At 50.3% G+C, this 53115-nt stretch overlaps 10 protein-coding genes across 10 annotated transcripts; 8 read left to right on the forward strand and 2 right to left on the reverse strand.

Moving 5' to 3' along the window:
• Positions 1 to 12959: 12959 nt before the first annotated feature.
• Positions 12960 to 13925, forward strand: LOC138275440 (histone H1-like). Its single transcript, XM_069219095.1, has one exon. The coding sequence runs from the start codon at positions 12990 to 12992 to the stop codon at positions 13635 to 13637; it is 648 nt and encodes a 215-aa protein (XP_069075196.1). The 5' UTR covers positions 12960 to 12989; the 3' UTR covers positions 13638 to 13925.
• Positions 13926 to 14064: 139 nt separating this feature from the next.
• On the forward strand, positions 14065 to 15362 carry LOC138275441 (histone H3-like). Its single transcript, XM_069219096.1, has one exon. It carries the CDS (start codon positions 14288 to 14290, stop codon positions 14816 to 14818), a length of 531 nt encoding a protein of 176 aa, XP_069075197.1. The 5' UTR covers positions 14065 to 14287; the 3' UTR covers positions 14819 to 15362.
• A 116-nt stretch (positions 15363 to 15478) lies between these two features.
• Positions 15479 to 15912, reverse strand: LOC138275443 (histone H2B 1.2-like). The gene has a single exon (XM_069219098.1). The coding sequence runs from the start codon at positions 15909 to 15911 to the stop codon at positions 15531 to 15533; it is 381 nt and encodes a 126-aa protein (XP_069075199.1). The 5' UTR covers position 15912; the 3' UTR covers positions 15479 to 15530.
• Positions 15913 to 16108: 196 nt separating this feature from the next.
• LOC138275442 (histone H2A type 2-C) lies at positions 16109 to 16726 on the forward strand. The gene has a single exon (XM_069219097.1). It carries the CDS (start codon positions 16255 to 16257, stop codon positions 16651 to 16653), a length of 399 nt encoding a protein of 132 aa, XP_069075198.1. The 5' UTR covers positions 16109 to 16254; the 3' UTR covers positions 16654 to 16726.
• A 541-nt stretch (positions 16727 to 17267) lies between these two features.
• Positions 17268 to 17775, forward strand: LOC138275444 (histone H4). Its single transcript, XM_069219099.1, has one exon. The coding sequence runs from the start codon at positions 17406 to 17408 to the stop codon at positions 17715 to 17717; it is 312 nt and encodes a 103-aa protein (XP_069075200.1). The 5' UTR covers positions 17268 to 17405; the 3' UTR covers positions 17718 to 17775.
• Positions 17776 to 39728: 21953 nt separating this feature from the next.
• Positions 39729 to 40693, forward strand: LOC138275445 (histone H1-like). The gene has a single exon (XM_069219100.1). It carries the CDS (start codon positions 39758 to 39760, stop codon positions 40403 to 40405), a length of 648 nt encoding a protein of 215 aa, XP_069075201.1. The 5' UTR covers positions 39729 to 39757; the 3' UTR covers positions 40406 to 40693.
• On the forward strand, positions 40433 to 41871 carry LOC138275446 (histone H3-like). Its single transcript, XM_069219101.1, has one exon. It carries the CDS (start codon positions 41056 to 41058, stop codon positions 41584 to 41586), a length of 531 nt encoding a protein of 176 aa, XP_069075202.1. The 5' UTR covers positions 40433 to 41055; the 3' UTR covers positions 41587 to 41871.
• A 386-nt stretch (positions 41872 to 42257) lies between these two features.
• On the reverse strand, positions 42258 to 42686 carry LOC138275449 (histone H2B 1.2-like). The gene has a single exon (XM_069219103.1). The coding sequence runs from the start codon at positions 42684 to 42686 to the stop codon at positions 42306 to 42308; it is 381 nt and encodes a 126-aa protein (XP_069075204.1). The 3' UTR covers positions 42258 to 42305.
• A 343-nt stretch (positions 42687 to 43029) lies between these two features.
• Positions 43030 to 43501, forward strand: LOC138275448 (histone H2A type 2-C). The gene has a single exon (XM_069219102.1). It carries the CDS (start codon positions 43030 to 43032, stop codon positions 43426 to 43428), a length of 399 nt encoding a protein of 132 aa, XP_069075203.1. The 3' UTR covers positions 43429 to 43501.
• Positions 43502 to 44042: 541 nt separating this feature from the next.
• Positions 44043 to 44550, forward strand: LOC138275450 (histone H4). The gene has a single exon (XM_069219104.1). It carries the CDS (start codon positions 44181 to 44183, stop codon positions 44490 to 44492), a length of 312 nt encoding a protein of 103 aa, XP_069075205.1. The 5' UTR covers positions 44043 to 44180; the 3' UTR covers positions 44493 to 44550.
• The last annotated feature ends 8565 nt before the right edge of the window (positions 44551 to 53115 follow it).

The following is a 53115-nucleotide window of genomic DNA, read 5'->3' on the forward strand; positions in this document are numbered from 1 at the left end:
GGATGGATGTGAACAAAAGAACACTTTATGTGATTCAAAGAGGTACACAAGCACCCTCACAGTGTCAGTACTGGGCCTGCAATGTCCCTGGGCCCATTTGTATCCTCCAGGCAGCTGTTTTACACATTATGAGTGTTTCAGCTCCAAGGGGGCAAAGTCACTCCTTCTACCCAGGGCTACGGAGCTCCAATTCGGGTAAGATTCCAGGTTTTCCCCCTGGATGGATTTGAACAAAAGAACACTTTACGTGATTCAAGGAGGTACACATGCACCCTCACAGTGTCAGTACTGGGCCTGCAATGTCCCTGGGCCCATTTGTAACCTCCAGGCAGCTGTTTTACACATTATGAGTGTTTCAGCTCCAAGGGGGCAAAGTCACTCCTTCTACCCAGGGCTACGGAGCTCCAAGTAGGGTAAGATTCCAGGTTTTACCCCTGGATGGATGTGAACAAAAGAACACTTTACGTGGTCCAAAAAGGTACACAAACACCTTCACAGTGTCAGAACCGGGCCTACAGTGTCCCTGGCCCATTTATAACCTCCAGGCACTTGTTTTAGTCATGTATTCCACATTATGAGTGTTTCAGCTCCAAGGGGGCAAAGTCACTCCTTCTACCCAGGGATACGGAGCTCCAATTCGTGTAAGATTCCAGGTTTTCCCCCTGGAAGGATGTGAACAAAAGAACACTTTACGTGATTCAAAAAGGTACAAAAGCACCTTCATAGTGTCAGTACTGGGCCTACAATGTCCCTGGGCCCATTTGTAACTTCAGGCAGCTGTTTTACACATTATGAGTGTTTCAGCTCCAAGGGGGCAAAGTCACTCCTTCTACCCAGGGCTACGGAGCTCCAAGTCGGGTAAGATTCCAGGTTTTCCCCCTGGATGGATGTGAACAAAAGAACACTTTACGTGGTCCAAAAAGGTACACAAGCACCTTCACAGTGCCAGAACCAGGCCTATTGTGTCTCTGGCCCATTTATAACCTCCAGACAGCTGTTTTACACATTATGAGTGTTTCAGCTCCAAGGGGGCAAAGTCACTCCTTCTACCCAGGGCTACGGAGCTCCAATTCGGGTAAGATTCCAGGTTTTCCCCCTGGATGGATGTGAACAAAAGAACACTTTATGTGATTCAAAGAGGTACACAAGCACCCTCACAGTGTCAGTACTGGGCCTGCAATGTCCCTGGGCCCATTTGTAACTTTAGGCAGCTGTTTTACACATTATGAGTGTTTCAGCTCCAAGGGGGCAAAGTCACTCCTTCTACCCAGGGCTACGGAGCTCCAAGTCGGGTAAGATTCCAGGTTTTCCCCCTGGATGGATGTGAACAAAAGAACACTTTACGTGGTCCAAAAAGGTACACAAGCACCTTCACAGTGTCAGAACCGGGCCTACAGTGTCCCTGGCCCATTTATAACCTCCAGGCACTTGTTTTAGTCATGTATTCCACATTATGAGTGTTTCAGCTCCAAGGGGGCAAAGTCACTCCTTCTACCCAGGGCTACGGAGCTCCAATTCGGGTAAGATTCCAGGTTTTCCCCCTGGATGGATTTGAACAAAAGAACACTTTACGTGATTCAAGGAGGTACACATGCACCCTCACAGTGTCAGTACTGGGCCTGCAATGTCCCTGGGCCCATTTGTAACCTCCAGGCAGCTGTTTTACACATTATGAGTGTTTCAGCTCCAAGGGGGCAAAGTCACTCCTTCTACCCAGGGCTACGGAGCTCCAAGTAGGGTAAGATTCCAGGTTTTACCCCTGGATGGATGTGAACAAAAGAACACTTTACGTGGTCCAAAAAGGTACACAAGCACCTTCACAGTGTCAGAACCGGGCCTACAGTGCCCCTGGCCCATTTATAACCTCCAGGCACTTGTTTTAGTCATGTATTCCACATTATGAGTGTTTCAGCTCCAAGGGGGCAAAGTCACTCCTTCTACCCAGGGCTACGGAGCTCCAAGTAGGGTAAGATTCCAGGTTTTCCCCCTGGAAGGATGTGAACAAAAGAACACTTTACGTGATTCAAAAAGGTACAAAAGCACCTTCATAGTGTCAGTACTGGGCCTACAATGTCCCTGGGCCCATTTGTAACCTCCAGGCAGCTGTTTTACTCATTTTGAGTGTTTCAGCTCCAAGGGGGCAAAGTCACTCCTTCTACCCAGGGATACGGAGCTCCAATTCGGGTAAGATTCCAGGTCTTCCCCCTGGATGGATGTGAACAAAAGAACACTTTATGTGATTCAAAGAGGTACACAAGCACCCTCACAGTGTCAGTACTGGTCCTACAATGTCCCTGGGCCCATTTGTAACTTCAGGCAGCTGTTTTACACATTATGAGTGTTTCAGCTCCAAGGGGGCAAAGTCACTCCTTCTACCCAGGCCTACGGAGCTCCAAGTCGGGTAAGATTCCAGGTTTTCCCCCTGGAAGGATGTGAACAAAAGAACACTTTACGTGGTCCAAAAAGGTACACAAGTACCTTCACAGTGCCAGAACCAGGCCTACGGTGTCTCTGGCCCATTTATAACCTCCAGACAGCTGTTTTACACATTATGAGTGTTTCAGCTCCAAGGGGGCAAAGTCACTCCTTATACCCAGGGCTACGGAGCTCCAATTCGGGTAAGATTCCAGGTTTTCCCCCTGGATGGATGTGAACAAAAGAACACTTTACGTGATTCAAAAAGGTACAAAAGCACCTTCACAGTGTCAGTACTGGGCCTACAATGTCCCTGGGCCCATTTGTAACCTCCAGGCTGCTGTTTTACACATTATGAGTGTTTCAGCTCCAAGGGGGCAAAGTCACTCCTTCTACCCAGGGCTACGGTGCTCCAAGTAGGGTAAGATTCCAGGTTTCCCCCCTGGATGGAAGTGGAAAAAAAAGAACACTTTAAGTGATTCAAAGAGGTACAAAAGCACCTTCACAGTGTCAGAAACGGGCCTTCAGTGTCCCTGGCCCATTTGTAACCTCCAGGCAGCTGTTTTACACATTATGAGTGTTTCAGCTCCACGGGGGCAAAGTCACTCCTTCTACCCAGGGATACGGAGCTCCAATTCGGGTAAGATTCCAGGTTTTCCCCCTGGATGGATGTGAACAAAAGAACACTTTATGTGATTCAAAGAGGTACACAAGCACCCTCACAGTGTCAGTACTGGGCCTGCAATGTCCCTGGGCCCATTTGTAACCTCCAGGCAGCTGTTTTACACATTATGAGTGTTTCAGCTCCAAGGGGGCAAAGTCACTCCTTCTACCCAGGGCTACGGAGCTCCAATTCGGGTAAGATTCCAGGTTTTCCCCCTGGATGGATTTGAACAAAAGAACACTTTACGTGATTCAAGGAGGTACACATGCACCCTCACAGTGTCAGTACTGGGCCTGCAATGTCCCTGGGCCCATTTGTAACCTCCAGGCAGCTGTTTTACACATTATGAGTGTTTCAGCTCCAAGGGGGCAAAGTCACTCCTTCTACCCAGGGCTACGGAGCTCCAAGTAGGGTAAGATTCCAGGTTTTACCCCTGGATGGATGTGAACAAAAGAACACTTTACGTGGTCCAAAAAGGTACACAAGCACCTTCACAGTGTCAGAACCGGGCCTACAGTGTCCCTGGCCCATTTATAACCTCCAGGCACTTGTTTTAGTCATGTATTCCACATTATGAGTGTTTCAGCTCCAAGGGGGCAAAGTCACTCCTTCTACCCAGGGCTACGGAGCTCCAAGTAGGGTAAGATTCCAGGTTTTCCCCCTGGAAGGATGTGAACAAAAGAACACTTTACGTGATTCAAAAAGGTACAAAAGCACTTTCATAGTGTCAGTACTGGGCCTACAATGTCCCTGGGCCCATTTGTAACCTCCAGGCAGCTGTTTTACTCATTATGAGTGTTTCAGCTCCAAGGGGGCAAAGTCACTCCTTCTACCCAGGGATACGGAGCTCCAATTCGGGTAAGATTCCAGGTTTTCCCCCTGGATGGATGTGAACAAAAGAACACTTTATGTGATTCAAAGAGGTACACAAGCACCCTCACAGTGTCAGTACTGGTCCTACAATGTCCCTGGGCCCATTTGTAACTTCAGGCAGCTGTTTTACACATTATGAGTGTTTCAGCTCCAAGGGGGCAAAGTCACTCCTTCTACCCAGGCCTACGGAGCTCCAAGTCGGGTAAGATTCCAGGTTTTCCCCCTGGAAGGATGTGAACAAAAGAACACTTTACGTGGTCCAAAAAGGTACACAAGTACCTTCACAGTGCCAGAACCAGGCCTACAGTGTCTCTGGCCCATTTATAACCTCCAGACAGCTGTTTTACACATTATGAGTGTTTCAGCTCCAAGGGGGTAAAGTCACTCCTTATACCCAGGGCTACGGAGCTCCAATTCGGGTAAGATTCCAGGTTTTCCCCCTGGATGGATGTGAACAAAAGAACACTTTACGTGATTCAAAGAGGTACACAGGCACCCTCACAGTGTCAGTACTGGTCCTACAATGTCCCTGGGCCCATTTGTAACTTCAGACAGCTGTTTTACACATTATGAGTGTTTCAGCTCCAAGGGGGCAAAGTCACTCCTTCTACCCAGGCCTACGGAGCTCCAAGTCGGGTAAGATTCCAGGTTTTCCCCCTGGAAGGATGTGAACAAAAGAACACTTTACGTGGTCCAAAAAGGTACACAAGTACCTTCACAGTGCCAGAACCAGGCCTACGGTGTCTCTGGCCCATTTATAACCTCCAGACAGCTGTTTTACACATTATGAGTGTTTCAGCTCCAAGGGGGCAAAGTCACTCCTTCTACCCAGGGCTAAGGAGCTCCAATTCGGGTAAGATTCCAGGTTTTCCCCCTGGATGGATGTGAACAAAAGAACACTTTATGTGATTCAAATAGGTACACAAGCACCCTCACAGTGTCAGTACTGGGCCTGCAATGTCCCTGGGCCCATTTGTAACTTTAGGCAGCTGTTTTACACATTATGAGTGTTTCAGCTCCAAGGGGGCAAAGTCACTCCTTCTACCCAGGCCTACGGAGCTCCAAGTCGGGTAAGATTCCAGGTTTTCCCCCTGGAAGGATGTGAACAAAAGAACACTTTACGTGGTCCAAAAAGGTACACAAGTACCTTCACAGTGCCAGAACCAGGCCTACGGTGTCTCTGGCCCATTTATAACCTCCAGACAGCTGTTTTACACATTATGAGTGTTTCAGCTCCAAGGGGGCAAAGTCACTCCTTATACCCAGGGCTACGGAGCTCCAATTCGGGTAAGATTCCAGGTTTTCCCCCTGGATGGATGTGAACAAAAGAACACTTTACGTGATTCAAAGAGGTACACAGGCACCCTCACAGTGTCAGTACTGGTCCTACAATGTCCCTGGGCCCATTTGTAACTTCAGGCAGCTGTTTTACACATTATGAGTGTTTCAGCTCCAAGGGGGCAAAGTCACTCCTTCTACCCAGGCCTACGGAGCTCCAAGTCGGGTAAGATTCCAGGTTTTCCCCCTGGAAGGATGTGAACAAAAGAACACTTTACGTGGTCCAAAAAGGTACACAAGTACCTTCACAGTGCCAGAACCAGGCCTACGGTGTCTCTGGCCCATTTATAACCTCCAGACAGCTGTTTTACACATTATGAGTGTTTCAGCTCCAAGGGGGCAAAGTCACTCCTTCTACCCAGGGCTACGGAGCTCCAAGTCGGGTAAGATTCCAGGTTTTCCCCCAGGATGGATGTGAACAAAAGAACACTTTACGTGATTCAAAGAGGTACACAGGCACCCTCACAGTGTCAGTACTGGTCCTACAATGTCCCTGGGCCCATTTGTAACTTCAGGCAGCTGTTTTACACATTATGAGTGTTTCAGCTCCAAGGGGGCAAAGTCACTCCTTCTACCCAGGCCTACGGAGCTCCAAGTCGGGTAAGATTCCAGGATTTCCCCCTGGAAGGATGTGAACAAAAGAACACTTTACGTGGTCCAAAAAGGTACACAAGTACCTTCACAGTGCCAGAACCAGGCCTACGGTGTCTCTGGCCCATTTATAACCTCCAGACAGCTGTTTTACACATTATGAGTGTTTCAGCTCCAAGGGGGCAAAGTCACTCCTTCTACCCAGGGCTACGGAGCTCCAATTCGGGTAAGATTCCAGGTTTTCCCCCTGGATGGATGTGAACAAAAGAACACTTTATGTGATTCAAAGAGGTACACAAGCACCCTCACAGTGTCAGTACTGGGCCTGCAATGTCCCTGGGCCCATTTGTAACTTTAGGCAGCTGTTTTACACATTATGAGTGTTTCAGCTCCAAGGGGGCAAAGTCACTCCTTCTACCCAGGGCTACGGAGCTCCAAGTCGGGTAAGATTCCAGGTTTTCCCCCTGGATGGATGTGAACAAAAGAACACTTTACGTGGTCCAAAAAGGTACACAAGCACCTTCACAGTGCCAGAACCAGGCCTATGGTGTCTCTGGCCCATTTATAACCTCCAGACAGCTGTTTTACACATTATGAGTGTTTCAGCTCCAAGGGGGCAAAGTCACTCCTTCTACCCAGGGCTACGGAGCTCCAATTCGGGTAAGATTCCAGGTTTTCCCCCTGGATGGATGTGAACAAAAGAACACTTTATGTGATTCAAAGAGGTACACAAGCACCCTCACAGTGTCAGTACTGGGCCTGCAATGTCCCTGGGCCCATTTGTAACCTCCAGGCAGCTGTTTTACACATTATGAGTTTTTCAGCTCCAAGGGGGCAAAGTCACTCCTTCTACCCAGGGCTACGGTGCTCCAAGTAGGGTAAGATTCCAGGTTTCCCCCCTGGATGGAAGTGGAAAAAAAAGAACACTTTAAGTGATTCAAAGAGGTACAAAAGCACCTTCACAGTGTCAGAAACAGGCCTACAGTGTCCCTGGCCCATTTGTAACCTCCAGGCAGCTGTTTTACACATTATGAGTGTTTCAGCTCCAAGGGGGCAAAGTCACTCCTTCTACCCAGGGATACGGAGCTCCAATTCGGGTAAGATTCCAGGTTTTCCCCCTGGATGGATGTGAACAAAAGAACACTTTATGTGATTCAAAGAGGTACACAAGCACCCTCACAGTGTCAGTACTGGGCCTGCAATGTCCCTGGGCCCATTTGTAACCTCCAGGCAGCTGTTTTACACATTATGAGTGTTTCAGCTCCAAGGGGGCAAAGTCACTCCTTCTACCCAGGGCTACGGAGCTCCAATTCGGGTAAGATTCCAGGTTTTCCCCCTGGAAGGATGTGAACAAAGGAACACTTTACGTGGTCCAAAAAGGTACACAAGTACATTCACAGTGCCAGAACCAGGCCTACGGTGTCTCTGGCCCATTTATAACCTCCAGACAGCTGTTTTACACATTATGAGTGTTTCAGCTCCAAGGGGGCAAAGTCACTCCTTATACCCAGGGCTACGGAGCTCCAATTCGGGTAAGATTCCAGGTTTTCCCCCTGGATGGATGTGAACAAAAGAACACTTTACGTGATTCAAAAAGGTACAAAAGCACCTTCACAGTGTCAGTACTGGGCCTACAATGTCCCTGGGCCCATTTGTAACCTCCAGGCTGCTGTTTTACACATTATGAGTGTTTCAGCTCCAAGGGGGCAAAGTCACTCCTTCTACCCAGGGCTACGGTGCTCCAAGTAGGGTAAGATTCCAGGTTTCCCCCCTGGATGGAAGTGGAAAAAAAAGAACACTTTAAGTGATTCAAAGAGGTACAAAAGCACCTTCACAGTGTCAGAAACGGGCCTACAGTGTCCCTGGCCCATTTGTAACCTCCAGGCAGCTGTTTTACACATTATGAGTGTTTCAGCTCCAAGGGGGCAAAGTCACTCCTTCTACCCAGGGATACGGAGCTCCAATTCGGGTAAGATTCCAGGTTTTCCCCCTGGATGGATGTGAACAAAAGAACACTTTATGTGATTCAAAGAGGTACACAAGCACCCTCACAGTGTCAGTACTGGGCCTGCAATGTCCCTGGGCCCATTTGTATCCTCCAGGCAGCTGTTTTACACATTATGAGTGTTTCAGCTCCAAGGGGGCAAAGTCACTCCTTCTACCCAGGGCTACGGAGCTCCAATTCGGGTAAGATTCCAGGTTTTCCCCCTGGATGGATTTGAACAAAAGAACACTTTACGTGATTCAAGGAGGTACACATGCACCCTCACAGTGTCAGTACTGGGCCTGCAATGTCCCTGGGCCCATTTGTAACCTCCAGGCAGCTGTTTTACACATTATGAGTGTTTCAGCTCCAAGGGGGCAAAGTCACTCCTTCTACCCAGGGCTACGGAGCTCCAAGTAGGGTAAGATTCCAGGTTTTACCCCTGGATGGATGTGAACAAAAGAACACTTTACGTGGTCCAAAAAGGTACACAAACACCTTCACAGTGTCAGAACCGGGCCTACAGTGTCCCTGGCCCATTTATAACCTCCAGGCACTTGTTTTAGTCATGTATTCCACATTATGAGTGTTTCAGCTCCAAGGGGGCAAAGTCACTCCTTCTACCCAGGGATACGGAGCTCCAATTCGTGTAAGATTCCAGGTTTTCCCCCTGGAAGGATGTGAACAAAAGAACACTTTACGTGATTCAAAAAGGTACAAAAGCACCTTCATAGTGTCAGTACTGGGCCTACAATGTCCCTGGGCCCATTTGTAACTTCAGGCAGCTGTTTTACACATTATGAGTGTTTCAGCTCCAAGGGGGCAAAGTCACTCCTTCTACCCAGGGCTACGGAGCTCCAAGTCGGGTAAGATTCCAGGTTTTCCCCCTGGATGGATGTGAACAAAAGAACACTTTACGTGGTCCAAAAGGTACACAAGCACCTTCACAGTGCCAGAACCAGGCCTATTGTGTCTCTGGCCCATTTATAACCTCCAGACAGCTGTTTTACACATTATGAGTGTTTCAGCTCCAAGGGGGCAAAGTCACTCCTTCTACCCAGGGCTACGGAGCTCCAATTCGGGTAAGATTCCAGGTTTTCCCCCTGGATGGATGTGAACAAAAGAACACTTTATGTGATTCAAAGAGGTACACAAGCACCCTCACAGTGTCAGTACTGGGCCTGCAATGTCCCTGGGCCCATTTGTAACTTTAGGCAGCTGTTTTACACATTATGAGTGTTTCAGCTCCAAGGGGGCAAAGTCACTCCTTCTACCCAGGGCTACGGAGCTCCAAGTCGGGTAAGATTCCAGGTTTTCCCCCTGGATGGATGTGAACAAAAGAACACTTTACGTGGTCCAAAAAGGTACACAAGCACCTTCACAGTGGCAGAACCAGGCCTATTGTGTCTCTGGCCCATTTATAACCTCCAGACAGCTGTTTTACACATTATGAGTGTTTCAGCTCCAAGGGGGCAAAGTCACTCCTTCTACCCAGGGCTACGGAGCTCCAATTCGGGTAAGATTCCAGGTTTTCCCCCTGGATGGATGTGAACAAAAGAACACTTTATGTGATTCAAAGAGGTACACAAGCACCCTCACAGTGTCAGTACTGGGCCTGCAATGTCCCTGGGCCCATTTGTAACCTCCAGGCAGCTGTTTTACACATTATGAGTTTTTCAGCTCCAAGGGGGCAAAGTCACTCCTTCTACCCAGGGCTACGGTGCTCCAAGTAGAGTAAGATTCCAGGTTTCCCCCCTGGATGGAAGTGGAAAAAAAAGAACACTTTAAGTGATTCAAAGAGGTTCAAAAACACCTTCACAGTGTCAGAAACGGGCCTACAATGTCCCTGGCCCATTTGTAACCTCCAGGAAGCTGTTTTACACATTATGAGTGTTTCAGCTCCAAGGGGGCAAAGTCACTCCTTCTACCCAGGGCTACGGAGCTCCAATTCGGGTAAGATTCCAGGTTTTCCCCCTGGATGGATGTGAACAAAAGAACACTTTATGTGATTCAAAGAGGTACACAAGCACCCTCACAGTGTCAGAACTGGGCCTACAATGTCCCTGGCCCATTTAAAACCTCCAGGCAGCTGTTTTAGTCATGTTTTCGACATTATGAGTGTTTCAGTTCCAAGGTGGCAAAGTCACTCCTTCTACCCAGGGCTACGGAGCTCCAAGTAGGGTGAGATTCCAGGTTTTCCCCCTGGATGGAAGTGGTAAAAAAAGAACACTTTACGTGATTCAAAGAGGTACACATGCACCCTCACAGTGTCAGTACTGGGACTGCAATGTCCCTGGGCCCATTTGTAACCTCCAGGCAGCTGTTTTACACATTATGAGTGTTTCAGCTCCAAGGGGGCAAAGTCACTCCTTCTACCCAGGGCTACGGAGCTCCAAGTCGGGTAAGATTCCAGGTTTTCCCCCTGGATGGATGTGAACAAAAGAACACTTTATGTGATTCAAAGAGGTACACAGGCACCCTCACAGTGTCAGTACTGGTCCTTCAATGTCCCTGGGCCCATTTGTAACTTCAGGCAGCTGTTTTACACATTATGAGTGTTTCAGCTCCAAGGGGGCAATGTCACTCCTTCTACCCAGGCCTACGGAGCTCCAAGTCGGGTAAGATTCCAGGTTTTCCCCCTGGAAGGATGTGAACAAAAGAACACTTTACGTGGTCCAAAAAGGTACACAAGTACCTTCACAGTGCCAGAACCAGGCCTACGGTGTCTCTGGCCCATTTATAACCTCCAGACAGCTGTTTTACACATTATGAGTGTTTCAGCTCCAAGGGGGCAAATTCACTCCTTATACCCAGGGCTACGGAGCTCCAATTCGGGTAAGATTCCAGGTTTTCCCCCTGGATGGATGTGAACAAAAGAACACTTTATGTGATTCAAAGAGGTACACAAGCACCCTCACAGTGTCAGTACTGGGCCTGCAATGTCCCTGGGCCCATTTGTAACTTCAGGCAGCTGTTTTACACATTATGAGTGTTTCAGCTCCAAGGGCGCAAAGTCACTCCTTCTAACCAGGGCTACGGAGCTCCAAGTCGGGTAAGATTCCAGGTTTTCCCCCTGGATGGATGTGAACAAAAGAACACTTTACGTGGTCCAAAAAGGTACACAAGCACCTTCACAGTGCCAGAACCAGGCCTACGGTGTCTCTGGCCCATTTATAACCTCCAGACAGCTGTTTTACACATTATGAGTGTTTCAGCTCCAAGGGGGCAAAGTCACTCCTTCTACCCAGGGCTACGGAGCTCCAAGTCGGGTAAGATTCCAGGTTTTCCCCCTGGATGGATGTGAACAAAAGAACACTTTATGTGATTCAAAGAGGTACACAAGCACCCTCACAGTGTCAGTACTGGGCCTGCAATGTCCCTGGGCCCATTTGTGACCTCCAGGCAGCTGTTTTACACATTATGAGTGTTTCAGCTCCAAGGGGGCAAAGTCACTCCTTCTACCCAGGGCTACGGAGCTCCAAGTAGGGTAAGATTCCAGGTTTTCCCCCTGGATGGAAGTGAAAAAAAAAAAGAACACTTTACGTGGTTCAAAACGGTACACAAGCACTCTCACAGTGTCAGTACTGGGCCTGCAATGTCCCTGGGCCCATTTGTAACCTCCAGGCAGCTGTTTTACACATTATGAGTGTTTCAGCTCCAAGGGGGCAAAGTCACTCCTTCTACCCAGGGCTAAGGAGCTCCAATTCGGGTAAGATTCCAGGTTTTCCCCCTGGATGGATGTGAACAAAAGAACACTTTACGTGATTCAAAAAGGTACAAAAGCACCTTCACAGTGTCAGTACTGGGCCTACAATGTCCCTGGGCCCATTTGTAACCTCCAGGCAGCTGTTTTACACATTATGAGTGTTTCAGCTCCAAGGGGGCAAAGTCACTCCTTCTACCCAGGGCTACGGGGCTCCAAGTAGGGGAAGATTCCAGGTTTCCCCCCTGGATGGAAGTGGAAAAAAAAGAACACTTTACGTGGTTCAAAGCGGTACACAAGCACCCTCACAGTGTCAGTACTGGGCCTGCAATGTCCCTGGGCCCATTTGTTACCTCCAGGCAGCTGTTTTACACATTATGAGTGTTTCAGCTCCAAGGGGGCCAAGTCACTCCTTCTACCCAGGGCTACGGAGCTCCAAGTCGGGTAAGATTCCAGGTTTGCCCCCCCCCTTGTATGCAGGTGAACAAAAGAATACTTTACATGGTTCAATAAGGTGGGCAAACACCTTCACAGTATCAGATGTGTGCATTCAGTGAGTTTGGCCCGTTTCTATCCTCCTGGGTCCTGTTATAGTGACGTTGGTGGCATGATGAGGCTTCCTTCATTGTGCCACCGTGTAGATATGATCTTTAGGCTGCGTCTGTCTCCTGTAGCTAAGCACTTGGCAGGGAATGTACTTTGCCAGTGTTTGAGCCTATCGGAACCAATTCAATTCGTTAAAGATGTGAGTCTTGAACCAAGATTGTGAACAACTGATTGATTAAAATCCAACCCAGATCCCATGTTGTGCACCATAAAGTTTATGAAAACGCAGACATGATGAGAACTTCAGGCCCAGACGCCAGTGTTCACTCACATTGTTGTGCCCTCTCGCTGGGCACACGAAGGCTTGTGTTATTTCTGCACTTTATAAAACGTTGCTTCACGGGTGCCAAGAAGCCCATTATGGTGCCCCACGAGTCATTCGGTACAGAAGCACGCTCCGATTGATATGCTATCTTTTCTGACTACAAACCTTAAGACTGTGTATGTGAAAATGGGCTTGGGGACAAAGTTTTCTGACACAAACGCATCAGCCATCGGAAGAGTGTCGAGTCTACCAGCTGACTGAAAGCCGGTGGCAACGCGTTGAAACGAAAGGAGTGCACGCATAGGAAAGGGATGAAGTTGGGCTTCTTTTAATGTATAAATGAAAGCCCAGTTTAAACTTTTACTGTTTTAAAACATAGATAATCTGATGAGAGGAAACACAAAAGCCAGCTCGGAGCAGAGAGCCGAGTGTGCCGCGAACAGCCTCCTCTTCTGGGGACCAATCAGAAGGTGGCTCCTCCCTATATATGCACGGAGCTCCGGCGGGAGGAACATTTCTGATCTGTGCTAGTGCCTAGACTCGCTGTACCATGGCTGAAACCGCTCCAGCTGCCGCGGCCCCTCCCGCTGAAGTAGCCCCCAAGAAGAAGCCGAAGAAGGCAGCGGGGACTTCTAAGGCCAAGAAGCCTTCGGGACCCAGCGTCTCCGAGCTCATCCTGAAGGCGGTCACCGCCTCTGCCGAGAGGAAGGGAGTCTCCCTGGCGGCCCTGAAGAAGGTTCTGAGCGCCGACGGCTACGATGTGGACAAGAACAAGAGCCGCGTTAAGGCCGCCCTCAAGAGCCTGGTCAGCAAGGGCGCCCTGGCCCAGCTGAAGGGCACCGGCGCCTCCGGCTCCTTCAAGGTGAACAAGAAGCAGCTGGAGGGCAAGAAGGCGGCCAAGAAGGCTGCGGCCAAGACCAAGAAACCAGCAGCCAAGAAAGCTGCCCCTGCCGCCAAGAAGCCCAAAAAGGCCCCCGCGGGGGTGAAGAAGAGCCCGAAGAAGGTCAAGAAGCCGGCGGCAGCAAAGAGCCCCAAGAAGCCCAAAGCTGCCCCAGCCAAGAAGGCTGCCAAGAGTCCAGCGAAAGCAAAGGCGGTCAAGCCCAAAGTAGCCAAGAAAAGTCCAGCCATGGTAGTGAAACCCAAGGCGGCCAAACCCAAAGCAGCCAAGCCCAAAAAGGCAGCGCCCAAGAAGAAGTAAGGGCTTCCTGCCAGACACTGCAAACACAAGGGCTCTTTTAAGAGCCATCTACCCAGTCTAGAAGAGAGCCTGTTCACCCCCCAGCTCTGCACAGCCCGTGCCCCGCTCCCCAACTATAAACGGCACAGTGAAATCCCAGCGCGCCTTTCCGCGCTCGAGCGCCGTGTGTGATCTTGGGCATATGGTCGAACGAAGGTTATTATTACTCCTTTATAGTTTTAAGACTAACTATATTTGTAGGAGGTATTAGACCTCGGTTGATAAGACATTCGTGTCTTTACGTGTGTGTTTCGCCACATACACTGTCCGTGGGGGACTGGAAATAGTGTCTGCTTGAAGCAGACGAGTGTGCGCGTTAAATCAGTAGGAGGTAACTACGTGTTCCAGGGTAACCACAGGGGCTATAACATCGTGGGCTTGTCCCCCCACAGGTGACCGAGACGGGGAGGGGGTGACTGGTGTGACGACAGCTAGCCGGGTGGACAAGGGGGAGAAGAGCTGCCCAAAACGCGGGCTTTTCGGCTCGGCGGTACATCAACCAATCGGTGGGCTGCTTTCCATTTTGACCACATTTCATTGGCTATAGTCAGCCACAAGCCGCCTCTTCAGTGAGTAACCAATCCTTGCACACCGCGGGCTATTTTCAAACAATGGCCCGAGGCTTCAACCAATCAGAGCAGCCCTCCGTCTCCCAGTGTATAAATAGGCCTCTGTGCGGCGGAGACCCCATTCTATCTCGCACGTCGCGCAGAGAAAGTTCCGTCTTCGCCATGGCCCGCACCAAGCAGACCGCCCGCAAGTCCACCGGAGGGAAAGCGCCTCGCAAGCAGCTGGCCACCAAGGCTGCCCGCAAGAGCGCGCCTGCCACCGGAGGAGTCAAGAAGCCTCACCGCTACAGGCCCGGGACCGTGGCTCTCCGCGAGATCCGCCGCTACCAGAAGTCCACCGAGCTGCTCATCCGCAAGCTGCCCTTCCAGCGCCTGGTGCGGGAGATTGCGCAGGACTTCAAGACCGACCTGCGCTTCCAGAGCTCGGCCGTCATGGCCCTGCAGGAGGCCAGCGAGGCCTACCTGGTCGGGCTCTTTGAGGACACCAACTTGTGCGCCATCCACGCCAAGAGGGTCACCATCATGCCCAAGGACATTCAGCTGGCCCGTCGTATCCGCGGCGAGAGGGCCTAAGGATCAACCCTAAGAAACACCATACACCACAAGGGCTCTTCTAAGAGCCATCACCATGTCACGTAGGAGCTGTTCATATCAGTGTGTTGTACACGTGGGGGGGGAGGCGTGGGCGAAAGGAAGGTGTCGGTAGGCACCAGTACTCAGTAACTCATACCGGCACCCGGAAAGCAGAGCACCTCCTTTTCATATAATAAAGTGCTTTGTTAGGCAAACGGGTTGTGCAGTGACCGGCACCTCGCAAGCCAGGACTGTGTGGTGTCTGTGCTACTTTTAAACCCCCTGTAATCTTGTCCGGCTTCAGTAGAGGGAGCGCCTGCTCGGGGGTGACTTGTAGCCACTCTCGTCTCCCTTGGTTTTAAAGTACGAACAGAACGTGCCCCATGCACACTTTACACACTTCTCCCCTAACGTGGAAAGCAATAGCGGTACCTTCCGTGTGGGTCAAACGCCGTTACATTACAGCGCTTAGTGACACTTTATCCCCAACAAAGCCTGTTCACATAGACGTTTTATGAGGAAGGGCGCTCTGCTCTACCGTCCCTTGCACTGCTGCAGGCCCCGTCAGAGCGGAACCTAATGCGCACGACACTACGCTTAATTCATAAGACACGTTAAGGGTACCTCTTCATCGATAATATCCGCACAGCAGCTCTTAGATTGTTGGCCCTTAGAAGAGCCGTTGTGTTAATTAGAGATGTCCCTCGACGCCTTACTTGGCGCTTGTGTACTTGGTGACAGCCTTGGTGCCTTCAGACACGGCGTGCTTGGCCAGCTCTCCGGGCAGCAGCAGGCGCACGGCGGTCTGGATCTCCCGGGAGGTGATGGTGCGCCGCTGGTTGTAGTGAGCCAGACGGGAAGCCTCCCCAGCGATGCGCTCAAAGATGTCGTTGACGAAGGAGTTCATGATGCCCATGGCCTTGGAGGAGATGCCGGTGTCAGGGTGCACCTGCTTCATCACTTTGTAAATGTAGATAGCGTAGCTCTCCTTCCTGGTCCTCTTGCGCTTCTTCCCGTCCTTCTTGGGTGGCTTGGACAGCGCTTTCTTGGAGCCCTTCTTGGGAGCCGGCGCGGACTTGGCTGGTTCAGGCATGATCGACAATCGGCAGGCGCTCGCTGTGGAATCAGGAGAAATGCGGAAACGGCGCCCGGGCTGGTGTACTTATAGGCTGGGCGTGTAAAGCAGCTGCTTGTTCTATTCTTCGTTCCCATTGGTAGGCACAACCGGCATCCCCTCCTTCCTCATCTTAATACGTGCCTTTCACTTCTGTAATTCTGATTGGTGGAATAGGTTATTCCTTCCTCCAATCTGGGCCTCAGAGCCTAGCGGTCAACCAATCAGAGACAACCCGAAGTCTTTATATCACCGGGGTCCGGAGCACGCAGGAATAGTCTCTCTGTCTTCCGATCGTGAGAACCTACAGCAGCTGCTCGCCATGTCTGGACGCGGAAAGCAAGGAGGCAAGGCCCGCGCTAAAGCCAAGACACGCTCTTCCAGAGCTGGACTCCAGTTCCCTGTGGGCCGTGTGCACAGGCTGCTCCGAAAGGGAAGCTACGCCGAGCGGGTCGGCGCCGGTGCCCCTGTCTATCTGGCTGCAGTTCTGGAGTACCTGACGGCCGAGATCCTCGAGCTGGCTGGCAACGCGGCCCGGGACAACAAGAAGACCCGCATCATCCCCAGGCACCTCCAGCTCGCCATCCGCAACGACGAGGAGCTCAACAAGCTGCTGGGCAGAGTTACCATCGCCCAGGGAGGCGTTCTGCCAAACATCCAGGCCGTGCTGCTGCCCAAGAAAACCGAGAGCCACAAGGCTGGGGGCAAAGCAAGCAAGTGAAGCGCCGCAGCCTCACTTACAAACCACCTTATAAATACATTATAAACACAAGGGCTCTTTTCAGAGCCGCAAACAGATTCCATCAAAGAGCTTATCCCTTCTAAGAATCACTTTTGCCGGCTTCTTTAAATTCAGCGCTCGCACCTTCGCTTCACCGGGCGGCGTGTCCAACCCTTCAGCGATACACGTTAATAATGTTAACACAGCCGCAAAGGCTACCTTGCGGTCCATACTTTTTATTTATTTTTATACATCTATATTTCTCAGTTTGCGGACATGCCGCTACCGGGCGCGGGATGTGAACGTGTGTATGTTGTTGCTGCACGCACGCAGCGCGATAGCGCCGGGGAGGCCTTCGGTACGCTGGCCCCATTGAGACATAACAGAGCGGTCGGAGGGGGACCCAGGGTTAGGGTTACTTCAGGCCGGAACAACCAGCGAGGGGCTGGCGTGCTATTCACTGTTCCGTTTGTGTGGCCTGAACACCGGTGACGTGTAAGGAGGGAAGAGCAGAAGCTGCAGAGCCCGCCCGCCCGCAGGCGAGCCCAGGACAAAGAGGCGGCTGGGAGCCCGCTCTTTTTCAAACGGCGGCGGCCGCTCGGGGCCCGCTCTCTGCAGAGGGTGGGCCGGGCACCGGCTCTCCCGCCCTGTCACGTGATGTGAGAGGCTCCCTCGCCGGTCCGCCGGCTGCTCTATATAAGCAGCCGTTTTCGGGCTGCTGCTTTTATTTCTGCTTCGACCGAGAAGAGAGCATGTCTGGACGCGGCAAAGGAGGAAAGGGGCTCGGCAAAGGCGGTGCCAAGAGGCACAGGAAGGTGCTCCGCGACAACATCCAGGGCATCACCAAGCCCGCCATTCGCCGCCTGGCTCGCCGCGGCGGTGTCAAGCGCATCTCCGGCCTCATCTACGAGGAGACCCGCGGTGTGCTGAAGGTTTTCCTGGAGAACGTCATCCGGGACGCCGTCACCTATACCGAGCACGCCAAGAGAAAGACCGTCACCGCCATGGATGTGGTCTACGCCCTGAAGCGCCAGGGACGTACTCTCTACGGATTTGGCGGTTAAACGCTACTCGCCGAGAACGTACAAAAAAGACAACCTAAAGGCCCTTCTGAGGGCCGCCCACTGGATCATAACAGAGCTGTGTGTATGCGACACCATTTTATTACATTTTCCCTGCCGGGTTGGGCCGCTCTCCAGGCCTATACCCAATTTCTTTACGCTTTCCCGTATTCTCGACTATTAAGCCCCCACAGGGTGGGGGCTTACAGGCCTCTAGGGAACAAAAGATTGAGTTAGCCCGGCTGGCTGGCTGTCCGGCCATCTGGTCGCACATCACGCTGAGCCATCTGGTTGCACAAGTGGCCGACCAGATGGCCGGACTGCCGGCCGGCCGGGATAACTCGACTTTTTGTTCCCTACATGGGTCTGTCTGTAAGCCCCACCCTGTGGGGGCTTAATAGTCGAGAATATGTGTACATGTTTACATCTTCAGCTCCAAGGGGCAGAGTCACTCCTTCTACCCAGGGCTACGGAGCTCCAATTCGGGTAAGATTCCTGGTTTTCCCCCTGGATGGATGTGAACAAAAGAACACTTTATGTGATTCAAAGAGGTACACAGGCACCCTCACAGTGTCAGTACTGGGCCTGCAATGTCCCTGTGCCCATTTGTAACCTCCAGGGAGCTGTTTTACACATTATGAGTGTTTCAGCTCCAAGGGGGCAAAGTCACTCCTTCTACCCAGGGCTACGGTGCTCCAAGTAGAGTAAGATTCCAGGTTTCCCCCCTGGATGGAAGTGGAAAAAAAAGAACACTTTAAGTGATTCAAAGAGGTTCAAAAACACCTTCACAGTGTCAGAAACGGGCCTGCAATGTCCCTGTGCCCATTTGTAACCTCCAGGGAGCTGTTTTACACATTATGAGTGTTTCAGCTCCAAGGGGGCAAAGTCACTCCTTCTACCCAGGGCTACGGAGCTCCAAGTAGGGTAAGATTCCAGGTTTTACCCCTGGATGGATGTGAACAAAAGAACACTTTACGTGGTCCAAAAAGGTACACAAGCACCTTCACAGTGTCAGAACCGGGCCTACAGTGTCCCTGGCCCATTTATAACCTCCAGGCACTTGTTTTAGTCATGTATTCCACATTATGAGTGTTTCAGCTCCAAGGGGGCAAAGTCACTCCTTCTACCCAGGGCTACGGAGCTCCAAGTAGGGTAAGATTCCAGGTTTTCCCCCTGGAAGGATGTGAACAAAAGAACACTTTACGTGATTCAAAAAGGTACAAAAGCACCTTCATAGTGTCAGTACTGGGCCTACAATGTCCCTGGGCCCATTTGTAACCTCCAGGCAGCTGTTTTACTCATTATGACTGTTTCAGCTCCAAGGGGGCAAAGTCACTCCTTCTACCCAGGGATACGGAGCTCCAATTCGGGTAAGATTCCAGGTTTTCCCCCTGGATGGATGTGAACAAAAGAACACTTTATGTGATTCAAAGAGGTACACAAGCACCCTCACAGTGTCAGTACTGGTCCTACAATGTCCCTGGGCCCATTTGTAAATTCAGGCAGCTGTTTTACACATTATGAGTGTTTCAGCTCCAAGGGGGTAAAGTCACTCCTTCTACCCAGGCCTACGGAGCTCCAAGTCGGGTAAGATTCCAGGTTTTCCCCCTGGAAGGATGTGAACAAAAGAACACTTTACGTGGTCCAAAAAGGTACACAAGTACCTTCACAGTGCCAGAACCAGGCCTACGGTGTCTCTGGCCCATTTATAACCTCCAGACAGCTGTTTTACACATTATGAGTGTTTCAGCTCCAAGGGGGCAAAGTCACTCCTTCTACCCAGGGCTACGGAGCTCCAAGTCGGGTAAGATTCCAGGTTTTCCCCCAGGATGGATGTGAACAAAAGAACACTTTACGTGATTCAAAGAGGTACACAGGCACCCTCACAGTGTCAGTACTGGTCCTACAATGTCCCTGGGCCCATTTGTAACTTCAGGCAGCTGTTTTACACATTATGAGTGTTTCAGCTCCAAGGGGGCAAAGTCACTCCTTCTACCCAGGGCTACGGAGCTCCAAGTAGGGTAAGATTCCAGGTTTTACCCCTGGATGGATGTGAACAAAAGAACACTTTACGTGGTCCAAAAAGGTACACAAGCACCTTCACAGTGTCAGAACCGGGCCTACAGTGTCCCTGGCCCATTTATAACCTCCAGGCACTTGTTTTAGTCATGTATTCCACATTATGAGTGTTTCAGCTCCAAGGGGGCAAAGTCACTCCTTCTACCCAGGGCTACGGAGCTCCAAGTAGGGTAAGATTCCAGGTTTTCCCCCTGGAAGGATGTGAACAAAAGAACACTTTACGTGATTCAAAAAGGTACAAAAGCACTTTCATAGTGTCAGTACTGGGCCTACAATGTCCCTGGGCCCATTTGTAACCTCCAGGCAGCTGTTTTACTCATTATGAGTGTTTCAGCTCCAAGGGGGCAAAGTCACTCCTTCTACCCAGGGATACGGAGCTCCAATTCGGGTAAGATTCCAGGTTTTCCCCCTGGATGGATGTGAACAAAAGAACACTTTATGTGATTCAAAGAGGTACACAAGCACCCTCACAGTGTCAGTACTGGTCCTACAATGTCCCTGGGCCCATTTGTAACTTCAGGCAGCTGTTTTACACATTATGAGTGTTTCAGCTCCAAGGGGGCAAAGTCACTCCTTCTACCCAGGCCTACGGAGCTCCAAGTCGGGTAAGATTCCAGGTTTTCCCCCTGGAAGGATGTGAACAAAAGAACACTTTACGTGGTCCAAAAAGGTACACAAGTACCTTCACAGTGCCAGAACCAGGCCTACAGTGTCTCTGGCCCATTTATAACCTCCAGACAGCTGTTTTACACATTATGAGTGTTTCAGCTCCAAGGGGGTAAAGTCACTCCTTATACCCAGGGCTACGGAGCTCCAATTCGGGTAAGATTCCAGGTTTTCCCCCTGGATGGATGTGAACAAAAGAACACTTTACGTGATTCAAAGAGGTACACAGGCACCCTCACAGTGTCAGTACTGGTCCTACAATGTCCCTGGGCCCATTTGTAACTTCAGACAGCTGTTTTACACATTATGAGTGTTTCAGCTCCAAGGGGGCAAAGTCACTCCTTCTACCCAGGCCTACGGAGCTCCAAGTCGGGTAAGATTCCAGGTTTTCCCCCTGGAAGGATGTGAACAAAAGAACACTTTACGTGGTCCAAAAAGGTACACAAGTACCTTCACAGTGCCAGAACCAGGCCTACGGTGTCTCTGGCCCATTTATAACCTCCAGACAGCTGTTTTACACATTATGAGTGTTTCAGCTCCAAGTGGGCAAAGTCACTCCTTCTACCCAGGGCTAAGGAGCTCCAATTCGGGTAAGATTCCAGGTTTTCCCCCTGGATGGATGTGAACAAAAGAACACTTTATGTGATTCAAAGAGGTACACAAGCACCCTCACAGTGTCAGTACTGGGCCTGCAATGTCCCTGGGCCCATTTGTAACTTTAGGCAGCTGTTTTACACATTATGAGTGTTTCAGCTCCAAGGGGGCAAAGTCACTCCTTCTACCCAGGCCTACGGAGCTCCAAGTCGGGTAAGATTCCAGGTTTTCCCCCTGGAAGGATGTGAACAAAAGAACACTTTACGTGGTCCAAAAAGGTACACAAGTACCTTCACAGTGCCAGAACCAGGCCTACGGTGTCTCTGGCCCATTTATAACCTCCAGACAGCTGTTTTACACATTATGAGTGTTTCAGCTCCAAGGGGGCAAAGTCACTCCTTATACCCAGGGCTACGGAGCTCCAATTCGGGTAAGATTCCAGGTTTTCCCCCTGGATGGATGTGAACAAAAGAACACTTTACGTGATTCAAAGAGGTACACAGGCACCCTCACAGTGTCAGTACTGGTCCTACAATGTCCCTGGGCCCATTTGTAACTTCAGGCAGCTGTTTTACACATTATGAGTGTTTCAGCTCCAAGGGGGCAAAGTCACTCCTTCTACCCAGGCCTACGGAGCTCCAAGTCGGGTAAGATTCCAGGTTTTCCCCCTGGAAGGATGTGAACAAAAGAACACTTTACGTGGTCCAAAAAGGTACACAAGTACCTTCACAGTGCCAGAACCAGGCCTACGGTGTCTCTGGCCCATTTATAACCTCCAGACAGCTGTTTTACACATTATGAGTGTTTCAGCTCCAAGGGGGCAAAGTCACTCCTTCTACCCAGGGCTACGGAGCTCCAAGTCGGGTAAGATTCCAGGTTTTCCCCCAGGATGGATGTGAACAAAAGAACACTTTACGTGATTCAAAGAGGTACACAGGCACCCTCACAGTGTCAGTACTGGTCCTACAATGTCCCTGGGCCCATTTGTAACTTCAGGCAGCTGTTTTACACATTATGAGTGTTTCAGCTCCAAGGGGGCAAAGTCACTCCTTCTACCCAGGCCTACGGAGCTCCAAGTCGGGTAAGATTCCAGGATTTCCCCCTGGAAGGATGTGAACAAAAGAACACTTTACGTGGTCCAAAAAGGTACACAAGTACCTTCACAGTGCCAGAACCAGGCCTACGGTGTCTCTGGCCCATTTATAACCTCCAGACAGCTGTTTTACACATTATGAGTGTTTCAGCTCCAAGGGGGCAAAGTCACTCCTTCTACCCAGGGCTACGGAGCTCCAATTCGGGTAAGATTCCAGGTTTTCCCCCTGGATGGATGTGAACAAAAGAACACTTTATGTGATTCAAAGAGGTACACAAGCACCCTCACAGTGTCAGTACTGGGCCTGCAATGTCCCTGGGCCCATTTGTAACTTTAGGCAGCTGTTTTACACATTATGAGTGTTTCAGCTCCAAGGGGGCAAAGTCACTCCTTCTACCCAGGGCTACGGAGCTCCAAGTCGGGTAAGATTCCAGGTTTTCCCCCTGGATGGATGTGAACAAAAGAACACTTTACGTGGTCCAAAAAGGTACACAAGCACCTTCACAGTGCCAGAACCAGGCCTATGGTGTCTCTGGCCCATTTATAACCTCCAGACAGCTGTTTTACACATTATGAGTGTTTCAGCTCCAAGGGGGCAAAGTCACTCCTTCTACCCAGGGCTACGGAGCTCCAATTCGGGTAAGATTCCAGGTTTTCCCCCTGGATGGATGTGAACAAAAGAACACTTTATGTGATTCAAAGAGGTACACAAGCACCCTCACAGTGTCAGTACTGGGCCTGCAATGTCCCTGGGCCCATTTGTAACCTCCAGGCAGCTGTTTTACACATTATGAGTTTTTCAGCTCCAAGGGGGCAAAGTCACTCCTTCTACCCAGGGCTACGGTGCTCCAAGTAGAGTAAGATTCCAGGTTTCCCCCCTGGATGGAAGTGGAAAAAAAAGAACACTTTATGTGATTCAAAGAGGTACACAGGCACCCTCACAGTGTCAGTACTGGGCCTGCAATGTCCCTGTGCCCATTTGTAACCTCCAGGGAGCTGTTTTACACATTATGAGTGTTTCAGCTCCAAGGGGGCAAAGTCACTCCTTCTACCCAGGGCTACGGAGCTCCCAGTCGGGTAAGATTCTACGTTTTCCCATTGGATGGATGTGGAAAAAAAAGAACACTTTACGTGATTCAAGGAGGTACACAAGCACACTCACAGTGTCAGTACTGGGCCTACAATGTCCCTGGCCCATTTAAAACCTCCAGGCAGCTGTTTTAGTCATGTTTTCGACATTATGAGTGTTTCAGCTCCAAGGGGGCAAAGTCACTCCTTCTACCAAGGGCTACGGAGCTCCAAGTAGGGTAAGATTCCAGGTTTCCCCCCTGGATGGATGTGGAAAAAAATGAACACTTTACGTGATTCAAGGAGGTACACAAGCACCCTCACAGTGTCAGTACTGGGCCTGCAATGTCCCTGGGCCCATTTGTAACCTCCAGGCAGCTGTTTTACACATTATGAGTGTTTCAGCTCCAAGGGGGCAAAGTCACTCCTTCTACCCACGGCTACGGAGCTCCAAGTAGGGTAAGATTCCAGGTTTTACCCCTGGATGGATGTGAACAAAAGAACACTTTACGTGGTCCAAAAAGGTACACAAGCACCTTCACAGTGTCAGAACCGGGCCTACAGTGTCCCTGGGCCTATTTGTAACCTCCAGGCAGCTGTTTTACACATTATGAGTGTTTCAGCTCCAAGGGGGCAAAGTCACTCCTTCTACCAAGGGCTACGGAGCTCCAAGTAGGGTAAGATTCCAGGTTTCCCCCCTGGATGGATGTGGAAAAAAAAGAACACTTTACGTGATTCAAGGAGGTACACAAGCACCCTCACAGTGTCAGTACTGGGCCTGCAATGTCCCTGGGCCCATTTGTAACCTCCAGGCAGCTGTTTTACACATTATGAGTGTTTCAGCTCCAAGGGGGCAAAGTCACTCCTTCTACCCACGGCTACGGAGCTCCAAGTAGGGTAAGATTCCAGGTTTTACCCCTGGATGGATGTGAACAAAAGAACACTTTACGTGGTCCAAAAAGGTACACAAGCACCTTCACAGTGTCAGAACCGGGCCTACAGTGTCCCAGGCCCATTTATAACCTCCAGGCACTTGTTTTAGTCATGTATTCCACATTATGAGTGTTTCAGCTCCAAGGGGGCAAAGTCACTCCTTCTACCCAGGGCTACAGAGCTCCAATTCGGGTAAGATTCCAGGTTTTCCCCCTGGATGGATTTGAACAAAAGAACACTTTACGTGATTCAAGGAGGTACACATGCACCCTCACAGTGTCAGTACTGGGCCTGCAATGTCCCTGGGCCCATTTGTAACCTCCAGGCAGCTGTTTTACACATTATGAGTGTTTCAGCTCCAAGGGGGCAAAGTCACTCCTTCTACCCAGGGCTACGGAGCTCCAAGTAGGGTAAGATTCCAGGTTTTACCCCTGGATGGATGTGAACAAAAGAACACTTTACGTGGTCCAAAAAGGTACACAAGCACCTTCACAGTGTCAGAACCGGGCCTACAGTGTCCCTGGCCCATTTATAACCTCCAGGCACTTGTTTTAGTCATGTATTCCACATTATGAGTGTTTCAGCTCCAAGGGGGCAAAGTCACTCCTTCTACCCAGGGCTACGGAGCTCCAAGTAGGGTAAGATTCCAGGTTTTCCCCCTGGAAGGATGTGAACAAAAGAACACTTTACGTGATTCAAAAAGGTACAAAAGCACCTTCATAGTGTCAGTACTGGGCCTACAATGTCCCTGGGCCCATTTGTAACCTCCAGGCAGCTGTTTTACTCATTATGACTGTTTCAGCTCCAAGGGGGCAAAGTCACTCCTTCTACCCAGGGATACGGAGCTCCAATTCGGGTAAGATTCCAGGTTTTCCCCCTGGATGGATGTGAACAAAAGAACACTTTATGTGATTCAAAGAGGTACACAAGCACCCTCACAGTGTCAGTACTGGTCCTACAATGTCCCTGGGCCCATTTGTAAATTCAGGCAGCTGTTTTACACATTATGAGTGTTTCAGCTCCAAGGGGGTAAAGTCACTCCTTCTACCCAGGCCTACGGAGCTCCAAGTCGGGTAAGATTCCAGGTTTTCCCCCTGGAAGGATGTGAACAAAAGAACACTTTACGTGGTCCAAAAAGGTACACAAGTACCTTCACAGTGCCAGAACCAGGCCTACGGTGTCTCTGGCCCATTTATAACCTCCAGACAGCTGTTTTACACATTATGAGTGTTTCAGCTCCAAGGGGGCAAAGTCACTCCTTATACCCAGGGCTACGGAGCTCCAATTCGGGTAAGATTCCAGGTTTTCCCCCTGGATGGATGTGAACAAAAGAACACTTTACGTGATTCAAAAAGGTACAAAAGCACCTTCACAGTGTCAGTACTGGGCCTACAATGTCCCTGGGCCCATTTGTAACCTCCAGGCTGCTGTTTTACACATTATGAGTGTTTCATCTCCAAGGGGGCAAAGTCACTCCTTCTACCCAGGGCTACGGTGCTCCAAGTAGGGTACGATTCCAGGTTTCCCCCCTGGATGGAAGTGGAAAAAAAAGAACACTTTAAGTGATTCAAAGAGGTACAAAAGCACCTTCACAGTGTCAGAAACAGGCCTACAGTGTCCCTGGCCCATTTGTAACCTCCAGGCAGCTGTTTTACACATTATGAGTGTTTCAGCTCCAAGGGGGCAAAGTCACTCCTTCTACCCAGGGATACGGAGCTCCAATTCGGGTAAGATTCCAGGTTTTCCCCCTGGATGGATGTGAACAAAAGAACACTTTATGTGATTCAAAGAGGTACACAAGCACCCTCACAGTGTCAGTACTGGGCCTGCAATGTCCCTGGGCCCATTTGTAACCTCCAGGCAGCTGTTTTACACATTATGAGTGTTTCAGCTCCAAGGGGGCAAAGTCACTCCTTCTTCCCAGGGCTACGGAGCTCCAATTCGGGTAAGATTCCAGGTTTTCCCCCTGGAAGGATGTGAACAATGGAACACTTTACGTGGTCCAAAAAGGTACACAAGTACCTTCACAGTGCCAGAACCAGGCCTACGGTGTCTCTGGCCCATTTATAACCTCCAGACAGCTGTTTTACACATTATGAGTGTTTCAGCTCCAAGGGGGCAAAGTCACTCCTTATACCCAGGGCTACGGAGCTCCAATTCGGGTAAGATTCCAGGTTTTCCCCCTGGATGGATGTGAACAAAAGAACACTTTACGTGATTCAAAAAGGTACAAAAGCACCTTCACAGTGTCAGTACTGGGCCTACAATGTCCCTGGGCCCATTTGTAACCTCCAGGCTGCTGTTTTACACATTATGAGTGTTTCAGCTCCAAGGGGGCAAAGTCACTCCTTCTACCCAGGGCTACGGTGCTCCAAGTAGGGTAAGATTCCAGGTTTCCCCCCTGGATGGAAGTGGAAAAAAAAGAACACTTTAAGTGATTCAAAGAGGTACAAAAGCACCTTCACAGTGTCAGAAACGGGCCTACAGTGTCCCTGGCCCATTTGTAACCTCCAGGCAGCTGTTTTACACATTATGAGTGTTTCAGCTCCAAGGGGGCAAAGTCACTCCTTCTACCCAGGGATACGGAGCTCCAATTCGGGTAAGATTCCAGGTTTTCCCCCTGGATGGATGTGAACAAAAGAACACTTTATGTGATTCAAAGAGGTACACAAGCACCCTCACAGTGTCAGTACTGGGCCTGCAATGTCCCTGGGCCCATTTGTATCCTCCAGGCAGCTGTTTTACACATTATGAGTGTTTCAGCTCCAAGGGGGCAAAGTCACTCCTTCTACCCAGGGCTACGGAGCTCCAATTCGGGTAAGATTCCAGGTTTTCCCCCTGGATGGATTTGAACAAAAGAACACTTTACGTGATTCAAGGAGGTACACATGCACCCTCACAGTGTCAGTACTGGGCCTGCAATGTCCCTGGGCCCATTTGTAACCTCCAGGCAGCTGTTTTACACATTATGAGTGTTTCAGCTCCAAGGGGGCAAAGTCACTCCTTCTACCCAGGGCTACGGAGCTCCAAGTAGGGTAAGATTCCAGGTTTTACCCCTGGATGGATGTGAACAAAAGAACACTTTACGTGGTCCAAAAAGGTACACAAACACCTTCACAGTGTCAGAACCGGGCCTACAGTGTCCCTGGCCCATTTATAACCTCCAGGCACTTGTTTTAGTCATGTATTCCACATTATGAGTGTTTCAGCTCCAAGGGGGCAAAGTCACTCCTTCTACCCAGGGATACGGAGCTCCAATTCGTGTAAGATTCCAGGTTTTCCCCCTGGAAGGATGTGAACAAAAGAACACTTTACGTGATTCAAAAAGGTACAAAAGCACCTTCATAGTGTCAGTACTGGGCCTACAATGTCCCTGGGCCCATTTGTAACTTCAGGCAGCTGTTTTACACATTATGAGTGTTTCAGCTCCAAGGGGGCAAAGTCACTCCTTCTACCCAGGGCTACGGAGCTCCAAGTCGGGTAAGATTCCAGGTTTTCCCCCTGGATGGATGTGAACAAAAGAACACTTTACGTGGTCCAAAAAGGTACACAAGCACCTTCACAGTGCCAGAACCAGGCCTATTGTGTCTCTGGCCCATTTATAACCTCCAGACAGCTGTTTTACACATTATGAGTGTTTCAGCTCCAAGGGGGCAAAGTCACTCCTTCTACCCAGGGCTACGGAGCTCCAATTCGGGTAAGATTCCAGGTTTTCCCCCTGGATGGATGTGAACAAAAGAACACTTTATGTGATTCAAAGAGGTACACAAGCACCCTCACAGTGTCAGTACTGGGCCTGCAATGTCCCTGGGCCCATTTGTAACTTTAGGCAGCTGTTTTACACATTATGAGTGTTTCAGCTCCAAGGGGGCAAAGTCACTCCTTCTACCCAGGGCTACGGAGCTCCAAGTCGGGTAAGATTCCAGGTTTTCCCCCTGGATGGATGTGAACAAAAGAACACTTTACGTGGTCCAAAAAGGTACACAAGCACCTTCACAGTGTCAGAACCGGGCCTACAGTGTCCCTGGCCCATTTATAACCTCCAGGCACTTGTTTTAGTCATGTATTCCACATTATGAGTGTTTCAGCTCCAAGGGGGCAAAGTCACTCCTTCTACCCAGGGCTACGGAGCTCCAATTCGGGTAAGATTCCAGGTTTTCCCCCTGGATGGATTTGAACAAAAGAACACTTTACGTGATTCAAGGAGGTACACATGCACCCTCACAGTGTCAGTACTGGGCCTGCAATGTCCCTGGGCCCATTTGTAACCTCCAGGCAGCTGTTTTACACATTATGAGTGTTTCAGCTCCAAGGGGGCAAAGTCACTCCTTCTACCCAGGGCTACGGAGCTCCAAGTAGGGTAAGATTCCAGGTTTTACCCCTGGATGGATGTGAACAAAAGAACACTTTACGTGGTCCAAAAAGGTACACAAGCACCTTCACAGTGTCAGAACCGGGCCTACAGTGCCCCTGGCCCATTTATAACCTCCAGGCACTTGTTTTAGTCATGTATTCCACATTATGAGTGTTTCAGCTCCAAGGGGGCAAAGTCACTCCTTCTACCCAGGGCTACGGAGCTCCAAGTAGGGTAAGATTCCAGGTTTTCCCCCTGGAAGGATGTGAACAAAAGAACACTTTACTTGATTCAAAAAGGTACAAAAGCACCTTCATAGTGTCAGTACTGGGCCTACAATGTCCCTGGGCCCATTTGTAACCTCCAGGCAGCTGTTTTACTCATTTTGAGTGTTTCAGCTCCAAGGGGGCAAAGTCACTCCTTCTACCCAGGGATACGGAGCTCCAATTCGGGTAAGATTCCAGGTCTTCCCCCTGGATGGATGTGAACAAAAGAACACTTTATGTGATTCAAAGAGGTACACAAGCACCCTCACAGTGTCAGTACTGGTCCTACAATGTCCCTGGGCCCATTTGTAACTTCAGGCAGCTGTTTTACACATTATGAGTGTTTCAGCTCCAAGGGGGCAAAGTCACTCCTTCTACCCAGGCCTACGGAGCTCCAAGTCGGGTAAGATTCCAGGTTTTCCCCCTGGAAGGATGTGAACAAAAGAACACTTTACGTGGTCCAAAAAGGTACACAAGTACCTTCACAGTGCCAGAACCAGGCCTACGGTGTCTCTGGCCCATTTATAACCTCCAGACAGCTGTTTTACACATTATGAGTGTTTCAGCTCCAAGGGGGCAAAGTCACTCCTTATACCCAGGGCTACGGAGCTCCAATTCGGGTAAGATTCCAGGTTTTCCCCCTGGATGGATGTGAACAAAAGAACACTTTACGTGATTCAAAAAGGTACAAAAGCACCTTCACAGTGTCAGTACTGGGCCTACAATGTCCCTGGGCCCATTTGTAACCTCCAGGCTGCTGTTTTACACATTATGAGTGTTTCAGCTCCAAGGGGGCAAAGTCACTCCTTCTACCCAGGGCTACGGTGCTCCAAGTAGGGTAAGATTCCAGGTTTCCCCCCTGGATGGAAGTGGAAAAAAAAGAACACTTTAAGTGATTCAAAGAGGTACAAAAGCACCTTCACAGTGTCAGAAACGGGCCTTCAGTGTCCCTGGCCCATTTGTAACCTCCAGGCAGCTGTTTTACACATTATGAGTGTTTCAGCTCCACGGGGGCAAAGTCACTCCTTCTACCCAGGGATACGGAGCTCCAATTCGGGTAAGATTCCAGGTTTTCCCCCTGGATGGATGTGAACAAAAGAACACTTTATGTGATTCAAAGAGGTACACAAGCACCCTCACAGTGTCAGTACTGGGCCTGCAATGTCCCTGGGCCCATTTGTAACCTCCAGGCAGCTGTTTTACACATTATGAGTGTTTCAGCTCCAAGGGGGCAAAGTCACTCCTTCTACCCAGGGCTACGGAGCTCCAATTCGGGTAAGATTCCAGGTTTTCCCCCTGGATGGATTTGAACAAAAGAACACTTTACGTGATTCAAGGAGGTACACATGCACCCTCACAGTGTCAGTACTGGGCCTGCAATGTCCCTGGGCCCATTTGTAACCTCCAGGCAGCTGTTTTACACATTATGAGTGTTTCAGCTCCAAGGGGGCAAAGTCACTCCTTCTACCCAGGGCTACGGAGCTCCAAGTAGGGTAAGATTCCAGGTTTTACCCCTGGATGGATGTGAACAAAAGAACACTTTACGTGGTCCAAAAAGGTACACAAGCACCTTCACAGTGTCAGAACCGGGCCTACAGTGTCCCTGGCCCATTTATAACCTCCAGGCACTTGTTTTAGTCATGTATTCCACATTATGAGTGTTTCAGCTCCAAGGGGGCAAAGTCACTCCTTCTACCCAGGGCTACGGAGCTCCAAGTAGGGTAAGATTCCAGGTTTTCCCCCTGGAAGGATGTGAACAAAAGAACACTTTACGTGATTCAAAAAGGTACAAAAGCACTTTCATAGTGTCAGTACTGGGCCTACAATGTCCCTGGGCCCATTTGTAACCTCCAGGCAGCTGTTTTACTCATTATGAGTGTTTCAGCTCCAAGGGGGCAAAGTCACTCCTTCTACCCAGGGATACGGAGCTCCAATTCGGGTAAGATTCCAGGTTTTCCCCCTGGATGGATGTGAACAAAAGAACACTTTATGTGATTCAAAGAGGTACACAAGCACCCTCACAGTGTCAGTACTGGTCCTACAATGTCCCTGGGCCCATTTGTAACTTCAGGCAGCTGTTTTACACATTATGAGTGTTTCAGCTCCAAGGGGGCAAAGTCACTCCTTCTACCCAGGCCTACGGAGCTCCAAGTCGGGTAAGATTCCAGGTTTTCCCCCTGGAAGGATGTGAACAAAAGAACACTTTACGTGGTCCAAAAAGGTACACAAGTACCTTCACAGTGCCAGAACCAGGCCTACAGTGTCTCTGGCCCATTTATAACCTCCAGACAGCTGTTTTACACATTATGAGTGTTTCAGCTCCAAGGGGGTAAAGTCACTCCTTATACCCAGGGCTACGGAGCTCCAATTCGGGTAAGATTCCAGGTTTTCCCCCTGGATGGATGTGAACAAAAGAACACTTTACGTGATTCAAAGAGGTACACAGGCACCCTCACAGTGTCAGTACTGGTCCTACAATGTCCCTGGGCCCATTTGTAACTTCAGACAGCTGTTTTACACATTATGAGTGTTTCAGCTCCAAGGGGGCAAAGTCACTCCTTCTACCCAGGCCTACGGAGCTCCAAGTCGGGTAAGATTCCAGGTTTTCCCCCTGGAAGGATGTGAACAAAAGAACACTTTACGTGGTCCAAAAAGGTACACAAGTACCTTCACAGTGCCAGAACCAGGCCTACGGTGTCTCTGGCCCATTTATAACCTCCAGACAGCTGTTTTACACATTATGAGTGTTTCAGCTCCAAGGGGGCAAAGTCACTCCTTCTACCCAGGGCTAAGGAGCTCCAATTCGGGTAAGATTCCAGGTTTTCCCCCTGGATGGATGTGAACAAAAGAACACTTTATGTGATTCAAATAGGTACACAAGCACCCTCACAGTGTCAGTACTGGGCCTGCAATGTCCCTGGGCCCATTTGTAACTTTAGGCAGCTGTTTTACACATTATGAGTGTTTCAGCTCCAAGGGGGCAAAGTCACTCCTTCTACCCAGGCCTACGGAGCTCCAAGTCGGGTAAGATTCCAGGTTTTCCCCCTGGAAGGATGTGAACAAAAGAACACTTTACGTGGTCCAAAAAGGTACACAAGTACCTTCACAGTGCCAGAACCAGGCCTACGGTGTCTCTGGCCCATTTATAACCTCCAGACAGCTGTTTTACACATTATGAGTGTTTCAGCTCCAAGGGGGCAAAGTCACTCCTTATACCCAGGGCTACGGAGCTCCAATTCGGGTAAGATTCCAGGTTTTCCCCCTGGATGGATGTGAACAAAAGAACACTTTACGTGATTCAAAGAGGTACACAGGCACCCTCACAGTGTCAGTACTGGTCCTACAATGTCCCTGGGCCCATTTGTAACTTCAGGCAGCTGTTTTACACATTATGAGTGTTTCAGCTCCAAGGGGGCAAAGTCACTCCTTCTACCCAGGCCTACGGAGCTCCAAGTCGGGTAAGATTCCAGGTTTTCCCCCTGGAAGGATGTGAACAAAAGAACACTTTACGTGGTCCAAAAAGGTACACAAGTACCTTCACAGTGCCAGAACCAGGCCTACGGTGTCTCTGGCCCATTTATAACCTCCAGACAGCTGTTTTACACATTATGAGTGTTTCAGCTCCAAGGGGGCAAAGTCACTCCTTCTACCCAGGGCTACGGAGCTCCAAGTCGGGTAAGATTCCAGGTTTTCCCCCAGGATGGATGTGAACAAAAGAACACTTTACGTGATTCAAAGAGGTACACAGGCACCCTCACAGTGTCAGTACTGGTCCTACAATGTCCCTGGGCCCATTTGTAACTTCAGGCAGCTGTTTTACACATTATGAGTGTTTCAGCTCCAAGGGGGCAAAGTCACTCCTTCTACCCAGGCCTACGGAGCTCCAAGTCGGGTAAGATTCCAGGATTTCCCCCTGGAAGGATGTGAACAAAAGAACACTTTACGTGGTCCAAAAAGGTACACAAGTACCTTCACAGTGCCAGAACCAGGCCTACGGTGTCTCTGGCCCATTTATAACCTCCAGACAGCTGTTTTACACATTATGAGTGTTTCAGCTCCAAGGGGGCAAAGTCACTCCTTCTACCCAGGGCTACGGAGCTCCAATTCGGGTAAGATTCCAGGTTTTCCCCCTGGATGGATGTGAACAAAAGAACACTTTATGTGATTCAAAGAGGTACACAAGCACCCTCACAGTGTCAGTACTGGGCCTGCAATGTCCCTGGGCCCATTTGTAACTTTAGGCAGCTGTTTTACACATTATGAGTGTTTCAGCTCCAAGGGGGCAAAGTCACTCCTTCTACCCAGGGCTACGGAGCTCCAAGTCGGGTAAGATTCCAGGTTTTCCCCCTGGATGGATGTGAACAAAAGAACACTTTACGTGGTCCAAAAAGGTACACAAGCACCTTCACAGTGCCAGAACCAGGCCTATGGTGTCTCTGGCCCATTTATAACCTCCAGACAGCTGTTTTACACATTATGAGTGTTTCAGCTCCAAGGGGGCAAAGTCACTCCTTCTACCCAGGGCTACGGAGCTCCAATTCGGGTAAGATTCCAGGTTTTCCCCCTGGATGGATGTGAACAAAAGAACACTTTATGTGATTCAAAGAGGTACACAAGCACCCTCACAGTGTCAGTACTGGGCCTGCAATGTCCCTGGGCCCATTTGTAACCTCCAGGCAGCTGTTTTACACATTATGAGTTTTTCAGCTCCAAGGGGGCAAAGTCACTCCTTCTACCCAGGGCTACGGTGCTCCAAGTAGGGTAAGATTCCAGGTTTCCCCCCTGGATGGAAGTGGAAAAAAAAGAACACTTTAAGTGATTCAAAGAGGTACAAAAGCACCTTCACAGTGTCAGAAACAGGCCTACAGTGTCCCTGGCCCATTTGTAACCTCCAGGCAGCTGTTTTACACATTATGAGTGTTTCAGCTCCAAGGGGGCAAAGTCACTCCTTCTACCCAGGGATACGGAGCTCCAATTCGGGTAAGATTCCAGGTTTTCCCCCTGGATGGATGTGAACAAAAGAACACTTTATGTGATTCAAAGAGGTACACAAGCACCCTCACAGTGTCAGTACTGGGCCTGCAATGTCCCTGGGCCCATTTGTAACCTCCAGGCAGCTGTTTTACACATTATGAGTGTTTCAGCTCCAAGGGGGCAAAGTCACTCCTTCTACCCAGGGCTACGGAGCTCCAATTCGGGTAAGATTCCAGGTTTTCCCCCTGGAAGGATGTGAACAAAGGAACACTTTACGTGGTCCAAAAAGGTACACAAGTACATTCACAGTGCCAGAACCAGGCCTACGGTGTCTCTGGCCCATTTATAACCTCCAGACAGCTGTTTTACACATTATGAGTGTTTCAGCTCCAAGGGGGCAAAGTCACTCCTTATACCCAGGGCTACGGAGCTCCAATTCGGGTAAGATTCCAGGTTTTCCCCCTGGATGGATGTGAACAAAAGAACACTTTACGTGATTCAAAAAGGTACAAAAGCACCTTCACAGTGTCAGTACTGGGCCTACAATGTCCCTGGGCCCATTTGTAACCTCCAGGCTGCTGTTTTACACATTATGAGTGTTTCAGCTCCAAGGGGGCAAAGTCACTCCTTCTACCCAGGGCTACGGTGCTCCAAGTAGGGTAAGATTCCAGGTTTCCCCCCTGGATGGAAGTGGAAAAAAAAGAACACTTTAAGTGATTCAAAGAGGTACAAAAGCACCTTCACAGTGTCAGAAACGGGCCTACAGTGTCCCTGGCCCATTTGTAACCTCCAGGCAGCTGTTTTACACATTATGAGTGTTTCAGCTCCAAGGGGGCAAAGTCACTCCTTCTACCCAGGGATACGGAGCTCCAATTCGGGTAAGATTCCAGGTTTTCCCCCTGGATGGATGTGAACAAAAGAACACTTTATGTGATTCAAAGAGGTACACAAGCACCCTCACAGTGTCAGTACTGGGCCTGCAATGTCCCTGGGCCCATTTGTATCCTCCAGGCAGCTGTTTTACACATTATGAGTGTTTCAGCTCCAAGGGGGCAAAGTCACTCCTTCTACCCAGGGCTACGGAGCTCCAATTCGGGTAAGATTCCAGGTTTTCCCCCTGGATGGATTTGAACAAAAGAACACTTTACGTGATTCAAGGAGGTACACATGCACCCTCACAGTGTCAGTACTGGGCCTGCAATGTCCCTGGGCCCATTTGTAACCTCCAGGCAGCTGTTTTACACATTATGAGTGTTTCAGCTCCAAGGGGGCAAAGTCACTCCTTCTACCCAGGGCTACGGAGCTCCAAGTAGGGTAAGATTCCAGGTTTTACCCCTGGATGGATGTGAACAAAAGAACACTTTACGTGGTCCAAAAAGGTACACAAACACCTTCACAGTGTCAGAACCGGGCCTACAGTGTCCCTGGCCCATTTATAACCTCCAGGCACTTGTTTTAGTCATGTATTCCACATTATGAGTGTTTCAGCTCCAAGGGGGCAAAGTCACTCCTTCTACCCAGGGATACGGAGCTCCAATTCGTGTAAGATTCCAGGTTTTCCCCCTGGAAGGATGTGAACAAAAGAACACTTTACGTGATTCAAAAAGGTACAAAAGCACCTTCATAGTGTCAGTACTGGGCCTACAATGTCCCTGGGCCCATTTGTAACTTCAGGCAGCTGTTTTACACATTATGAGTGTTTCAGCTCCAAGGGGGCAAAGTCACTCCTTCTACCCAGGGCTACGGAGCTCCAAGTCGGGTAAGATTCCAGGTTTTCCCCCTGGATGGATGTGAACAAAAGAACACTTTACGTGGTCCAAAAGGTACACAAGCACCTTCACAGTGCCAGAACCAGGCCTATTGTGTCTCTGGCCCATTTATAACCTCCAGACAGCTGTTTTACACATTATGAGTGTTTCAGCTCCAAGGGGGCAAAGTCACTCCTTCTACCCAGGGCTACGGAGCTCCAATTCGGGTAAGATTCCAGGTTTTCCCCCTGGATGGATGTGAACAAAAGAACACTTTATGTGATTCAAAGAGGTACACAAGCACCCTCACAGTGTCAGTACTGGGCCTGCAATGTCCCTGGGCCCATTTGTAACTTTAGGCAGCTGTTTTACACATTATGAGTGTTTCAGCTCCAAGGGGGCAAAGTCACTCCTTCTACCCAGGGCTACGGAGCTCCAAGTCGGGTAAGATTCCAGGTTTTCCCCCTGGATGGATGTGAACAAAAGAACACTTTACGTGGTCCAAAAAGGTACACAAGCACCTTCACAGTGGCAGAACCAGGCCTATTGTGTCTCTGGCCCATTTATAACCTCCAGACAGCTGTTTTACACATTATGAGTGTTTCAGCTCCAAGGGGGCAAAGTCACTCCTTCTACCCAGGGCTACGGAGCTCCAATTCGGGTAAGATTCCAGGTTTTCCCCCTGGATGGATGTGAACAAAAGAACACTTTATGTGATTCAAAGAGGTACACAAGCACCCTCACAGTGTCAGTACTGGGCCTGCAATGTCCCTGGGCCCATTTGTAACCTCCAGGCAGCTGTTTTACACATTATGAGTTTTTCAGCTCCAAGGGGGCAAAGTCACTCCTTCTACCCAGGGCTACGGTGCTCCAAGTAGAGTAAGATTCCAGGTTTCCCCCCTGGATGGAAGTGGAAAAAAAAGAACACTTTAAGTGATTCAAAGAGGTTCAAAAACACCTTCACAGTGTCAGAAACGGGCCTACAATGTCCCTGGCCCATTTGTAACCTCCAGGAAGCTGTTTTACACATTATGAGTGTTTCAGCTCCAAGGGGGCAAAGTCACTCCTTCTACCCAGGGCTACGGAGCTCCAATTCGGGTAAGATTCCAGGTTTTCCCCCTGGATGGATGTGAACAAAAGAACACTTTATGTGATTCAAAGAGGTACACAAGCACCCTCACAGTGTCAGAACTGGGCCTACAATGTCCCTGGCCCATTTAAAACCTCCAGGCAGCTGTTTTAGTCATGTTTTCGACATTATGAGTGTTTCAGTTCCAAGGTGGCAAAGTCACTCCTTCTACCCAGGGCTACGGAGCTCCAAGTAGGGTGAGATTCCAGGTTTTCCCCCTGGATGGAAGTGGTAAAAAAAGAACACTTTACGTGATTCAAAGAGGTACACATGCACCCTCACAGTGTCAGTACTGGGACTGCAATGTCCCTGGGCCCATTTGTAACCTCCAGGCAGCTGTTTTACACATTATGAGTGTTTCAGCTCCAAGGGGGCAAAGTCACTCCTTCTACCCAGGGCTACGGAGCTCCAAGTCGGGTAAGATTCCAGGTTTTCCCCCTGGATGGATGTGAACAAAAGAACACTTTATGTGATTCAAAGAGGTACACAGGCACCCTCACAGTGTCAGTACTGGTCCTTCAATGTCCCTGGGCCCATTTGTAACTTCAGGCAGCTGTTTTACACATTATGAGTGTTTCAGCTCCAAGGGGGCAATGTCACTCCTTCTACCCAGGCCTACGGAGCTCCAAGTCGGGTAAGATTCCAGGTTTTCCCCCTGGAAGGATGTGAACAAAAGAACACTTTACGTGGTCCAAAAAGGTACACAAGTACCTTCACAGTGCCAGAACCAGGCCTACGGTGTCTCTGGCCCATTTATAACCTCCAGACAGCTGTTTTACACATTATGAGTGTTTCAGCTCCAAGGGGGCAAATTCACTCCTTATACCCAGGGCTACGGAGCTCCAATTCGGGTAAGATTCCAGGTTTTCCCCCTGGATGGATGTGAACAAAAGAACACTTTATGTGATTCAAAGAGGTACACAAGCACCCTCACAGTGTCAGTACTGGGCCTGCAATGTCCCTGGGCCCATTTGTAACTTCAGGCAGCTGTTTTACACATTATGAGTGTTTCAGCTCCAAGGGCGCAAAGTCACTCCTTCTAACCAGGGCTACGGAGCTCCAAGTCGGGTAAGATTCCAGGTTTTCCCCCTGGATGGATGTGAACAAAAGAACACTTTACGTGGTCCAAAAAGGTACACAAGCACCTTCACAGTGCCAGAACCAGGCCTACGGTGTCTCTGGCCCATTTATAACCTCCAGACAGCTGTTTTACACATTATGAGTGTTTCAGCTCCAAGGGGGCAAAGTCACTCCTTCTACCCAGGGCTACGGAGCTCCAAGTCGGGTAAGATTCCAGGTTTTCCCCCTGGATGGATGTGAACAAAAGAACACTTTATGTGATTCAAAGAGGTACACAAGCACCCTCACAGTGTCAGTACTGGGCCTGCAATGTCCCTGGGCCCATTTGTGACCTCCAGGCAGCTGTTTTACACATTATGAGTGTTTCAGCTCCAAGGGGGCAAAGTCACTCCTTCTACCCAGGGCTACGGAGCTCCAAGTAGGGTAAGATTCCAGGTTTTCCCCCTGGATGGAAGTGAAAAAAAAAAAGAACACTTTACGTGGTTCAAAACGGTACACAAGCACTCTCACAGTGTCAGTACTGGGCCTGCAATGTCCCTGGGCCCATTTGTAACCTCCAGGCAGCTGTTTTACACATTATGAGTGTTTCAGCTCCAAGGGGGCAAAGTCACTCCTTCTACCCAGGGCTAAGGAGCTCCAATTCGGGTAAGATTCCAGGTTTTCCCCCTGGATGGATGTGAACAAAAGAACACTTTACGTGATTCAAAAAGGTACAAAAGCACCTTCACAGTGTCAGTACTGGGCCTACAATGTCCCTGGGCCCATTTGTAACCTCCAGGCAGCTGTTTTACACATTATGAGTGTTTCAGCTCCAAGGGGGCAAAGTCACTCCTTCTACCCAGGGCTACGGGGCTCCAAGTAGGGGAAGATTCCAGGTTTCCCCCCTGGATGGAAGTGGAAAAAAAAGAACACTTTACGTGGTTCAAAGCGGTACACAAGCACCCTCACAGTGTCAGTACTGGGCCTGCAATGTCCCTGGGCCCATTTGTTACCTCCAGGCAGCTGTTTTACACATTATGAGTGTTTCAGCTCCAAGGGGGCCAAGTCACTCCTTCTACCCAGGGCTACGGAGCTCCAAGTCGGGTAAGATTCCAGGTTTGCCCCCCCCTTGTATGCAGGTGAACAAAAGAATACTTTACATGGTTCAATAAGGTGGGCAAACACCTTCACAGTATCAGATGTGTGCATTCAGTGAGTTTGGCCCGTTTCTATCCTCCTGGGTCCTGTTATAGTGACGTTGGTGGCATGATGAGGCTTCCTTCATTGTGCCACCGTGTAGATATGATCTTTAGGCTGCGTCTGTCTCCTGTAGCTAAGCACTTGGCAGGGAATGTACTTTGCCAGTGTTTGAGCCTATCGGAACCAATTCAATTCGTTAAAGATGTGAGTCTTGAACCAAGATTGTGAACAACTGATTGATTAAAATCCAACCCAGATCCCATGTTGTGCACCATAAAGTTTATGAAAACGCAGACATGATGAGAACTTCAGGCCCAGACGCCAGTGTTCACTCACATTGTTGTGCCCTCTCGCTGGGCACACGAAGGCTTGTGTTATTTCTGCACTTTATAAAACGTTGCTTCACGGGTGCCAAGAAGCCCATTATGGTGCCCCACGAGTCATTCGGTACAGAAGCACGCTCCGATTGATATGCTATCTTTTCTGACTACAAACCTTAAGACTGTGTATGTGAAAATGGGCTTGGGGACAAAGTTTTCTGACACAAACGCATCAGCCATCGGAAGAGTGTCGAGTCTACCAGCTGACTGAAAGCCGGTGGCAACGCGTTGAAACGAAAGGAGTGCACGCATAGGAAAGGGATGAAGTTGGGCTTCTTTTAATGTATAAATGAAAGCCCAGTTTAAACTTTTACTGTTTTAAAACATAGATAATCTGATGAGAGGAAACACAAAAGCCAGCTCGGAGCAGAGAGCCGAGTGTGCCGCGAACAGCCTCCTCTTCTGGGGACCAATCAGAAGGTGGCTCCTCCCTATATATGCACGGAGCTCCGGCGGGAGGAACATTTCTGATCTGTGCTAGTGCCTAGACTCGCTGTACCATGGCTGAAACCGCTCCAGCTGCCGCGGCCCCTCCCGCTGAAGTAGCCCCCAAGAAGAAGCCGAAGAAGGCAGCGGGGACTTCTAAGGCCAAGAAGCCTTCGGGACCCAGCGTCTCCGAGCTCATCCTGAAGGCGGTCACCGCCTCTGCCGAGAGGAAGGGAGTCTCCCTGGCGGCCCTGAAGAAGGTTCTGAGCGCCGACGGCTACGATGTGGACAAGAACAAGAGCCGCGTTAAGGCCGCCCTCAAGAGCCTGGTCAGCAAGGGCGCCCTGGCCCAGCTGAAGGGCACCGGCGCCTCCGGCTCCTTCAAGGTGAACAAGAAGCAGCTGGAGGGCAAGAAGGCGGCCAAGAAGGCTGCGGCCAAGACCAAGAAACCAGCAGCCAAGAAAGCTGCCCCTGCCGCCAAGAAGCCCAAAAAGGCCCCCGCCGGGGTGAAGAAGAGCCCGAAGAAGGTCAAGAAGCCGGCGGCAGCAAAGAGCCCCAAGAAGCCCAAAGCTGCCCCAGCCAAGAAGGCTGCCAAGAGTCCAGCGAAAGCAAAGGCGGTCAAGCCCAAAGTAGCCAAGAAAAGTCCAGCCATGGTAGTGAAACCCAAGGCGGCCAAACCCAAAGCAGCCAAGCCCAAAAAGGCAGCGCCCAAGAAGAAGTAAGGGCTTCCTGCCAGACACTGCAAACACAAGGGCTCTTTTAAGAGCCATCTACCCAGTCTAGAAGAGAGCCTGTTCACCCCCCAGCTCTGCACAGCCCGTGCCCCGCTCCCCAACTATAAACGGCACAGTGAAATCCCAGCGCGCCTTTCCGCGCTCGAGCGCCGTGTGTGATCTTGGGCATATGGTCGAACGAAGGTTATTATTACTCCTTTATAGTTTTAAGACTAACTATATTTGTAGGAGGTATTAGACCTCGGTTGATAAGACATTCGTGTCTTTACGTGTGTGTTTCGCCACATACACTGTCCGTGGGGGACTGGAAATAGTGTCTGCTTGAAGCAGACGAGTGTGCGCGTTAAATCAGTAGGAGGTAACTACGTGTTCCAGGGTAACCACAGGGGCTATAACATCGTGGGCTTGTCCCCCCACAGGTGACCGAGACGGGGAGGGGGTGACTGGTGTGACGACAGCTAGCCGGGTGGACAAGGGGGAGAAGAGCTGCCCAAAACGCGGGCTTTTCGGCTCGGCGGTACATCAACCAATCGGTGGGCTGCTTTCCATTTTGACCACATTTCATTGGCTATAGTCAGCCACAAGCCGCCTCTTCAGTGAGTAACCAATCCTTGCACACCGCGGGCTATTTTCAAACAATGGCCCGAGGCTTCAACCAATCAGAGCAGCCCTCCGTCTCCCAGTGTATAAATAGGCCTCTGTGCGGCGGAGACCCCATTCTATCTCGCACGTCGCGCAGAGAAAGTTCCGTCTTCGCCATGGCCCGCACCAAGCAGACCGCCCGCAAGTCCACCGGAGGGAAAGCGCCTCGCAAGCAGCTGGCCACCAAGGCTGCCCGCAAGAGCGCGCCTGCCACCGGAGGAGTCAAGAAGCCTCACCGCTACAGGCCCGGGACCGTGGCTCTCCGCGAGATCCGCCGCTACCAGAAGTCCACCGAGCTGCTCATCCGCAAGCTGCCCTTCCAGCGCCTGGTGCGGGAGATTGCGCAGGACTTCAAGACCGACCTGCGCTTCCAGAGCTCGGCCGTCATGGCCCTGCAGGAGGCCAGCGAGGCCTACCTGGTCGGGCTCTTTGAGGACACCAACTTGTGCGCCATCCACGCCAAGAGGGTCACCATCATGCCCAAGGACATTCAGCTGGCCCGTCGTATCCGCGGCGAGAGGGCCTAAGGATCAACCCTAAGAAACACCATACACCACAAGGGCTCTTCTAAGAGCCATCACCATGTCACGTAGGAGCTGTTCATATCAGTGTGTTGTACACGTGGGGGGGGAGGCGTGGGCGAAAGGAAGGTGTCGGTAGGCACCAGTACTCAGTAACTCATACCGGCACCCGGAAAGCAGAGCACCTCCTTTTCATATAATAAAGTGCTTTGTTAGGCAAACGGGTTGTGCAGTGACCGGCACCTCGCAAGCCAGGACTGTGTGGTGTCTGTGCTACTTTTAAACCCCCTGTAATCTTGTCCGGCTTCAGTAGAGGGAGCGCCTGCTCGGGGGTGACTTGTAGCCACTCTCGTCTCCCTTGGTTTTAAAGTACGAACAGAACGTGCCCCATGCACACTTTACACACTTCTCCCCTAACGTGGAAAGCAATAGCGGTACCTTCCGTGTGGGTCAAACGCCGTTACATTACAGCGCTTAGTGACACTTTATCCCCAACAAAGCCTGTTCACATAGACGTTTTATGAGGAAGGGCGCTCTGCTCTACCGTCCCTTGCACTGCTGCAGGCCCCGTCAGAGCGGAACCTAATGCGCACGACACTACGCTTAATTCATAAGACACGTTAAGGGTACCTCTTCATCGATAATATCCGCACAGCAGCTCTTAGAGGAAAAAGTGTTGGCCCTTAGAAGAGCCGTTGTGTTAATTAGAGATGTCCCTCGACGCCTTACTTGGCGCTTGTGTACTTGGTGACAGCCTTGGTGCCTTCAGACACGGCGTGCTTGGCCAGCTCTCCGGGCAGCAGCAGGCGCACGGCGGTCTGGATCTCCCGGGAGGTGATGGTGCGCCGCTGGTTGTAGTGAGCCAGACGGGAAGCCTCCCCAGCGATGCGCTCAAAGATGTCGTTGACGAAGGAGTTCATGATGCCCATGGCCTTGGAGGAGATGCCGGTGTCAGGGTGCACCTGCTTCATCACTTTGTAAATGTAGATAGCGTAGCTCTCCTTCCTGGTCCTCTTGCGCTTCTTCCCGTCCTTCTTGGGTGGCTTGGACAGCGCTTTCTTGGAGCCCTTCTTGGGAGCCGGCGCGGACTTGGCTGGTTCAGGCATGATCGACAATCGGCAGGCGCTCGCTGTGGAATCAGGAGAAATGCGGAAACGGCGCCCGGGCTGGTGTACTTATAGGCTGGGCGTGTAAAGCAGCTGCTTGTTCTATTCTTCGTTCCCATTGGTAGGCACAACCGGCATCCCCTCCTTCCTCATCTTAATACGTGCCTTTCACTTCTGTAATTCTGATTGGTGGAATAGGTTATTCCTTCCTCCAATCTGGGCCTCAGAGCCTAGCGGTCAACCAATCAGAGACAACCCGAAGTCTTTATATCACCGGGGTCCGGAGCACGCAGGAATAGTCTCTCTGTCTTCCGATCGTGAGAACCTACAGCAGCTGCTCGCCATGTCTGGACGCGGAAAGCAAGGAGGCAAGGCCCGCGCTAAAGCCAAGACACGCTCTTCCAGAGCTGGACTCCAGTTCCCTGTGGGCCGTGTGCACAGGCTGCTCCGAAAGGGAAGCTACGCCGAGCGGGTCGGCGCCGGTGCCCCTGTCTATCTGGCTGCAGTTCTGGAGTACCTGACGGCCGAGATCCTCGAGCTGGCTGGCAACGCGGCCCGGGACAACAAGAAGACCCGCATCATCCCCAGGCACCTCCAGCTCGCCATCCGCAACGACGAGGAGCTCAACAAGCTGCTGGGCAGAGTTACCATCGCCCAGGGAGGCGTTCTGCCAAACATCCAGGCCGTGCTGCTGCCCAAGAAAACCGAGAGCCACAAGGCTGGGGGCAAAGCAAGCAAGTGAAGCGCCGCAGCCTCACTTACAAACCACCTTATAAATACATTATAAACACAAGGGCTCTTTTCAGAGCCGCAAACAGATTCCATCAAAGAGCTTATCCCTTCTAAGAATCACTTTTGCCGGCTTCTTTAAATTCAGCGCTCGCACCTTCGCTTCACCGGGCGGCGTGTCCAACCCTTCAGCGATACACGTTAATAATGTTAACACAGCCGCAAAGGCTACCTTGCGGTCCATACTTTTTATTTATTTTTATACATCTATATTTCTCAGTTTGCGGACATGCCGCTACCGGGCGCGGGATGTGAACGTGTGTATGTTGTTGCTGCACGCACGCAGCGCGATAGCGCCGGGGAGGCCTTCGGTACGCTGGCCCCATTGAGACATAACAGAGCGGTCGGAGGGGGACCCAGGGTTAGGGTTACTTCAGGCCGGAACAACCAGCGAGGGGCTGGCGTGCTATTCACTGTTCCGTTTGTGTGGCCTGAACACCGGTGACGTGTAAGGAGGGAAGAGCAGAAGCTGCAGAGCCCGCCCGCCCGCAGGCGAGCCCAGGACAAAGAGGCGGCTGGGAGCCCGCTCTTTTTCAAACGGCGGCGGCCGCTCGGGGCCCGCTCTCTGCAGAGGGTGGGCCGGGCACCGGCTCTCCCGCCCTGTCACGTGATGTGAGAGGCTCCCTCGCCGGTCCGCCGGCTGCTCTATATAAGCAGCCGTTTTCGGGCTGCTGCTTTTATTTCTGCTTCGACCGAGAAGAGAGCATGTCTGGACGCGGCAAAGGAGGAAAGGGGCTCGGCAAAGGCGGTGCCAAGAGGCACAGGAAGGTGCTCCGCGACAACATCCAGGGCATCACCAAGCCCGCCATTCGCCGCCTGGCTCGCCGCGGCGGTGTCAAGCGCATCTCCGGCCTCATCTACGAGGAGACCCGCGGTGTGCTGAAGGTTTTCCTGGAGAACGTCATCCGGGACGCCGTCACCTATACCGAGCACGCCAAGAGAAAGACCGTCACCGCCATGGATGTGGTCTACGCCCTGAAGCGCCAGGGACGTACTCTCTACGGATTTGGCGGTTAAACGCTACTCGCCGAGAACGTACAAAAAAGACAACCTAAAGGCCCTTCTGAGGGCCGCCCACTGGATCATAACAGAGCTGTGTGTATGCGACACCATTTTATTACATTTTCCCTGCCGGGTTGGGCCGCTCTCCAGGCCTATACCCAATTTCTTTACGCTTTCCCGTATTCTCGACTATTAAGCCCCCACAGGGTGGGGGCTTACAGGCCTCTAGGGAACAAAAGATTGAGTTAGCCCGGCTGGCTGGCTGTCCGGCCATCTGGTCGCACATCACGCTGAGCCATCTGGTTGCACAAGTGGCCGACCAGATGGCCGGACTGCCGGCCGGCCGGGATAACTCGACTTTTTGTTCCCTACATGGGTCTGTCTGTAAGCCCCACCCTGTGGGGGCTTAATAGTCGAGAATATGTGTACATGTTTACATCTTCAGCTCCAAGGGGCAGAGTCACTCCTTCTACCCAGGGCTACGGAGCTCCAATTCGGGTAAGATTCCTGGTTTTCCCCCTGGATGGATGTGAACAAAAGAACACTTTATGTGATTCAAAGAGGTACACAGGCACCCTCACAGTGTCAGTACTGGGCCTGCAATGTCCCTGTGCCCATTTGTAACCTCCAGGGAGCTGTTTTACACATTATGAGTGTTTCAGCTCCAAGGGGGCAAAGTCACTCCTTCTACCCAGGGCTACGGTGCTCCAAGTAGAGTAAGATTCCAGGTTTCCCCCCTGGATGGAAGTGGAAAAAAAAGAACACTTTAAGTGATTCAAAGAGGTTCAAAAACACCTTCACAGTGTCAGAAACGGGCCTGCAATGTCCCTGTGCCCATTTGTAACCTCCAGGGAGCTGTTTTACACATTATGAGTGTTTCAGCTCCAAGGGGGCAAAGTCACTCCTTCTACCCAGGGCTACGGAGCTCCAAGTAGGGTAAGATTCCAGGTTTTACCCCTGGATGGATGTGAACAAAAGAACACTTTACGTGGTCCAAAAAGGTACACAAGCACCTTCACAGTGTCAGAACCGGGCCTACAGTGTCCCTGGCCCATTTATAACCTCCAGGCACTTGTTTTAGTCATGTATTCCACATTATGAGTGTTTCAGCTCCAAGGGGGCAAAGTCACTCCTTCTACCCAGGGCTACGGAGCTCCAAGTAGGGTAAGATTCCAGGTTTTCCCCCTGGAAGGATGTGAACAAAAGAACACTTTACGTGATTCAAAAAGGTACAAAAGCACCTTCATAGTGTCAGTACTGGGCCTACAATGTCCCTGGGCCCATTTGTAACCTCCAGGCAGCTGTTTTACTCATTATGACTGTTTCAGCTCCAAGGGGGCAAAGTCACTCCTTCTACCCAGGGATACGGAGCTCCAATTCGGGTAAGATTCCAGGTTTTCCCCCTGGATGGATGTGAACAAAAGAACACTTTATGTGATTCAAAGAGGTACACAAGCACCCTCACAGTGTCAGTACTGGTCCTACAATGTCCCTGGGCCCATTTGTAAATTCAGGCAGCTGTTTTACACATTATGAGTGTTTCAGCTCCAAGGGGGTAAAGTCACTCCTTCTACCCAGGCCTACGGAGCTCCAAGTCGGGTAAGATTCCAGGTTTTCCCCCTGGAAGGATGTGAACAAAAGAACACTTTACGTGGTCCAAAAAGGTACACAAGTACCTTCACAGTGCCAGAACCAGGCCTACGGTGTCTCTGGCCCATTTATAACCTCCAGACAGCTGTTTTACACATTATGAGTGTTTCAGCTCCAAGGGGGCAAAGTCACTCCTTCTACCCAGGGCTACGGAGCTCCAAGTCGGGTAAGATTCCAGGTTTTCCCCCAGGATGGATGTGAACAAAAGAACACTTTACGTGATTCAAAGAGGTACACAGGCACCCTCACAGTGTCAGTACTGGTCCTACAATGTCCCTGGGCCCATTTGTAACTTCAGGCAGCTGTTTTACACATTATGAGTGTTTCAGCTCCAAGGGGGCAAAGTCACTCCTTCTACCCAGGGCTACGGAGCTCCAAGTAGGGTAAGATTCCAGGTTTTACCCCTGGATGGATGTGAACAAAAGAACACTTTACGTGGTCCAAAAAGGTACACAAGCACCTTCACAGTGTCAGAACCGGGCCTACAGTGTCCCTGGCCCATTTATAACCTCCAGGCACTTGTTTTAGTCATGTATTCCACATTATGAGTGTTTCAGCTCCAAGGGGGCAAAGTCACTCCTTCTACCCAGGGCTACGGAGCTCCAAGTAGGGTAAGATTCCAGGTTTTCCCCCTGGAAGGATGTGAACAAAAGAACACTTTACGTGATTCAAAAAGGTACAAAAGCACTTTCATAGTGTCAGTACTGGGCCTACAATGTCCCTGGGCCCATTTGTAACCTCCAGGCAGCTGTTTTACTCATTATGAGTGTTTCAGCTCCAAGGGGGCAAAGTCACTCCTTCTACCCAGGGATACGGAGCTCCAATTCGGGTAAGATTCCAGGTTTTCCCCCTGGATGGATGTGAACAAAAGAACACTTTATGTGATTCAAAGAGGTACACAAGCACCCTCACAGTGTCAGTACTGGTCCTACAATGTCCCTGGGCCCATTTGTAACTTCAGGCAGCTGTTTTACACATTATGAGTGTTTCAGCTCCAAGGGGGCAAAGTCACTCCTTCTACCCAGGCCTACGGAGCTCCAAGTCGGGTAAGATTCCAGGTTTTCCCCCTGGAAGGATGTGAACAAAAGAACACTTTACGTGGTCCAAAAAGGTACACAAGTACCTTCACAGTGCCAGAACCAGGCCTACAGTGTCTCTGGCCCATTTATAACCTCCAGACAGCTGTTTTACACATTATGAGTGTTTCAGCTCCAAGGGGGTAAAGTCACTCCTTATACCCAGGGCTACGGAGCTCCAATTCGGGTAAGATTCCAGGTTTTCCCCCTGGATGGATGTGAACAAAAGAACACTTTACGTGATTCAAAGAGGTACACAGGCACCCTCACAGTGTCAGTACTGGTCCTACAATGTCCCTGGGCCCATTTGTAACTTCAGACAGCTGTTTTACACATTATGAGTGTTTCAGCTCCAAGGGGGCAAAGTCACTCCTTCTACCCAGGCCTACGGAGCTCCAAGTCGGGTAAGATTCCAGGTTTTCCCCCTGGAAGGATGTGAACAAAAGAACACTTTACGTGGTCCAAAAAGGTACACAAGTACCTTCACAGTGCCAGAACCAGGCCTACGGTGTCTCTGGCCCATTTATAACCTCCAGACAGCTGTTTTACACATTATGAGTGTTTCAGCTCCAAGTGGGCAAAGTCACTCCTTCTACCCAGGGCTAAGGAGCTCCAATTCGGGTAAGATTCCAGGTTTTCCCCCTGGATGGATGTGAACAAAAGAACACTTTATGTGATTCAAAGAGGTACACAAGCACCCTCACAGTGTCAGTACTGGGCCTGCAATGTCCCTGGGCCCATTTGTAACTTTAGGCAGCTGTTTTACACATTATGAGTGTTTCAGCTCCAAGGGGGCAAAGTCACTCCTTCTACCCAGGCCTACGGAGCTCCAAGTCGGGTAAGATTCCAGGTTTTCCCCCTGGAAGGATGTGAACAAAAGAACACTTTACGTGGTCCAAAAAGGTACACAAGTACCTTCACAGTGCCAGAACCAGGCCTACGGTGTCTCTGGCCCATTTATAACCTCCAGACAGCTGTTTTACACATTATGAGTGTTTCAGCTCCAAGGGGGCAAAGTCACTCCTTATACCCAGGGCTACGGAGCTCCAATTCGGGTAAGATTCCAGGTTTTCCCCCTGGATGGATGTGAACAAAAGAACACTTTACGTGATTCAAAGAGGTACACAGGCACCCTCACAGTGTCAGTACTGGTCCTACAATGTCCCTGGGCCCATTTGTAACTTCAGGCAGCTGTTTTACACATTATGAGTGTTTCAGCTCCAAGGGGGCAAAGTCACTCCTTCTACCCAGGCCTACGGAGCTCCAAGTCGGGTAAGATTCCAGGTTTTCCCCCTGGAAGGATGTGAACAAAAGAACACTTTACGTGGTCCAAAAAGGTACACAAGTACCTTCACAGTGCCAGAACCAGGCCTACGGTGTCTCTGGCCCATTTATAACCTCCAGACAGCTGTTTTACACATTATGAGTGTTTCAGCTCCAAGGGGGCAAAGTCACTCCTTCTACCCAGGGCTACGGAGCTCCAAGTCGGGTAAGATTCCAGGTTTTCCCCCAGGATGGATGTGAACAAAAGAACACTTTACGTGATTCAAAGAGGTACACAGGCACCCTCACAGTGTCAGTACTGGTCCTACAATGTCCCTGGGCCCATTTGTAACTTCAGGCAGCTGTTTTACACATTATGAGTGTTTCAGCTCCAAGGGGGCAAAGTCACTCCTTCTACCCAGGCCTACGGAGCTCCAAGTCGGGTAAGATTCCAGGATTTCCCCCTGGAAGGATGTGAACAAAAGAACACTTTACGTGGTCCAAAAAGGTACACAAGTACCTTCACAGTGCCAGAACCAGGCCTACGGTGTCTCTGGCCCATTTATAACCTCCAGACAGCTGTTTTACACATTATGAGTGTTTCAGCTCCAAGGGGGCAAAGTCACTCCTTCTACCCAGGGCTACGGAGCTCCAATTCGGGTAAGATTCCAGGTTTTCCCCCTGGATGGATGTGAACAAAAGAACACTTTATGTGATTCAAAGAGGTACACAAGCACCCTCACAGTGTCAGTACTGGGCCTGCAATGTCCCTGGGCCCATTTGTAACTTTAGGCAGCTGTTTTACACATTATGAGTGTTTCAGCTCCAAGGGGGCAAAGTCACTCCTTCTACCCAGGGCTACGGAGCTCCAAGTCGGGTAAGATTCCAGGTTTTCCCCCTGGATGGATGTGAACAAAAGAACACTTTACGTGGTCCAAAAAGGTACACAAGCACCTTCACAGTGCCAGAACCAGGCCTATGGTGTCTCTGGCCCATTTATAACCTCCAGACAGCTGTTTTACACATTATGAGTGTTTCAGCTCCAAGGGGGCAAAGTCACTCCTTCTACCCAGGGCTACGGAGCTCCAATTCGGGTAAGATTCCAGGTTTTCCCCCTGGATGGATGTGAACAAAAGAACACTTTATGTGATTCAAAGAGGTACACAAGCACCCTCACAGTGTCAGTACTGGGCCTGCAATGTCCCTGGGCCCATTTGTAACCTCCAGGCAGCTGTTTTACACATTATGAGTTTTTCAGCTCCAAGGGGGCAAAGTCACTCCTTCTACCCAGGGCTACGGTGCTCCAAGTAGAGTAAGATTCCAGGTTTCCCCCCTGGATGGAAGTGGAAAAAAAAGAACACTTTATGTGATTCAAAGAGGTACACAGGCACCCTCACAGTGTCAGTACTGGGCCTGCAATGTCCCTGTGCCCATTTGTAACCTCCAGGGAGCTGTTTTACACATTATGAGTGTTTCAGCTCCAAGGGGGCAAAGTCACTCCTTCTACCCAGGGCTACGGAGCTCCCAGTCGGGTAAGATTCTACGTTTTCCCATTGGATGGATGTGGAAAAAAAAGAACACTTTACGTGATTCAAGGAGGTACACAAGCACACTCACAGTGTCAGTACTGGGCCTACAATGTCCCTGGCCCATTTAAAACCTCCAGGCAGCTGTTTTAGTCATGTTTTCGACATTATGAGTGTTTCAGCTCCAAGGGGGCAAAGTCACTCCTTCTACCAAGGGCTACGGAGCTCCAAGTAGGGTAAGATTCCAGGTTTCCCCCCTGGATGGATGTGGAAAAAAATGAACACTTTACGTGATTCAAGGAGGTACACAAGCACCCTCACAGTGTCAGTACTGGGCCTGCAATGTCCCTGGGCCCATTTGTAACCTCCAGGCAGCTGTTTTACACATTATGAGTGTTTCAGCTCCAAGGGGGCAAAGTCACTCCTTCTACCCACGGCTACGGAGCTCCAAGTAGGGTAAGATTCCAGGTTTTACCCCTGGATGGATGTGAACAAAAGAACACTTTACGTGGTCCAAAAAGGTACACAAGCACCTTCACAGTGTCAGAACCGGGCCTACAGTGTCCCTGGGCCTATTTGTAACCTCCAGGCAGCTGTTTTACACATTATGAGTGTTTCAGCTCCAAGGGGGCAAAGTCACTCCTTCTACCAAGGGCTACGGAGCTCCAAGTAGGGTAAGATTCCAGGTTTCCCCCCTGGATGGATGTGGAAAAAAAAGAACACTTTACGTGATTCAAGGAGGTACACAAGCACCCTCACAGTGTCAGTACTGGGCCTGCAATGTCCCTGGGCCCATTTGTAACCTCCAGGCAGCTGTTTTACACATTATGAGTGTTTCAGCTCCAAGGGGGCAAAGTCACTCCTTCTACCCACGGCTACGGAGCTCCAAGTAGGGTAAGATTCCAGGTTTTACCCCTGGATGGATGTGAACAAAAGAACACTTTACGTGGTCCAAAAAGGTACACAAGCACCTTCACAGTGTCAGAACCGGGCCTACAGTGTCCCAGGCCCATTTATAACCTCCAGGCACTTGTTTTAGTCATGTATTCCACATTATGAGTGTTTCAGCTCCAAGGGGGCAAAGTCACTCCTTCTACCCAGGGCTACAGAGCTCCAATTCGGGTAAGATTCCAGGTTTTCCCCCTGGATGGATTTGAACAAAAGAACACTTTACGTGATTCAAGGAGGTACACATGCACCCTCACAGTGTCAGTACTGGGCCTGCAATGTCCCTGGGCCCATTTGTAACCTCCAGGCAGCTGTTTTACACATTATGAGTGTTTCAGCTCCAAGGGGGCAAAGTCACTCCTTCTACCCAGGGCTACGGAGCTCCAAGTAGGGTAAGATTCCAGGTTTTACCCCTGGATGGATGTGAACAAAAGAACACTTTACGTGGTCCAAAAAGGTACACAAGCACCTTCACAGTGTCAGAACCGGGCCTACAGTGTCCCTGGCCCATTTATAACCTCCAGGCACTTGTTTTAGTCATGTATTCCACATTATGAGTGTTTCAGCTCCAAGGGGGCAAAGTCACTCCTTCTACCCAGGGCTACGGAGCTCCAAGTAGGGTAAGATTCCAGGTTTTCCCCCTGGAAGGATGTGAACAAAAGAACACTTTACGTGATTCAAAAAGGTACAAAAGCACCTTCATAGTGTCAGTACTGGGCCTACAATGTCCCTGGGCCCATTTGTAACCTCCAGGCAGCTGTTTTACTCATTATGACTGTTTCAGCTCCAAGGGGGCAAAGTCACTCCTTCTACCCAGGGATACGGAGCTCCAATTCGGGTAAGATTCCAGGTTTTCCCCCTGGATGGATGTGAACAAAAGAACACTTTATGTGATTCAAAGAGGTACACAAGCACCCTCACAGTGTCAGTACTGGTCCTACAATGTCCCTGGGCCCATTTGTAAATTCAGGCAGCTGTTTTACACATTATGAGTGTTTCAGCTCCAAGGGGGTAAAGTCACTCCTTCTACCCAGGCCTACGGAGCTCCAAGTCGGGTAAGATTCCAGGTTTTCCCCCTGGAAGGATGTGAACAAAAGAACACTTTACGTGGTCCAAAAAGGTACACAAGTACCTTCACAGTGCCAGAACCAGGCCTACGGTGTCTCTGGCCCATTTATAACCTCCAGACAGCTGTTTTACACATTATGAGTGTTTCAGCTCCAAGGGGGCAAAGTCACTCCTTATACCCAGGGCTACGGAGCTCCAATTCGGGTAAGATTCCAGGTTTTCCCCCTGGATGGATGTGAACAAAAGAACACTTTACGTGATTCAAAAAGGTACAAAAGCACCTTCACAGTGTCAGTACTGGGCCTACAATGTCCCTGGGCCCATTTGTAACCTCCAGGCTGCTGTTTTACACATTATGAGTGTTTCATCTCCAAGGGGGCAAAGTCACTCCTTCTACCCAGGGCTACGGTGCTCCAAGTAGGGTACGATTCCAGGTTTCCCCCCTGGATGGAAGTGGAAAAAAAAGAACACTTTAAGTGATTCAAAGAGGTACAAAAGCACCTTCACAGTGTCAGAAACAGGCCTACAGTGTCCCTGGCCCATTTGTAACCTCCAGGCAGCTGTTTTACACATTATGAGTGTTTCAGCTCCAAGGGGGCAAAGTCACTCCTTCTACCCAGGGATACGGAGCTCCAATTCGGGTAAGATTCCAGGTTTTCCCCCTGGATGGATGTGAACAAAAGAACACTTTATGTGATTCAAAGAGGTACACAAGCACCCTCACAGTGTCAGTACTGGGCCTGCAATGTCCCTGGGCCCATTTGTAACCTCCAGGCAGCTGTTTTACACATTATGAGTGTTTCAGCTCCAAGGGGGCAAAGTCACTCCTTCTTCCCAGGGCTACGGAGCTCCAATTCGGGTAAGATTCCAGGTTTTCCCCCTGGAAGGATGTGAACAATGGAACACTTTACGTGGTCCAAAAAGGTACACAAGTACCTTCACAGTGCCAGAACCAGGCCTACGGTGTCTCTGGCCCATTTATAACCTCCAGACAGCTGTTTTACACATTATGAGTGTTTCAGCTCCAAGGGGGCAAAGTCACTCCTTATACCCAGGGCTACGGAGCTCCAATTCGGGTAAGATTCCAGGTTTTCCCCCTGGATGGAT

The sequence above is a fragment of the Pleurodeles waltl genome, unplaced genomic scaffold (assembly GCF_031143425.1).
Source record: "Pleurodeles waltl isolate 20211129_DDA unplaced genomic scaffold, aPleWal1.hap1.20221129 scaffold_239, whole genome shotgun sequence".
Taxonomy (NCBI): domain Eukaryota; kingdom Metazoa; phylum Chordata; class Amphibia; order Caudata; family Salamandridae; genus Pleurodeles; species Pleurodeles waltl.

Coding starts and splice junctions, on each gene's coding strand:
- LOC138275440 (XM_069219095.1), top strand. CDS start 12,990: ATGGCTGAAACCGCTCCAGCTGCCGCGGCCCCTCCCGCTGAAGTAGCC.
- LOC138275441 (XM_069219096.1), top strand. CDS start 14,288: ATGGCCCGAGGCTTCAACCAATCAGAGCAGCCCTCCGTCTCCCAGTGT.
- LOC138275443 (XM_069219098.1), bottom strand. CDS start 15,911: ATGCCTGAACCAGCCAAGTCCGCGCCGGCTCCCAAGAAGGGCTCCAAG.
- LOC138275442 (XM_069219097.1), top strand. CDS start 16,255: ATGTCTGGACGCGGAAAGCAAGGAGGCAAGGCCCGCGCTAAAGCCAAG.
- LOC138275444 (XM_069219099.1), top strand. CDS start 17,406: ATGTCTGGACGCGGCAAAGGAGGAAAGGGGCTCGGCAAAGGCGGTGCC.
- LOC138275445 (XM_069219100.1), top strand. CDS start 39,758: ATGGCTGAAACCGCTCCAGCTGCCGCGGCCCCTCCCGCTGAAGTAGCC.
- LOC138275446 (XM_069219101.1), top strand. CDS start 41,056: ATGGCCCGAGGCTTCAACCAATCAGAGCAGCCCTCCGTCTCCCAGTGT.
- LOC138275449 (XM_069219103.1), bottom strand. CDS start 42,686: ATGCCTGAACCAGCCAAGTCCGCGCCGGCTCCCAAGAAGGGCTCCAAG.
- LOC138275448 (XM_069219102.1), top strand. CDS start 43,030: ATGTCTGGACGCGGAAAGCAAGGAGGCAAGGCCCGCGCTAAAGCCAAG.
- LOC138275450 (XM_069219104.1), top strand. CDS start 44,181: ATGTCTGGACGCGGCAAAGGAGGAAAGGGGCTCGGCAAAGGCGGTGCC.